At 34.6% G+C, this 72,089-nt stretch overlaps 2 protein-coding genes across 4 annotated transcripts; one reads left to right on the forward strand and one right to left on the reverse strand.

Annotated features, from left to right (window-relative positions):
* Positions 1 to 5,686: 5,686 nt before the first annotated feature.
* On the reverse strand, positions 5,687 to 6,373 carry LOC110710935. Its single transcript, XM_021889270.1, has one exon. The coding sequence runs from the start codon at positions 6,371 to 6,373 to the stop codon at positions 5,687 to 5,689; it is 687 nt and encodes a 228-aa protein (XP_021744962.1).
* A 25,419-nt stretch (positions 6,374 to 31,792) lies between these two features.
* Positions 31,793 to 43,615, forward strand: LOC110710951 (2-methoxy-6-polyprenyl-1,4-benzoquinol methylase, mitochondrial-like). Of its 3 annotated transcripts, none has more exons than XM_021889292.1 (9): positions 31,794 to 31,978; positions 32,819 to 32,945; positions 33,266 to 33,327; positions 36,701 to 36,850; positions 37,522 to 37,666; positions 38,667 to 38,738; positions 39,635 to 39,743; positions 42,837 to 42,938; positions 43,100 to 43,615. In XM_021889292.1, exons 1-8 carry the CDS (start codon positions 31,885 to 31,887, stop codon positions 42,936 to 42,938), a joined length of 861 nt encoding a protein of 286 aa, XP_021744984.1. In that variant the 5' UTR covers positions 31,794 to 31,884; the 3' UTR covers positions 43,100 to 43,615. The 3 variants fall into 3 exon arrangements, with proteins under 3 accessions (XP_021744985.1, XP_021744984.1, XP_021744986.1); XM_021889294.1 differs by lacking the exon at positions 31,794 to 31,978 and adding an exon at positions 32,598 to 32,725; XM_021889293.1 differs by lacking the exon at positions 38,667 to 38,738 and having other exon boundaries at positions 31,793 to 31,978.
* Positions 43,616 to 72,089: the final 28,474 nt, after the last annotated feature.

Below are 72,089 nucleotides of genomic sequence, written 5' to 3' on the forward strand. Positions count from 1 at the left end.
AAGGTGTTTGGTAGGATAGAAAAGGCAGCAAGATATTGCATAGTCCAGATTTCAAGGGGGGACAACTATGAGGTGAAATTTAATGGGGACCAAGTAACAGTTAACCTAGGACTTAGGCAGTGCTCTTGTTACCACTGGCAGTTAACTGGGATCCCATGTGTACATGCATTTGCATGTATATTAGATAAAAGAGTGGACCCAGATGACTATGTGGATGCTTACTACAGTACAGTAGGGCCACCTATGTTCTAGCCTATGAGGGTGCAATTAACCCTATGCCAGGACCCAAGCATTGGGAAAGGGTGGACCTCAGACAACCAGTTCCTCCTCCAGTTAGGGTTATGCCAAGCAGGCTTAAATCAAAGAAAAGGAAGCTTGAAAAGGGAGAGTGTGCATCTGGCAGCAAAGAGCCTCAACCAAAAGCACCTAAATTTCAGAAAAGGTGCAGAAACTGTGGTGATCTTGGTCATTATGCAAAGACCTGTGGGAATGAACCTAAGACTGAAGCTGCAACTTCTGAGCCAAAGTTATCAACCAAACCTGTCCTAAACACACCATGGTTGTAGGAACAAAGGAGAAAAAAGGCACAAAGAGCTGCACATAATGTAAGCTTGTGTTTTAGTCCTATCTTGTTTTGTCATGTTTATTTATGTCAAATATATGTATCTCATTCTGTATTCTTATTTCCATACAGACTGCAGCTGGTGCATGGCCATGGAGCATTGCAAATAGGTCATTCCCACAAGAGCAAAACCAGCAGGAACCACCTACTATATCCACTCAGCAATCTCAAGCATCTACAACAACAGCAGCACTACCAGTAAATAAGGGAGCAAAGGGCAAGAGCAAAGTTGTTTAGTTCAATTATGTACCCTTTGTAGCTTGTGTTTTAGTGAATGAACAATTTGTAGTATCAACTTCTATCTGTAATGACTTATTATATTATTTCTACTAGCTTTTGGAACAATTGCACAACTTTACATTGCAATGATATGAAATTAAGTCAGTTGTCTCATAAATAATTGTTACATTATTTATTCATAGCCATAGTTGTTACAATTTCAGCTTAAGGTTACATAACCACAAATAACAGCAACAAACCTAAGCTTACATTAGCACAACTAACCTAAGCTTACATTAGCACAGCTAACCTAAGCTTACTTAAGCACAACAATCCTATGCTTACTTCAGCACAACTAACATCATCCCTAGCATCATCAAAACACAACAAATGACAACTCCCACAGCTACACACCCAAACCATTTCTTGTTCTGCTGCCTTTCTTTAGAGTACCTCTTCCTATCACCATTGAGAGCTTTGCACTTTACCTTCAAGTTGTCATTCTCAGTCAGGAGGCACCTTCTTTGTCCAGTAAGATCCTCCACTTCTCTTTGCAGTGAGCTTATCTCACCCTTCATGAGGTTTTTGTCAAGGATCAATTGGTTGATCACATCCCTTTGCCAATCAGTCCCATCATCTACATCCACCCAATCAAACCTCTTGCAGCCCCTTGTTTCAGTTTTGGGATCATAGAATTTGCAACTCAAAAACTTTCTGCCTGGATTCTCTCTTGTCCACGAAGTTAGCCTAGCCATGGGAATACTACAGTCACACTTCTTGTATTTTGAGGGTGAGCACCTAACCAAAGCCATATTTCACTGCGTATTTACAACATTAAGGATACATTAAAACATTAAATACTATAATTACCCACCAACACTTTCAATTTCATGATTAACACACCCAATTAAAATCCCCCAATTTAACAATACTCTCAAGAACCCTAATTTATTTTCAAGAAATTAAGTATCAAATTACACCCACTACAATTCAATTAAAGCCAACACATCATTCCTATGTACTAATAAAGTTTCTAATTAATCATATAACTGAAGATTACTGGCCTAAATTGTTCGATTAAACCAAATAACTAACCTTTTCCGCTGCGCAATTCTTCCCTATTCAACCCAGCAATCACCAATAAACCACACTGACTGAATTTGCTTTTGATTGATTGATTGAATTTGTGTTACAATTTGAAGAATTTGTGTATTAATTTGCTCCAACTGATACCAGAACGATTGCAATTAAGGCAAAGCATGAAGAATCGTATTTAAATAGGAAGATAAAGGAAGTAGCCGTTGGAGTGGACCCCACTTCACGGAAACAGTAACAGAATAACACCAATGGTAGTTAATCTAACAGTTCATGTGTTTGAGTGGTGGTAAAATAAAAAAAAAATCAAGGGGTAGCAAATGTGAAGCAAGGAGCTTTCCCTAGTACCAAATGTCAGATTTTCCAAAAATTAATTCCAATACAATGACAAAACAACCAAACAAAAATTTTAAAAAAAAAGTAGATCAGAGAAACTACAGAGGCATGACTAAACAAATTAAAAAGTATAACAATAGATCTAAAATCTTAATAAGAGATAGTAAATTATTTGTGAAATTAATAACAAAAACTTAAACACAAATGTAGAGGAAATCAATGAATACGGGATATCTATTAGATTAGAACTATAAACTTACCAATGACTCTAATTCCCCTAAATAGAAACTAAAATTGATAGTTATTATTACCCCTTAAATTTCATATATGAAATCGAATATAATAAAATTAACTTATTTATTGCTTGTGTTTCTTGCTTACCTATGAATCTCTATCTTTCATGGACTGAAATCCATTGGCTCGGAGAAGGCATGAATGAGGCGGTGAAAAAAGTGCATCTGTGTTAGTTTCTCGGAGCCACAACCACCAGCCCTAACACCTACGCAGACACCGTTATCACCACTATTGCGCTGCTAGGTCCTTTCCTAACCCTAATTAGCCATAAAATCATTGAATAATCCATGAAGCATATTGTAAAAACAAGAATTTCTTTTTTTTTTACAACAGCACAAGAGACAAGAAAAACTAAGTAACAAAGCTAGAAAAATTAACTCTACACCCATTAGCAATCAAGTGTGCCCTATGCACTTGGTCTCTACTCACCTTCCAGACCACACAAAAATCTAAACCATTTGCCTCCCTTTTGATATCTCAAATGGTCCATAGAATGTTGATTTCAGGGTGTTGTTGGTTATCAAGGATGCTAACCAGAATCGCGGAGTCCGAGAAGAGCACTATTTCCCCCCAGGTTTTAGTCTTAGCCCAACTAATGGCCATGAGGCAAGCTAGGGCCTCCGCATGAAGAGCTGAGTTTGCTTTACAGTAGTGTCCTCCCCCTTCCTGAAATTGGCCATTTGTATTAATAAAACCCCAACCCATGCCTGCGGTTCCTGTATCCTTCTACCACAAACCATCTAGAAGAATCGTCATTCCCTGAGAACAGACCCCATCTGCCTGGAGTTTGAAAACCTCCCTACCTAGCGAAGCGTAGTGAAAACCTGGTGGTTTAGGGCCACACGCATCATTCTGATGATTGATTGCCTTGCTTCTAAAGATCTTTAGGTCTTCCCTTGCTTTATCAAGATGTCGTTGAAGATTGGTCGTATCACCATCATCTCCTCTGAAGACCTTTCCGTTCCTATTAAGCCAAAGGCACCATAAAATCATTATGAAACTGGAAATTCTGTCACTATGAATACCATCCTCGCTATAAAAGAGCAGGATGTATCTCTGAATCCATTGTCGTATTGGACTGGATTCAGCAAATTGCAAATTAGAGCTGAAACTGTTATTCGCCCATGCATACTGAGCCATGTTGCACGTCTGAAACAGATGGTGAACATCCTCTACTCCCTCCCCACACAAGTCACAACCCACCTCTATGGAAATCCCCCTATGGTGCAAGTTAGCCTTTGTTACAATTCCATTCATAATCACCTTCCATATGAACATGCTCCATTTTGGGGGGATATGAAGGCGCCATAAAACCTTACAAAAAACCGGGGAGAGCCTGCTGTCAGTTACAGTTGCTTTCGTTCCCTAAAGCATACCCCGTCTTAGTAGTATATTTTCCTGATTTGTGGTGAGTCCAATATAAGATGTCTTCATCTTAAGCTTCTGATAATTCTAGGTTCAGGATCTCTTGAGCACTATCCCAATCGAAGTAATTTCTCACTCCCTGGATATCCCACCTCTTAGGTTCATGAAGGATTAGATCACTCACTAAGCCCGATCCTATACCTCTTAAAGGCCGACTGGAGGCAATCACAAGCACTTTCCCATTTACCCATTTCATATTTTCCAACTTTATTGAATCCCCTGAATCCACCTTCCAAGCAAAGCCCTCCAAAAAGGTACCAGTGACTCTCTGTAGACCCCTCTTACCCCATGAGACATTACCCTTTACCCTATCAGTCAGTGTTCCTGTATTCAGAGGGTTCGTATCCTTTTTGTATAAGACTTTAGAGGCTAGTAGCTGGGGATTGCAGTGCATTCTTTGAACCTGTCGAAATAACATTGCATCATTTAAAGTGCTTGCAGATCTAATACCCAATCCACCCAATTCCTTCGGTAGGTGAATGATATCCTTCTTGACCCAATGCATGCCCTTTTCCCCTTTCGAGGTCCAAAAAAATCTAGTAATCATGGAGTCTATTGTATTGACAATGGAAGCTGGCAGCTTGAAGCATTTCATCACGTGAGATGAAATACTAATGAGGACTGTGTTGATAAGGATCAACTTTGCTGATTGGGACAAATTCAAGGAGCTCCACCCCATAATTTTTGTAGCCACTTTATCCACTAGATAACGGAAAAAGTCAGCTTTCTTATGTGCTAAATCAATTGGGGCACCCAAATAAGTCCCTAAATTATCCTTGCATTCCATCCTTAAGATAACTTTAAAACTGTTCCTGTCTTGCTCCGAAGCAGACATACTGAACTTGATGAAGGATTTATTAAGATTTAACTGCTGCCCTGACACTTTTTCAAACCGAGCCAGAAGACTTGCGATCTGTTCACATGAAATGTTAGTAGCTTTAAAGAAAATCATGGCATCGTTTGCAAAAAACAGATGAGAAATAGAAGGAGATCTTCTTGAAACCTTGATCCCCTGAAATAACTGTATGTCTTCTGCTAAAATGAGAATTCGCGATAAAACATCCATGCAAAAAAGAAACAGATATGGAGATAACGGATCCCCCTGACGTAACCCACTAATCCCTTTGATTTTAGCCTTTGATGGTGAATTGAGAACATCACATTTTTTATTTCTAGATAAGAGAAAGGCCTAATCATTGCTGCCACTTCCCTATCATCTAGCTGTGGGAAAGACATCTCACGGAAGAGGAGGTCAATATTATCCTCTAAGCTTTCTCTTAGTCCCATGTCTGGATTAAACACCTTTTTAAGAGAGTCTTGAATCAGAAAAGCTACCTGATCTTGCCCTGTAACCCATATATCATCATCATTACGAAGAGTGATAATTTCTCGTTTTTTCTGTTTTTGCTTGACTCTATTATAAAGCATTGGCGAAGGCATATATCCTTCCCTTACCCACTTCTCTTTAAGGCGTTGTTGCAAATAGTGAAAATCCAAAGCACAATTCGGAATTAACTCATTCACCCCAAGAACATATCCTTCCCCTTCTCTTATTGAAGTTACAGCTTCCCCTTGTCGCGCTAGATTATTCAAAACACTTCTCCAATTTACCCCCCAAACAGTTTTATTATCCAAGCACCACTTCTGAGCCTTATCCCGAAAAGATCTCAAGTGGCTTGCCAACATAAACATGCTTTAACCATTAATTTTTCTCATCCAAGTATCCGAAGTTAACACCTTTATCTCACTAAATCGAAGGCACCATCTCTCTAGTTGATACGGCCTATTTGCCTTGGGTATTGAAGGTTCCAAGTCATATAAAACTGCAGCATGATCTGAAACTATAATCGGCTTGTGGAAGACACGACCATCTGGAAACTCAACAAACCAATTGTTTGTACATAGAGCTTTATCCAATCTTTCCATAATAAGACCTCCACTAATTCTTTTGTTCGTCCAAGTAAAACGTGGGCCGGAGAAGGGAATATCCATGAGTTCATTTTCCAACCTCCAATCCATAAAATCACCAAGACCCCGTATGCTAAGGGAACCCCCAAGTTTATCTTGCAGGGAGTCCACTTGATTAAAATCCCCAATTAAAAGACAATTAGGAGTTAAGGAAAGAAAGGTAGAAAGCTCATCCCATACTCTAGATCTTTCCTCTATTTTGGGCTCTTCGTACAAAAACAAAATATTTCTACTACTTTCATTAACTTCTTTGAGATTACATAGAATATAATTAGGAGTTAAGGCAATGCAACTAAAATACCCATCATACCAACTGAAAACTGCTAACCCGCCCCTAGTACCTTCCGCGTCTACTCCACAAGAAAAATTTGGAGTAAACGGATTAACTAAAGATTTTACATCAACAAAAGACATCGTTGTTTCCGCTAAAAACAATAAAGTAGGAAATTTATTAGTAATAAGCCACACTAAGTACGGATGTGTAGGGGATAGTGTGTCATTGAGACCCCTACAATTCCATGAGAGTACTTTTATTTATCCATCGGGGGCTGGTCCGGTGCAGCCGCCTCACCCAAACTTACATCCATTTCATCCAAGATAGCTTGTTAAACCTCGACATCCATATCATCAAAATCTATGTTGGTCGGTTGAGAGGTAACTTCTTCATTCCTCTTTTCTTCGAAGGGCTAGCTGATGATGATGAGGTAGATTATCCCCACTTGTTCCTGTTTTTATTTTTTAGCCGAGAAACTCGAACCTCAACCCCCCATTGCTTTGCCATATCAATGTCTGAGATAGATTTTGACCTGAATTCGTAACCCCCTCCTCTATCTCTCTGCCAAAGTGTAAATCCCCCTTTCTCAGACCACCGTTCGAGAGTTTGGCGACGCTTCTTGACCACCCATTCTATGTCATTAGAGCATTCCCGAACTGACCCATCGTCGCATGATCTCGACTCATAATGAATCTCATCTCGCACCCTTTTCCTCGGCCATCTCCCAACATTGTCCGCTGAAAAAATGTTACAATCGTTCGCTCGATTTTGCTCCTGCGAGACTGGTGATTTTGGCGGATCGAATTCAACCATTGGCATATGGGGAAATTCTGGCTCAAAGAATGGTGGCCAGTCTTGTATAGGTTCCGGGTGCACTCGAGAAGTAGCCCTGTTATTTCTTAACGAGTGCACCGACCTCTTTCCTGCTTCAGTTATGTTTCTAGCATAAGGGAGTAAATGAACAGGAGGAGAGGAGAGACGAGTTACCATGGGTTGAGGCGGTGGAGCAAGCAGCCACTGCGCTGAAGTGGGCTAACTTGCCTCCCCCGAGGTCACAAACTCTTGATTGGTGATGTCTTGTAGCAGCCCTGTTGTTTTGCGCTGATTTAATTGTGAGAAAGGGGTTGAAGCCCAATTTGAGATACCCAAAGTTTGAAAGAGGGTGGGCCCTTGCTGACTTGCCCGATTTGCCGCATTTGAGGATTCTCCCACCTCAAATGTCGAGTTCGCAAAACGCGAGTTGCTGGAAGGTGGGAGATTAGATTCTTGCGTGAAAGAGAAAGTCATGTTACCCCTATTTGGCTGCTGAGATGGGGCCCACCTTGGGAATGTTCCTTGTACAATATGTGGCCATCCGCCCATATACACAACTTCTGGGCTCTCTTCCCTATCGTTCCTAGCCAACCCATCATGATGAGATGGGTAGAAGTGAGCATATGGGTCACCATTCAGCCCATAATGCCTTCCTGGTGACGGAGTTAAACTCGGGGCAAAGTCCACTTCCCCCGAATTTTGCGAATCTTCTTCCATCTCCTCATCCCCCGAAAAGAACACCTCCGTATCATTCGATGGAGATGACTGATCGAACTCAGATCCTGTGATGTCATTGTCTCGTTGGCGACGAAGCTCCGCATAGAGATCCTCGGGCTCTTCCAGGCGGCGCAAATTAACCGCCGTGTTCCTGAAAATGTAACGATCTGGCAAGCCACGAATCATATTAGTATAAATAGGTTGATCCATTGGACCATACAACACTCTCAAACCGCTTTGTTCCCTAGCATCCATGCGTTGCCTTAATCTTCGTCTCGCAACTTGAGACGTAAGGTTGCAGCGCCTAGTTGAATGGCCAACCATTCCACACTGCTTACAGAATTTGAAAATGCCTTCATACCTGAAGTAGACCCACACAACTTTCTCTTTGGATACCAGGACAAAGCAGCCCGGTACCAAAGGTTGTGATAAATCAATTATCATACGAGCTCTCAGCTCTGAAAACCTGGGTACTCGATCACTTATTTGATCAAGCGTGACTATGTGACCAATTCGCTCGAAAATTCGACGAGCCCATTGTGAAGTTAAAAAGGGAAAAGGTAAGCCGTAGATCCTTACCCACAATTGAGCCATAGAAAACTCAAGATGTTGCGGAACATCAAGGGGTTGGTAGCGTCTGAAGTTGATGACCCTACCATCAAAAATAGCCGTGTATTCTCTGATAATCCCTTGACGGTCTAAAACTTCCTGCACTCAAAAAGAAAATAAATCCCTATTTTATGGACCCTTATATCTCCACGTCTAACCCATCTAGAATTAACTACGTGTTGAACATACTCCACGGAAGGTGGATTATGCCCAACGAAGCTTCCAATCACACACCAATTGTAGTTAATTCTATCATGGCGTCGAATATTGTCAGGAGTGGGAACAAGATCCCCCATCCTAAAAACTGAATCAGGATTATTATTCTCCATTCCAGAGAATAATTAAGGACAGAACAAGAAGAAGACAGAAAAAAACAGAGAGTATTTAATGAAGAAGGAAGGAATATGCAAAAAAAAAAAACTAAGAATTCCAAAGGGATTTTTTTAATAAGGCTAAAATCAAATTAAAAGGGACTATAAATGACTGAGAAATATAGGGGAGAAAGAGAATAAGGGAGGCGGATAGATCAGGTAAGTAAAGAGTAGGGTTAGATTTGCTACAGTAAAAACTATACTTGTACATATGAAAATAAATAAATAAATAATAATAATAATACTCCATATATAATGAAGTAACTTCCCTAATTAAACATGAAAATAGAGGTCAAATCCCTTAAATAAGGTAAAAGTATTACGTGAACAAAGTATAATATATAATTGGAGACTTAACTTATTTTTTCATTAATTAAGCTATACCCCTAAGGTATTCGAGTTTATAAGGTGTACCTATACTTTTTCAAGTTTCTAAGTTGTGCCCCTCAACTCACTACCATTAATGAATGGTACCCTCCTTAGGACTTCCACGTCACCTAAAGTTAACTATAAATTTAATAGAAAGATGATAAAAGGTAAGGAAATGGTAGGAGAAAGAAATCTTAGCCACCGCAACCCTAATAATGAAAACTGAAGCCACGAAATCACACTCTCAAATAACTTTTAAACAACTAACAAGGGTACATTTTAATATTGATAAGGAGTTGAAGGGCACAGCTTAGAAACTTGAAAAAGTATCGGTACACCTTAGAAACTCGAATACCTTAGGAGTATAGCTTAGAAAAACCCTAAAATATATATTTTTATATGCTAACAAGAATAGAGAACGATTAGGAACTTAACTGTTCTATATTTATTACTTTACATAACGCCTGCAACTGATAGACGTTCTATATAATTGTAAAAAACGTCCATCCTACCCTAACCGTTCTATATCAAGAGTTTCATATTCTAGATTTTGTTGTAGTGTTTGTTGTTGGGGCGCCCTTGGCTTCATGACCTTAAGGTCGTTCCTTCATCCCTTAATCAACAAGTGAAGGCCATATTTGGAGGAAATCATATCACTATCAATGCTTCTCCAATTTTGGAATACCCATAAGGAAAGGAGGAATGTAAAAAAGGGACGGAGGGAGTATTAACTACTATTATTGTTGTTATTATTAATATTATTATTATTATTATTAACACTATTATCAATGTTATTATTATTAATGTTGTTGTTATTACTATTACTATTACTATTACTAAGTGCATATACCATTGATTTAGGTGAGTGAAAACATAAATATATGTATACCATATTTAATATATGTTAATAAAGAAAGATAAAAGACAACAATTTACTTGTATTTATTTCACAAAAGTTTTAAAATAAAATGATTTAATGAGTAATAATGATTTTACTCATAAATTTGTCTTAATAATATATTTTTAACCCTAAAAATAATAATGATATACAAAGTACTACTTGAAAACAACCTCTTTTTTTTAATTCTTAAATTGTATGGGAAGATTTGAAAAATAATTCGACTCAATGAACTAACAATCAATACCCACATACATATAATGTTTCTACACATTGTGATTCTAATATCAAATGTTTATAAAAGAAATTTTTATTAATTGTTATTATTATTATTTATTTATTTGAAAGAATTGTTATAATTATTAGAAATTATTAATTAATAATATTATTAAATATTAATTCTTAATAGTTTGAATTATTAAATATTAATAATGATAACTATTATTATTAATTATTATTGTGATTAATAAATATTAATTATTATTAATATTAATAATTATTCAAAATAATAAATTATTATCATCAATACAATATTAATTATTATTATTATTGAATATTAATTATTATTATTGTTATTATTAATTATTATTTGAAAATAAAGCAGAGCATAGCAGCTCTAAAGAACGGGGACTACGCCTCTATTCAAACAAAGAAGAAAGGGCTCGTTTGAGGGGGGAGATAAGGGAAATCCCTCAAATGAGTCCCATGAGGCTTGATCCCTATACCTCAGGGTTACGAGGTGTGAGCGATGCTACTACTCCATCACCTCAATATTATACCTACTACTCTGTAATACTCCTTGGCCAATGAACATTTCTCTCTTATAGGCTAAAACCACTCCGTAATTCATTACTCATACTCTTGGGAATGTGATGTTTTACGTATCACAAAAAGATATTACAATTCAGTAAAAGTTTCTAAAATCAAATTTGTGTAATGTCTTTGAAAAGTGTATTGCATGTGAAAATGTGAAACTAAAAATAAAACGATTTTTTTTTCCATTAAAATGATGTATTGATCTCATATTCTCATTATATCACTATCTTGTTCACCGAAGTTTCTCACCCTTGTATACATTTTTTTTTTAATTTGTTCTCTTTCTACTAAGTAACATATTTAGCTTATTAAAGACTATTTTCAATTTTTCCTTAAAAAAAAAAAAAAAAAAAAAACTGTTTTCAATTTTGTTAATCTAGTAATTAATTACATATTAAAAATTTAGTCATAAGAAAATATAATTTTAAATTAGAAAATATAAATTCTAACATATTAGAAGTATATCGATTTATGTACGTGCATGTTTACGAATATTTTTACGTTATTTGTTCATTTATGAATAATATATATGAAATTTGTTAATGATTATTATGTTTCTTGATATTATTGTTATAGATTGATCACGGCGTCTCTTGCAAGTTTAAAAAAAAATGTACTTAAAATCACACATAATAAATTAATTAATAATTCGTGATTTTGTTGTGAGAAGTAGGATTATCTTAATTTTATTAGAGTTAAAGGTAATGGGATCTATTATAAATTCCATTCGTTGCAAATTAGAGACGGCATATTCCATGATTAAACACAAATGATCCCCCAAAACATAGATAATCTCCAACCTAAATGTAAAACAAATTAACTTTTAATTTAAATCTATTCTAATTTGAAAAATGAAAGGTTTTTATTCTTTTGATAGAAAAATAATATTTCTAATTATAAATAAATACTTAACAATACGTGGATGATCGACGTCATATAATAGAGAGATTTCTATATTAAGCTCTTTCATAAGTTCACCTCCATTTAGAGATATCATCTTCATTGTATACTTACAATTCTCCCTTTCGATTAGAAACACTTCTCCAAATCCACAAACCCCTACCGATTCAATAACCTCAGGGACATATGGTGAAAAACTCGAAAAAAAAATTGAAATTTGATTTGGGACAAAACCCTCAGAAATATCAATCTTTCATATCGAAATCTAAGGCAATTTCGAGCTTGGTTAGGGCCGTCTAAGACTCGTGAATAAGGAATGATGTATTTTATAAAATGGTGTAGAAAGACTTAAAAAAACTCAAAAGAGGGAAAGAGAGAATAAGTTTTAGCTTATATAGAAAAAGAGATGATGATTGTGGGTATATTGGTAGTGATTGAAAATGGAGAAAATCTCCCCTACATATGGAGAAAAACGACCGAAAACGATCAGAAAAGAGTCAGAATTCAAATCGGATTAAAAATCATTTTATTGCATGGCGATAAGAAGTATCGCGACGCGAGGATTATCGCGGTGCGATAAAAACTGTTTTTTGCGGATTTTGTTTTTATCATATCTTTTGATCCAGAAATCAAAATAAGGCAAATAATATTTCGTTGGAAAGCTCTTGAACACTAATTTTCAACCTATTTGGAATTAGATTAGAATAATCTTTGGTTGAATAAAATATATGGCCAAAATAGTGGAAGGGTATCACTGTATCATTTTGGATAAAGTTTTGTATTTCTTTCATATCTTTTTTGTTATAGCTCGGAATTAATATTATAATATATCATTGGAAAGATAATTTCAAGGGCTATCCAACCATTAAATATTTGGATAAAAATTAGGAAAAATGGAAAAGAAAAATCCAACCTTTGCACTTTTTCCATTACCTTTATACCCCTCCTTTCCCAACAGGTCCATTACCTTTTAAAACAGGTAAAATACCTACTTTTCTTAATCTAGCCGGTTTCCCTCCATTTAATACCGTTGCAGGGTAGTTAATACTCCCATTAATTCCCAAGTATCCTCCCTCTTTAAAAGCTCTGCCCTCCCTACTCTTTTCTTCATTTCATGCATTTCCATTTTAGGCAAATTAAAATTGTGTAATTTTTTCCACAAAAATGGCAAGTCATCTTTCAGTTGGCTCAGGTTCTTCTAGGTCTAGGTCGAAGGGAAATTCTTCCTCCCATGCAAAACTAGTATGCTACCACAATGAGTTTGCGCCATTAAGGACTGTTCGCTACGATGGTCCTACGAAGGGTAAACTCTTCTATGGTTGTACGTACTGGCCTGTAAGTGTGTGAATTGTCATCTAATTTTTATATAATTTTTTTTTTGTGCATTTTCAGTTTGGGATTTTAATTTAATTAATTTGTAGGAGCAGAGGACATGTGGGTTCTTCAAATGGGTTGATGAGGTTGATGATCTACGTGAACTGCAAAACATTGTTGTTGAGAAGGAGGAAATAATTTCTGAGCTTGAGCATCAAGTGGACATGTTGAAGCAAGAGATGGATCTAATGAGGGATAAAGTGAAGAAATTGAAGGCAAAAAAGGAGAAGTTGGTAGAGGAGGTTGAAGAGATGGGTATTGCTACTACTGAGACCATGTTTGAGCTGAAGGAGATTAACACTGACAAGAGGCTCATGATTACTCTGGTGTTTTCTTGGGCATTTTTCACTCTAGTTCTTATGTTTAAGCAGGTGAAGGGGTTGTAGGGGGGGTTTGGATGTTGTTGCAGGTTTTTGGGTATGAATTATTATGGTTTGGTGGATGTATTTGATTTTGGGGAGGTTTAAGGTGTAGGTGTTAGTGCTGATTTTTGGGTATGTATATGCATCAAGTAGTAGTACTAGGTTGATGGTTCTGTTTAGATGTCTGCAGTAGTTGTAGCAGACAGTACTTGGCAAAAAAAAATTCTGTTGTTTAGTATGGTTAATGTGGACCTATTAGGTGTTAATAATTGTATATTTTGGGCAACTGATTTTAATGGAATGAACTCATGTTGTTGCTTTATTTGATATTGTTTTTTGTATGCAAATTTTGGAAGAAAAGAATGGCACAATGAAAATAAAACCATAATAGATTAATGTTGCACAACAGTTACATAAAGTAATCCAAATTCATACATGTGGACATTGAAATGTAAATGAAATTGTCTCCAAAACAGACTATAACTACTACTATTACAATTTAAAAGCTGTTGAACTAAAGTAAGCTATGAAGTTGAGCCTTGGGTGAAGTTGTATGAAAAGGTTGTGGTTGTTATGCTGGCATCCTTTACTTGTGCTTTTCCATGAACCGGTACATCAAAAGCATCATGCCCAATGTTAATAAAATAGTCCTTGACACAGAACCAAAAAAAATAAAATACACATATATATAGCTTACATAAGAGCTTCCATCTCGTGTAACTAAGTTCCCATAGCCCTTAGGATTACTTTGTCCCTTTCCTCTTCCACCCATTAAACCCCTGCCACCCCTGCTACCTCAACCACCCCTTCCCCTAGTACTCTGAACTTCCACACTGGCAGCAAGATCACTTTCCTTGCCAGCATCCTTTCTTGGCCTCCCCTTTCCCCTTGTTGCTCCACTTGGAGTTGCTCCTCTGCTTGCTCCCCTGGTGCCTCCCCTGTTGCCTCCCCTACCTATCACCCTGCCACCTCTACCTATCCTTGAGGCTCTGCAGTAGTAGTGAGGTGAGAAGGTGCAGCAGTCTGTGCTGGTTGGGTAGCCTGAACCACAAGCTCTTTTCTAGGCCTACCTCTTGGTTTCTTTGCTGGGGGTTCTTGTGGCACTGCTGTCCCTTTATTAGGGAAGCTTCTCTTATTATGCCCTTTTGAGTTACAAACACCACATGTCATTTCTGTTCCATGCCTAGTTAGCTTCCCTGGTTTCTTAGGGTCTTCAAAGGGGTCTTTCCTCCTGTTTTTCCTATATCTACCTGGACCTATCTTGATTAGAGGGGGGACCACAACTAAGTCACACATGGGCCAATGCCTTTCACCCTCTAATGGTGGTATGGAGTTCTCATATGCTTTTAGGTAAGTGTTTTTCTTGTAGCATTGATTCACATAATCCTCTAAATTCTTGTTGTAGACACCCAAATGTGTCTCCCTAAAACCAAACCCAGTGATGAATACCTTTCACGTCATTTGATTATCAAATAAAGCGAAAATGTGAAAAGTCTAGTGATGAGGATGTTTTTATTAAAATATCTCTTCTTTCTGTTTTTGAAAATATTTCTTTTCTTTACCCTATTTTTGATAAACGTGCATTCAAGTTTAGTTTGGTCCATAATATAGGTCCAATAATGGTTTAGTTGGATGGGCCTTGAAAACATATTTCCAACGATATATTATAAGCCCAATTCCGATGAATAGTGAGGAAGTTATGGCCAAAATACTAAATTGGGCCCGGTTTGGTTCTTAAATACGGCCCAATGATCTAGAGGAGGTCCTATTATTAATTATCATTCCTAAAGCTATTAGGATTAATTATAGTCTTATAGAATACTCTATAAAGTTCTCTTAAATCCTAATGGAGTTAGGATTGATAATTATGTTTCAAAGAGTTTGAAATTGAATAAAACTACTCCTTTTGAGAATCCTTGTTTTGTACGAGATGAAATATGTTCAGATTTTATTTTCGTGCCTCATAATATTTATCCAAATTTTATATGGTTGGATAGATCTTGATATTATCTTTCCAATGATATATTATAATATTAATTCCGAGATATAACGAAAAAGATATGAATGAGATATAAAACTCTATCAAAACTGACACTCTTCCACTATTTCGGTCATATCTTTTTATCTAAAAAGGATTTTAATCTTATTCTAACTGGTTTAAAAATTAGACTTCAATAACTTTCCAACGATATATTATATGCCTTATTTGGACTTCTAGATAAAAAGATATGATAAAAACAAAATCCGCAAAAACTGACTGCAGCACCGCACTACAAGCTGTCGCCGCGACGACATGTTGGCGACAGTGGTGTGTGTGGCGACAACGTCGTGTTTTATTCTTTTCGAAACTCTGATTCTTTTTTATCATATTCCGACTAATTTTTGTTATAAATAAACTCCTTAAACCTCCGTTTTTAATCATCAATTCTCCATCTAATTCTAACCAACTCTCATCAAGAATTTCTTGATTCTCTCTCTTTCTAAACCAAGCTTTTTACAAACAAAATTCCGCATTCACAAGATCTAGACACACCTAGCATAATTTGAAGTTGTCTTCGCCCTAGATGTGAAAGGTTTGATATTTCTGAGGGTTTGGTCCCAATTCTCTATTTCAATTATTTAATTTAATTGTTTTGATTTTATTATTTTCCTTGAAGTTACTAACGTGTGTATTTTTTTATTAGAAAGAGATACGAGGCATCGAAGTAAGTACTTTAATTGTTTAATTGATATTATGATATAGAAGTCATGTTTAGGATATTTTTCCTAGTATCATGTTAGGATGATTTTCTTAGTATGATGTTTAGGGTGACAACAATAAGTTCCTTATATCAATTATGATTTCTATGATGCTTTCGATTTTCTTTCCTAAATAGCATGTTAGTATCATGTTAGGGTTAAAGCTTTGATTTTTAATGTTTAGTGACATGCTAGGATTTGTTATTAATTTTGTTAGTATCATGCTTAGGATCTTGCTATTATTATGCTTTATTTTTAACATGATTATGGTGATTATTTTTATTATTATTATGATGATTATTATTATGTTGCTTGATTTATATTGTTATTGCTTGATCACGCCTTTTATGCATGTTTAAAGGGAATTTGGTACTTGTAATCACGCTTAATAAGATAATTAATTAATAATCTTATTTAGGGTTAATTTGATTATAATTTCAAGTGATCGCCAATAATAGATTTATTTGTGCATTTGTGCATCTCTTACTTGTGCATACTTATTATGTTACTAAACTAACCATTTGGTTTGACTTGTGTTTGTAAATAAGTCTTAATAAACTAACCAATGACTAAAGGGCTTGGCTTAATTAATTGATTAATTAATTTGAGCTAAAAAATATACCTTAAATCGAGTCATAGTTCCTTTAAGTCAACCCGGATTTTTATTCCTGTATACTGCACAAGCATCAACTTGTTTTGGTCATAACTGGAGTTATATAAAGAGTTACAAGTCGTACAGCCTATGGATCTGTAGCCCTGAGTTTTATCTTTAATTTGGCGTTGGTTTAATCCCAATCAAAGTCGCAAATAAAAAGTTATGATTAAACTACCACAGCCTGTCCAGTTTAATGCATATACTACATGAAGTCTTAACTTAATCTTTGCTTGAGTCTAGTCACATGGTCATGACACAAGTCTTAACATGTCACCTACACTCACTAGTCGTAGAACACACTTTGTGTATATGTCACCATGACCATGTCTTAGGTTCATGCATGAGTCGATTTTTTTCCGTCATTTGAGTTGGGGGTACATTCTATTCCTAATTTTTTTCATATCTCTCCATCTACATCATCTTTCCATTCTCTACATGGTTTCTCCATATCACAACCTTTATTCTTCCTACCTTCTTCCATCCATGCATGTTGAATCGAGTTTGAGTCATGTGATAAAAAAAATGAGGATAATGATGAAACAAATGCACAAGGAAAGCTTCTCACCAAGATTTCATGCTTTCTTCTTCTTTTTTCAAACCCTTCCCTTATAAGTCAAGCATAGGCACCCTTCATCCTCCTTGAATTTATTTCTTAGAGTTTAATTTTTACCCTTCACTTTTTAAATAAAATGAGCATTTATTTCCTTACATATGATCATTGCATTGCAAAAAAAAAAAAAAAAAAAAAAAAAAAAAAAAAAACCAAATTAAGCACAAGGTATACCAATGATTTGAGGCACCCCTTATAACCACATCATATTACCTTTCACCCTTCAAATATACAATCCTTTCTTGATAAACCACTTTGAGCATCATCTAACGATTGACCTTTCTTTCTTTAACCCACATCTACCTGACCTTGGGATGGAATGGTGTGCAACTGATGCAATTTTCAAAGAACAAAAGCTTTAGTGTATCCAAAGATTAAAATAGTAAAAAAAAACAATAAAAGTGTACAAAAGGGTAAGTGTTCCAATGTCTTTGATATGAAAATATCTTTGATAAGAACACGTCTCGAATTGCGTTTCTTATCGAGTGCTCGGTACTGTGCTTGAGAAACATGAATGCCAAGTTAGTGATAGACCGCATGATCGAGATTGCCCACACTTATAAAAATAAAAAAATTCAAAAGCAAAAAAAAAAGAGCAAAAATAAATAAATAATAATAAAAAAAAAGTTCAAAAGTGAGAAAACTCAAGAATACAAATATTCAAAAGCAAGGTTGCACACCTTGGGGGCTTATCTAGGGTCTTGAGCCTTTATCCCCTTCTTCTTCAAACCTTTAGCCTAACCATGTTACAACCCTTCAACAGACCTTTTTGAGGTATACACACTTGTGCGAGGTTCGGCTAGAGCTACGTTCGACCTTATTCCTAACGGATACGTAGGCAACCTCACATTGGGGTGCGGCCGTAATAAAAAATGCATAATTGATCATATCAAAGGTTCTCCAATGCTCATCCCTATTCATTTAGAGCTAAACTTGGGGGCTTGATCCTTTCATCATTAGCCTACTCAGCCTAAGAGTCACCACCATTTGACTCTTTTCAATATATTTTTCCCATACACTTAGCCTTTGCGACCTAACTTTAGTGTCACTATCACACACATCACAGATACATGACCAAATATACTTCCCTTAGGAACCCTTTGTCATGAAATATTAACACAACATTGAAGCATACTTCGTCATAACAAAATCACTCATCAATCATCCTTGCATCACAAAGTACGAAGTGCTTAGCCTCCCTGCCTAAGTTACCCAAATACTTTCATCCTGGAGTCAACAATTGAGATAGCCTAGAATAATTTAATTCTTTCACCTTGAGAGACAGCATCAAACGCATATACTTGGCTAAGCTCATTCAACATGCACCTTCAAAAACTTCGCTTCTTTCTTTTTCGCGTCTTTCTTTTTCAGGAGAAAGTCGGCACCCTCCACAAAAATGACGGAAATTTTTGTTTTTCTGCATTTTGAGTCATGTACATATCGAGCTTCATGAGTCAACACTATGCACACACGAGTGACACGAAGTGAGTCATCATTAAGTCAAGTTTATACCTTGAGTCATGCCAAACTATGTCTATCAAAACACTTCGAGTCATGTCAAGTTAATGAGTCAAGCAACACTAAGTCTTAGGTAAACCCTAAAGAAGGATAAGCAAAGTCCTATAGTTCAAAATGCAAATGCTGGTACATTCCAAAGAGCAAACGAGTAAGAATGTTCTCGTATTTTTTCAAAAAATCGCGAATACGCCGCATGAGACTCTTCCAAGATGAGAAGAGTTTGAGCAAAATTACATGAATTAGTAAATAAGAGATGAAAAGCTTTAATTTACAAAATATTTGAGCGGATTTGGTTGAAAGGACACGACCAAGTTTCGGAGCGAAACCGAGCAATGAACAGCAGCAGCAAGAGCAAAATAAGGAAGACCCGACTCCAGCGCCAGATGACCAGGCTGTCGGCGACAGAAGAAAAATACGGCGACACAATGCGTGGCCCCCATATTAGATTATGCAGGCCTAGTGCAGAAATTTCTGGGTTCCTTGGTACGCCATTTAGCCCCTATAAGCAATCTGACATGATTAAGTAATTGACTCGATTACAATCACATAAAGTGATTGACCTGATAAAAGATCGTCTCACTTAGCTTAAAGCGCCTAAACATTGGCTCATAGAAAAGGCACCGACATAATGGTTCACGAGAAGTAAAAACACCGAAGTATTGGTTCACAAAGAATTCCTAGGATGGAAGATTTTCACAAATCAATTTGAAGCCTTTAAGAATCGCAGATATGGTTCTTGAAAAAGATTTTCCAAAGATGGAAGGGTTGATTTGAAGATTTAAGATGACGAAGCTTTCAACAGGGGGCTTTAAGATTAAAAAAAAGTCTCTCGCTTGGATTTTAGAAGGACTGTTTGAGATGAAGTGACCTTCAATAGCTTTCACTATGATTGAGGAGGTTATTATTTGATTTGAGAAAAGAACGATTCAAGATGAAGCGGTCTTTGATAGCTTCCGCTATGATTGTGGAAGTTATCACTCGATTTGAGAAGATAGCACGAGATGGGCAGTCTTCGACAGCGTTCGCTAAGATTATGGAAAGTTGTCACCAAGATTTGAGAAGATAGCACGAGATGAGCGGTCTTTGACAGCATTCGCTAAGATTGTGGAGGTTGTCACCAATTTTTGAGAAGATAGCACGAGATGGGCAGTCTTCGACATAATTCGCTAAGATTGTGGAGGTTGTCACTAAGATTTGAGAAGATAGCACGAGATGGGCGATCTTCGACAGCATTCGCTAAGATTGTGGAGATTGTCACCGAGATTTGAGAAGAGCGGTTCGTGATGAGGCGGTCTTCGACGACTTTTGCTATGATTGAGAAGGTTGTCACTATGATTCAAGAAAAAAGCTCTTTTTGCTCAGAGACGCGTGGGCATATCATATCAAAGCTCTTTTGTTCAGAGACGTGTGGACATATCAAAAAAGCTCCATTGTTCAGAGACGAGTGAACATCAAAACAACAAGATGGTGTTCCCTATCTTGTGGAAGGTTGTCACAACGGCAAATGCAACAAATTGGTTACTCCAGAGACGTGTGCTCGACAGTGCAAGGTACGCGTTTCTTAACTCTTTTATCTATTTTAACTAATGCTAGTTTGCAGGTATTGGCGTTACAAGAATGATTTAGGATCGCAGAACGTTCTGAATCATTCTCTGTCCCTATCGATACTTTGACTTTTGTTTTCGAAACTTGCGTTTCTCCAAACTCAGTCAAAGTAGGGGCTTTTGTAGACACCCAAATGTGTCTCCCTAAAACCAAACCCAGTGATGAATACCTTTCACGTCATTTGATTATCGAATAAAGAAAAAGTGTGAAAAGTCTAGTGATGAGGATATTTTTATTAAAATATCTCTTCTTTCTGTTTTTGAAAATATATCTTTTCTTTACCCTATTTTTGAAAAACGTGGATTCTAGTTTAATTTGGTCCATGATATGGGTCCAATAATGGTGTAGTTGGATGGGGCTTGAAAAGACCTTTCCAATGATATATTGTAAGCCCAATTCCGATGAATAATGAGGAAGTTATGGCCAAAATACTAAACTGGGCCCGGTTTGGTTCTTAAATACGGCCCAATGATCTAGAGGAGGACCTATTATTAATTATCATTTCTAAAGCTATTAGGATTGATTATAGTCTTCTAGAATACTCAAGAATGTTCTCTTAAATCCTAATGGAGTTAGGATTGATAATTATGTTTCAAAGTGTTTGAAATTGAATAAAGCTACTCCTTTTGAGAATCCTTGTTTTGTACGAGATGGAATATGTTCAGATTTTATTTTTGTGCATCATAATATTTATCCAAATTTTATATGGTTGGATAGATCTTGAAATTATATTTCCAGTTATATATTATAATATTAATTCCGAGATATAACGAAAAAGATATGAATGAGATATGAAACTTTATCCAAAACTGACACTCTTCCACTATTTCTACCATATCGTTTTATATACGAAAGATTTTAATTTGATTTCAACTAGGATGGAAATTAGACTTCAATAACTTTCCAATGCCTTATTTGGACTTCTAGATAAAAAGATATGATCAAAACAAAATCCGCAAAAACTGACTGCAGCGCCGCACTACAGGTTGTCGCCGCGGCGACACGTCTTTCGCTTGGCGACAAAGGTGTGTGTGGCGACATCGTCGTGTTTTATTATTTTTAAAACTCCAATTCTTTTTTATCATATTCCGACTGAGTTTTGTTATAAATAGCCTCCTTAAACCTCCGTTTTTAATCATCAATTCTCACCAATTCTCCATCTAATTCTAACCAACTCTCATCAAGAATTTCTTGATTCTCTCTCTTTCTAAACCAACCTTTTTACAAAAAAAATTCCGCATTCACAAGATATAGACACACCTAGCATAATTCGAAGTTGTCTTCGCCCTAGACGTGAAAGGTTTGATATTTATGAGGGTTTGGTCCCAAATCTCTATTTCAATTATTTAATTTAATTGTTTTGATTTTATTATTTTCCTTGAAGTTACTAACGTGTGTATTTTGTTATTAGTAAGTGATAAGAGGCATCCAAGTAAGTTCTTTAATTGTTTAATTGATATTATGATATAGAAGTCATGTTTAGGATATTTTTCCTAGTATCATATTAGGATGCTTTTCTTAGTATGATGTTTAGGGTGAAAACAATAAGTTCCTTATATCAATTATGATTTCTATGATGCTTCCTATTTTCTTTCCTAAATAGCATGTTAGTATCATGTTAGGGTTAAAGCTTTGAATTTTAATGTTTAGTGACATGCTAGGATTTGTTATTAATTTTGTTAGTATCATGCTTAGGATCTTGTTATTATTATGCTTTATTTTTAACATGATTATGGTGATTATTTTTATTATTATTATTATGATTATTATGATTATTATTATTATGTTGCTTTATTTATATTGTTATTGCTTGATCACGCCTTTTATGCATGTTTAAAGGGAATTTGGTACTTATAATCACGCTTAATAAGATAATTAATTAATAATCTTATTTAGGGTTAATTTGATTATAATTTCAAGTGATAGCCAATAATAGATTTATTTGTGCATTAATATTCAACCAACATAGATTAAACAGGTTTAGGTTTAACCTAATGATTGCATGTTAGTCAGAAAGCGCACATGAATACGAGAAGAATAAAGTAGAGGCCTATTATTAGGGTAGGTTCAATCACTTTTAGGTTGAATTTTTACCTTCATCCCCGAACTTCCAGTCATGGTTCCAGACCTATTGGAGTTAACGATCTCCTGGATCGTTAAGGGGTGTAACCTTCACCCAGTGGGCGGTTTACAAGTTCTTAAAACTTGTTGGCGACTCTTTTGCTCTAGCTTCCTTCCCTTTGGACGCCACCATGCTTGAGTGCATGATCACAGTGGGGTTCAAGTTTGGGGTAATGCTTGAAATATTCCCAACACTTGTGCAAAAAGAAAATTGCAGCAACAACATGGCAGCAGGGATAGCCACACATGTTCCATTTCTTACATGTGCATGACTTCTCTTCTAAGTCAACAACACAAGTATCCAACCTTTAGCTCACTTGGAATTTTGTGTTTGTTGATGGCAGGACTTCACAAAAGGCAGCCTCCTCCTTTTCCTTGTCCAATTTTTTCTGAATTCTTGGGCACAGAACAGTCTTCCATTTCAACATCTCTTCTTTCTTCACTGCTAAACTCCTCATCAGGGCACCTCTGATATCCTTTAACATGTAAATCAAATGTTTAGCCCTTGCATGTATTATGTATCCATTGAAAGTTTTAGCCATGTTGCTTGTAACTACATCAGCCTTCACTTCAGTCTTCAAAAAGACCCTACAAAACACCTTAGGGGTTGTATGACTTGAAGGCTTCTGCTGCAAGGGGGTCTGCCACTGCTAACTTAGAAATTGCATCCTTGTAATCAGCTTCACTGTAAGACTTGACACAGTTCCAAAACAACATCTTCATGTCATCACCCCTGAATTTCTTATGCCAATGAGAAAAGATGTGCCTTGCACAATGTCTATGCTTTGCATTTGACATAACCTATTTCACTCCTTCCAAAATGGACTGAGAAAATACATCCAAAACAGAGAATTACACATCTATTCTTCTAAACAAACATACTACAACAAATAGACCAAAACATGAAGGAAGAAGGAAATTGAAGTTACCTGATGCTCATCTAAAATAATAACAATGGTAGCACCATCACCAAGCTCAAGGCTTTTCTTCAAGTTGTTCAAAAACCACTCCCATGAATTGTTATTCTTTCCCTCTACAACAGCCTAGACAATAAGATACATCTGATCATTGCCATCTCTCCTAACTGCTGATATTAACTGCCCTCCCAAAAAGGTTTTCAAAAAACATGCATCCACACAAATCACTTTCCTACATCCTTCTTTCCAACCCTTCTGCACTCCCTCAAAACAAACATACAACCTTTTAAATATTTCTGGGGGTTTCTTCTTCTCCATGTAAGTCATTGAATCTAAATGAATTTGTGGACTTGTCTTTTTCAAAGCCTCTAAATACCTCCCAAGTTTCCCATAGTGTTCTTTCATAGAACCATGTAACTTTTTATGGGATTGATATTTCACTTTGTAAGCAAAATCTTTCTTCACAATCACTCTGTAAGCCCTCTTCAATGTCTCAACTATCTCTTTTGCAGGCCAGTGTGGTCTAGCCTTGAACACATCAAGCAACTGTTCAGCCAACCAAGTGCATTTTAGTTGCTTATTTTTCTCCATATTTCTTAAACATGTGTGTTCCTCCATGGCAGTCTTCACTACAAATGAACCCCTCCTAGAATCCGAGGAAGCATACAACCTAAATGGACACCCTACTGAACACTTCACAACAATTCTTTGCTGCTTGGGCCTATTCCCTGACACTATACTGAGGTTTCTACCCTGAGATACTGCATACTTAGCCACAGCCTCCTTAAATGCTTCTCTATTGCCAAACCTTTGTCCTGCCCTCCACTTGAATTGTTTAAAGTCTGTGGCAACCCCTACTAACAAACTCCTCCTGATTTTCCTATCCTCATTTGTTTCCTCATCCTCACTACCCCTAGGTGTATGAATGTCATCTTCTGAATCCTCATATTCAGACACAAAACCACCCTGCCCCCTAGTCTTTACTAATTCACCCCCTCCTTCCTTTTGTGCATAAAGTTTTCCCTTCCCAGCTTCTTCTTTCAGCTTCTGTGCTAATTCAACAACAGAACTGTTGAAACCCCTAACTCTCTCCCTAGCTACCTCATGCTCATCATCACTGGTGTCCAAATCAAACACCTTTGGGTCTTTCAACAACTCAAGATCATTGGGCTCACCATCCACCTCACCAGATACAAAGTTTGCATCATAAATCTCATAGTCACCAAGTCAGTCCTCCTCTTCACAGTCAATCAATTTTTCCTTATTTAGATAGTCTTCCTCACACTCTTCTTCATAATCAGTATCCCATTCAGACTCATTCTCCACTACAAAACCACCATCCCCTCTTCATCACCATCATCCTCATCATCATAAGGTTCACCCCAGAAGAATGTGTCTAAAGGGATTGGATGTCTGGTCTGCTATCTTCCCATTCATAATCATTAGGCACAGCAGACCTAATGAATTTTGATTGAGTTGAAGGTGGTTTTTTGGCTTCAAATTGGGGATCTGGTTTTTCAATAGGATTTTCTTGTGTTTCAGAAGGGATTGGGGTAGATACACAGGGAACAAGAATGCTTTTTGAACCTGTTAGGTTGTTGACTGTTGGAGTGGGGACCATCTGAAATTCTGTTTCTTTATTGCAAGTGGGGGAAGGAATCTTATCTCCCACAACAATTGACTCCTGGGTTTAATGTACTAGCCCTCCTGGGAGTCATTTTTCTTAGCCTACTGGACTTATTTGACTTCAGTTTGGGCTGGCTTTTGTTAGTGGATCCAGTTTGGGGTTGGACTAACACATCAGGCTCAGATCAACATCATCATGCACCACATACAAGTCTAATTCTCTACTGTTCACAATGAGTTCAGCCATTGACCTGAACTCATCATCATTACAGACATTCCTCCACCCTTCCCCAAAGTCAAAGCAAGGAACTAAACAGTCTAGCAAGTACTTTTCAGCATAATCACCATATTTAGCAATTAACTCTTCCATATTAAACCAACAAAACTCATCAGGATCAACATCAAAAGTTTTATACTGCCCTCCCAAATAAACCCACACACCATTGTTGTTCAATTTAAACTTGCCCCATGATAGATTTTCTGGCAAACATCAACCCAACCAAAATTAACTTTAAACTACAATAACTAACTAAACAACCACTTAAATCACTTCAATTAAGCAAATTCTCCAAATCGCAGAATTAGGGTTCGTCGATTTACCTTAAAAATTGCAATGTCGAATTTCTTTTGCCGATTACTCTTCCGCACGCAAAGACACAAACTTTGAGGACTTCCAATTGAAAAAAAAAATTAGGGAAAACCTGGATTTTTTCAACCTTTCGAAAGAATGAAAATGGAGTTTAATTTTTTCTGGGAAAATTCGTTAAGGAGGGAGATGAATACGAGTAGGGAAGAAAGGGTTAAGGAGGGAAAAATAAAAGGTTTACCTGTTAATCAGGTAATAGGTAAAATGGACCTGTTAGGGAAGGAGGGGTATAAAGGTTGGATTTTTGAGGAATAAACTAAAGGTTGGATTTTTGTAAGGAAAAAGTGCAAAGGTTGGATTTTTCTTTTCCATTTTTCCTAAAAATTATGAGCCACAAAAATAATATCCGACCGTCTTTGAACATCTTTCAATTCGAATAGAATTAAGACTTTCAAAAAGAGGAGCTTTATTCAATTTCAAACTCTTTAATCTAATTTTTTCAAAAAGGATAATCAAGATCTTACAGAAACTTATAGAAGGTTCTAATTAATCCTAATAGGTTTAGGAATATAATTAAGATGAACGAACCCTCTACATGATCATTGGGTCCGCATATAAAGCTTGGTTTAGGCCCAATTTAGTATTTTGGTCATAACTTCCTCGTTTTAACTTGGAGTTGGGCTTGTAATACATCGCTGGAAAGGTCTTTTCAAACCTCATCCAACTACACAATTATTAGACCCAGATTATGGACCAAAATAAACTAGATTGAACGTTTTTCATAAATAGGACACGAAATGAATGATTTTCGAAATACAAAATGAATTATTTTTATTAAAAAATTTAAGAAAACATGGGAATTCATGAGATTCTTCAGCATTTCACCTTACTCGATATTAATGACGTAAAAGGTAATCATCATTAGGTTTGGTTATTGGGGAGACACAAACCCTTGTCTACAGGTACCTACAAGGAACACAAGATGTCATTCTCATCATATATGCATATGCAGGATACTATCTATCAGACCCACAAAATGTCAAGTCACAAATTAGATATTTGTTCACTTGTGGTGTCACTGCATTATCTTGGAAATTACCAAAGCAAACTTTAGCCACAACCTCATCAAATCATGTAAGGTTAGTTGATCACTCTTTATGAAGTAAGATGTGAATGTGTATGGCTCGTATCAATGATCGACAATATCCAAGAAGAGTTTGGATGAAAGGAGTAAGTGAATACCAACCATCATTTTCGAAGACAATAATATTGCATGCAACTCCCAAGTAACCAAAGGATACTTCAAAAGGACTAAACACATATTCCGAAGATTTTCATCAAATACAATTTGCAAAAATAAAGGAAGATAAATGTCTAGCAAATTCAATCACAAAAATATCTCGCCAATTTGTTTATAAAGTTTCTTCTTTCGAAGAATTTTAAACAATTTTGGATACGACATCTTTGTGAGCTATGTTAAAACCAAATGGTGAATTATATGCACTGCAGTCTTTGTTTTTTCAATCAAGTTTCTATCCCATTGGGGTTTTTGTGAAAATGTTTCTAATGAGGTTGTACATTAAAGCATATACTAACAAATTATGGGATTGTACTCTTTTTTCTTCATCCCAAAGGCCCAAAGGGTTTTACCTAGTAAGGATTTAATAATGCAAACCACATAATAATATGGGCATTCTTTCAAAAAAAAAAAAAAAAAAAAAAAAAAAGGGCTTTCAAGGGGAAGTGTTAAGAGCTTGCTTAATTAGTCAATGTAAAGTGAATGTCCATACTTTCAATCTTCTTTGTCATTAATGCTTAGCCGCACTTCTTGCCGTCCCCTAAGAAGTACTCATAGCCCCCAATGCAATAGTGAATTGCACTATTAAAAATACCCCATAAAAATACCCCATGCAAATTCACCTATCTTGTATTATGTACAAAATTATGGGGCATAATAATTCATAATTTTTTTTTTAATTTTGTTTACGGGATAACGCATAAGTTGTTTCTTTGTATTTACGATTTTTTCCCCATATACCCTGAGTTTTTTTGTTTATTCACTATATCCATGAAAATATTCAAATTCACCATATACCCTTAAGTTGTTATAAAAATTCTCTATATACCCATAATGAAAATAAACGAGTGAAATTTGGTTAATTATACATCGAAACTACCTTAGATTTCTCTCCCTCATCCCCAAATCCACTCATCTCCTTTCTTCAGCCTCCGAAACCACTCTAAATCTCCATAACCATATCCGTATGATTGCTTTTGAGGATGAGAAAAGGAAATTAAGGGTGGTTTTTGGGGTGAGAAAAAGGAATGTGGGTAATATCGGGGGTAGGGGAATGTATTTAGGGTGGTTTAGGTTGATAATTAACCCTAACGAATTTTTCACCAAATGCTCATGAGTTATTCTTTTATTCACCATATACCCATGGAAATTTTCAAATTCACCATATATTCCTACATTTGATAAAAATGTCACTTAATGCCCAAATAACTAACGGACGCTCCGTTAGTAATTAGGGCTAATCTTTGCCACGTGGCTGCATCTTATTGGTTTTTTTTGTTTTAAATTATTTGATTAACTATTAACCAAAAAAAACTTAGAATTTTTTTTTTTAAAAAAAACCGGCACTCAAACCACCAACCGCTCACCTTTTGCCGGCAATGGACCAACCCTGCGCGCCCAGCCACCTCCCCACAACCGCCACCCACCTCCCACCAGCCCCGCACCGGCACCACCCCTCCCACCAACCTCGCGTCGGTGCCCGCTGTTTCCACTAAACCACTTTACCCTCTTCCTTCCTGCCTTAGCTTGAATCGTAAACCGCTTTCCACCGTCGCCAAACCCAAGCCACCACCTTGAAACCACTTCGACGGTAGCCAGACCCCCTACCCCACGACGTCGCGGCCCACCTTAGCCAAAACCACCACTTCGAAACCCTAAAAACCCAAAGTCAAAACCCTAGTTTTAGATATTAGGGTTTCGGCGTGGTGGTTCAGGGGGTGCTGAACTAGTGATGGTAGGGGGAGGGGTGATTTGTGTTCGCCTGCATGGGTAGGGGAGTTTGGACGCCGACGGTAAGGAGGGGAGAATTTTTTCGAGGAAAAAAAGGGTTTTTGCCCGTGGACGAGGAGGCTTAAAGGAAGGGTTACCAACGAGTTGGGGCTTAGGGGCAGATTCTTTGCTAACGCGCAATGACGCGCAGGCAGTGGGGTAGGTTGGTTGCCGATGGGGGTTGGGGCAAAGGGCTGGGCCTGCCATGGGGGTGGTGGTGCGGTGGGGAAAGTGGCTAGGGGTTTGGTTTTTTTTTTTTTTTTATCATTACTTTTTTTTTATTTTGTTAAATAAAATAATAATAAAAATGAACCAATTAGAATATGCCATGTGGCATATTAATGACTAACGGAATTGACATATGTTAGTCATTTGGGTATTTAATGACATTTTTGTGAAAGTCATGAGTATATAGTGAATTTTGATAATCTTTCATGGATATATGTTGAATAAAAAAATAAATCAGGGGCATTTGGTGAAAAATCCATAACCCAAATGATTGACAAAAGTAACAATCATTAGCCATCAAGGGTATATGGTGTATTTTATAATTATTTTTTTTTGGAAAACTCAGGGGTATATGATAAAATAAAAAATTTCAGGGGTTTATGGTGAATAAACAAAAAACTTAGGGGCATATGGTGAAAAACCCGTTGCATTTATGAGGACTCATTTGATAAACACTTTTATCTCCTTTTTCTAAAATAAAAACTTGTATTTATGCCCTTTGAGAAAAAAAAAGCCTTGTATTTATGCATCTTCTCTACTGTTATCTTTTCTTTATAAACTTCATCCGTTTTTTTTAGTTGCATCACTTTTCTGAAAAGAAAGTTTCAAATTATTTTTCTTTTTTAGTTAATAAACTCAATCTATCTCTTTTCTATCACATGGATATATATTTTTTTTAATATTATCTATCTATCGCATCTTAAAAAATGGTTTAGATATGCAATTACGGACTAAATAAAAAAATGTATTCATGAGTTAGTTAGGAGAGATAGATTGAATTTTTTAATTTATATTTTTTAGTTAAAAGTAAATTTTGTCGTATTTTAAAAAAACAACTAAAAAGTATTTTTAAAGTAAAACATAGACTTAAACTACGTTATATTGCGAAAAACTTTTTTTTTTTATTATTTATTTATTTATTTGATCAATTTTTATGTATAAAGTTATTAGTTTAAAAATTAAAGTATTTGTAAAGGAATCATAACATTTTTTTTGTTATTTTTTTTATAATTTGAAAAAACAGGAAAAGGACACGACTCCTTCCAACTTCATGTTTTAAAATAGAAGTATAGACCCCCCCCTTTTTTTAAGGATAGTATAGATTTTCTTTGTAAAATGACGAAACTGAAAAAACTAAAAGGAAAAATACACTTTAATAATCTCAAATATGTGCGATTTACTTTTAACAATCCCAACTATACTATGTGTTTTCCTACATAGTTCCAACCGATCAACACAAAGTCAATGACATGTTATTATAGGTTACCATGACACGTGTCAACACGTGATTGGTCCAAAATAATTAAAAAAATAAAAAAAAAACCCAAAAATTTCTCAGCCACCAACAACCACCCCCATTCCCTAACCACACCTATTTAACACGCCGGAAACCGGTCAGCCACCCCATTAACCACCAAAAACGGCCGGTCAGCTCTCTACCACCCCAACTAACCTACTCTCGATCCTTGAAACCACCCGCCCAACCAACCCGACCCCAAAAACCACCAACCACGACTATAAGTTTCCGCCATTTTCTATGAAGATCGAGAGGTCTGCCTAAGCCCCACTGCTGAAATCGCCGGTGCCGACGATCGCTTTGATTTGCTGCTGTTCTAGTATTCTTGATTGTGTCTGTCTGCGGTGATTGACCCGGCTGGTTTCAGGGGTCTGGGTGGCTGGTTTCAGGGGTTGGAATTAGGTTAGATGTGGTGGTAGAGAACCGGCCGACCGATTTCGGTGGTCAATGGAGGTAGCTAGCCGGTTTTCGACGAACATAGGGGATGGGGTTAGGTTTTCGACAAAGGTTGGGTTGGGAAATGGGTGGCTGGATTTTATATTTTTTTCAACTAACTTTTTTAAAGATTTTGATATTTTTTTATTAAATTTAAAATTTTGGACCATTCACACAATACCACGTGCCTATTAAAAACCAAAAAAAAAAAAAAAAAACTCTCTTTCATGAGGTCATCGATTATTGGGATCATTGGAGGAAAATTGACCCTATACTTAGGTTTATTAAATAATAATAAACCTAAGTTGGGATTATATATAACTAATACTAAAGTAATTATCGCAAACATTACTAATGTACATGTGTTACCTTCTTATAAAAAATTTTCCCTCCTAAACTATTTGTGACTTTTTTTTTTTTTTTTTTTTGAAGGGAAACTATTTGTGACTTCATTCTCTCTTTTCTTTTTCTTCTTCTTCTTTTGTTCCTTTTAAAAATAAAGCTAATATTTGAAAATTATTGATTAATTATACATTTTTTTAAAAACTTTTATGGCTAAAATGAGTAATTACACAATTTATTAGTGATAGTAGAGTTTGAATTATTTTTCCCTTTTTATTAATTCTTTGACATTTCTATAATGAATCAAAAGCGAATGCTAAAATTTTTAAAAAAATTATTATAACTATGAAGTTAATTAGGATATTTTTTTAGCTTAATTAATCTAACTAAAGGGATCAATCACAATTTGTTATGTTTTGCTATTTATATTACACAAATATAAGTAAGTTTTTAATTATTTAAACTGTGCATCGCACGGAATTAACCTAGTTAAAATTAAATCGTTAATACTTGGTATTGTTATTTATTAAAGTGTATTTTTCCAAACTTAAAAACCGAATAACAATTTTAACACTTCATTTTTTTTTTCTCTTCAAACAAATGCTATTTTTTCCAACTACTCTATATTAAAGAATTCGGTCAGCGGCAATCGAACATCCACATCACCACACCAACAATGGCGTTGCGAGCTTTTACGAGAGCTTCGCGCTCTAAGCTTTTGCCTCTTCTATCTTCCGTTTCTCGTCTGCATTCCCACGCCACTAGTTTCGGTAAATAATCACCTTTTTCAATTGAATGTTTGTGTGAATAAGCACCTCTTTTGCTGATTAAATTTGGTTATTGGGCTGTTTTTGATTAATTTTCGTTCTGATCTCATTTTCTGGCTAATTAGTTAGTTTTAGTGCAAATTAATTGAATTCTAGTGATTCTGATTTAAAATTCGTAGATTGTGCTGCACTTAGTGAGCAAATTTTACACGTATGCCGTCCGTTGGTAATGTTGTAACCCCCTCGTTCCGTTTTGACCTTACTGTATTAGACATTGAACAATGCTACAAATTCAATGTTCCTTTCGCTTGGAATTAATAGTCGCGTTGATAGTGTAGTTTGAACTAGCCGTTGATAGTGTAGTTTGAACTAGCAATGTGAGTATCAAATTCGTATGGAATGACTATTTTGAATTGTTGTGTAGTGTTACCAGTAACCAGTGTATATATATCGAGTGGGATTGTTATTTATTCGATTTAAAAAAAGTTGATGAGTGTATGTAATCTGATTTAGTTTTCTTCTTTATTCGTTGTTTGGTGTGACATTTGTGGATTCTTGAATATGAGGCAAGTATGAATACGCAAGAGGATTAGTATGTGTTTCATAATGCATCCCATTTATGTATATCATAATTGTAATAGCGGTAGACAGTTTTAAGTAGCACATTTTCAACTGGGTATGAACCAATTCGCTGTCTTATGCGATATCTTTTTGCGGGTTTCTGCAAATTTGGTTGAATGGCTGTCTACAGTGAGATCCTCATGCAATAAATTAATTGTTGTTTTTTACTTTGTACTTCTTACGACCATGCAATGAATCCACGTTCTTTACAATTTCTTTCAGGTTTTAAGGAAGTGCGTGAAGAGGAGAAAAGTCAGATGGTTGGAAATGTCTTTTCAAATGTTGCTTCAAGTTATGATTTGATGAATGACTTAATGAGTGGTGGTCTGCACAGATTATGGAAAGATAGGTTTGTTTCTGATTGTAGTGGACAAGTCACTGAAGTTGCTTATCATTTACAGTGTGATTTAATTAGGGCATTTAGGGGAAGGGACATCGGGGGCCCCATTTTTTTTAAACTGGTTTGTATGTGGAATGAGGGGAGCTTGGAGGGAAGGGAAATTGAGGGATTCAAATAAACCTTTCTAATGTTGGAATGTTCGAAGAAAATTGGAAGCTTCCCTTTTTCTGCTCTCTTTACCCTCACCTCCCCTTCCCTCATTATCAATTATTAATCTGTCATGGTTTTCACTTCAATCGCAATCACAATGTTGTATCTTATGCTGTCAGATTGGTAGAAGAACTGAATCCATTCCCTGGAATGAAGCATCTGGATGTGGCTGGTGGAACAGGTCAGTTCTCATGCCCTGACTTAACTTATTATTGTATGTATTGGAATTCAGTGCAGTGCTGTGGCATGAGAGAAAGTATGATGATAACTGTAAAGCACGATCAACTTTAGGAGATGAATTCTCCAAGCTCATGATTTGTGAAATTAGGAACTTGTGTAACTATTATCTTGAACTACTGACATCCTTACTGGTTTGATAATCTCAGTGCTTCCCTTCTGGCATGTTCTAAAATTATAGAGTTAGACAGTTATACATTTTGGTTTTCATGTAGTGATAATAGGAAACATCGTTTAGTGCATATCTTGTCACTTAAATGCACCAGCTTGAACTTTAAGTTGTTTTCTTTTCAATTGAAGTGAATATTATTGTTATTTTTAGTTTAGTTTAGTTTAATTTCAACATATAAGTGCCACTTCAATTTTATATATTGATGGTAGATGATTTATAATTGTCAGTGGTGGACATTCAATCCGGAGGGATGGACTACGGATGTCTCATAAGTTGGCATAAACTTAACCAGGAAAAAAAAAAAAACCTTTACTTGAACACATAAATAGTTCAATACTTATACAACCCAAAAATCCAAGATACTTACACTACAAGAAAATATAGCAAATTTAGACACTTTTGCTTCGATGCTTTTGGAAAGGTTGTCGAGAACATAGGGTCTGTGAAAAAAATGTAGACATTGTAGCAAATTTAGATGCTTTTCCTTAAAACATATTTTTTATGGTTTGATTGGAGGGGAATGGCATGATGATCTTGGACTTTAAGATCTAGCAGTGTTTTGTTTGTCATAAGGCAGAGGAAGGCTTGGGGTATGGTGGGTGATCTCAAAATATTTTGCTTTGGTAGAACTATAAAGGGGTTTTGGGGAAAGTTTCCTCTTGAGGAGTTGTCATTCTAGTACACTTCATTAAAAGCAAGTAATTTTGTGTCAAATTAGATTCTAAAGATGGATGACTCACAATTGCCCAATGGAAAGTCATTTCACAAGTTTCTTAGTTAGTTACCCCACTAGTGAGGTTCAAGATAGAGTTGGTAAAAGAATCCACTTTTGGGATTGGGATTTTGAGTAGACGTTTGGATATATAGCAACCTCTTTGTACCTTATACCCACGTCTATCATTCATCCACTCTACATGCGTGTTTAGGATAAATTGCAGTTTTGTGAGGTACTTAATCTTTAGGATCCCCTTGTCCCCCCCACCCCCCCCCCCCCACCAAAAAAAAAATAAAATAAAAAAATGATCAAGTCTATGTTTGCATTTTGGATATTCAATTAGAAATTGAGGAGAATTTAGAGTGTTAATTGGAGATTATTCAAGGAATTTTTTTGCAAATCATTCCTTTTTTGTCTTAATTGCGCCAAATATCTTGTCCTCCCCTTAGAAAACTTATCTAGAAAGTGAAGGTTCTTTCTAAGGTGATATTTTGGTGTGGACTTTAGCTTTGGGAAGTATCAATAGGTATGATTTTCTTCAAAAGAGGAGATTAAAATTTGCTTGTTTTACAGAGCTACTATCGAGTCATGTTCTCATGATTTCCTTCAATGTGATATTGTTGGTTAGTTCCTTCGATTATGAAGGACTATAGGAGTGGTTTTGGATTCACTTTGTGGGGTTTGGGGAGGGTGGAGAATTTGCTTTGGAGAAATGTAGTGATGGCTATCCTTTGAGGCTTTGAGGTGTTTGAGTTAAGTAGAAATGACAAACGTTCAATGGCTATGGTGTCGTGTTTGATATATTGTGGGATAAAGTCACTTTGGTGGCTTCTTTGTGGACTACCAACTCCCCATATTATTCTATGCGAAAAATAAAAGGAATTTGGCTAATTTGTAGATATGTTTATCCATTATTCCCTCTGTCCCCAAAAAAAAACTCTTCATTTCTCTCTTATTGCTTGTCTCAAATAAGACATTCCATTTCTCCCTTGACTTGTCTAAATAATATTGTAATGTTTTCCTTTTTCCTCTTATATCTTCATTCTACTCCCTTAAAGAATTATGGTACCTACTTTCTCGTACCTCACTTGGAAAAAAATAAAGAATACCTGCTATTTAGTTTTTTTTTTTATTTTTTTTTATTTTTTACTACATATATATATATATATATATATATATATATATATATATATATATATATATATATATATATATATATATATACACACACACACACTCATACTTCACAAACCCCAACACCAACACTTTTCCAAAAATACAAAGGATTATTTTGTAGCCTTGCAGGATACCTTGTCTTAATTAACCTTGCATTTTTGGATAAAAATGTCTTATAAAAATGCATATGAATAGTTATTAAAGTGAAGCCTTATGTTTTTGTGTGTGACAAAACTTATTAATAAACTCATCCAAAATTTTAATAAGTTAGATCTTTAGTTTAATGTGGTCTAGTCTTCATCATGTAATATTAAAATGATTTTATATAGGGTTTTCAGATTTGGGTACCCTTAGTTTGCAGTAGTTGATAAACCTCCAAGTCAAGTGATTAGGTACCCGGAAGTTTAAAATTAACTAATGAACATAGCACCCTTTATCGTTTCTTGATTCCTAAAAACAAAGACTAATCCCAATCCATTTCTAATTTCCAAAATTGAATAAACATGTTTTGCTACCCACTATGTACAATTATAACTGCTTAATTGCTTCAAAAAAAATTCATTATTCAATATTGATATTATCCTAGCACTTTTTTGAAATTGGCTTTTGCAATTTGCTTCATTTAATTCATGTAGAGAAGTTCATTCATCTTTAATGCACTTGTCTAGTTGCCTGCAACTCCAGAGAACTTGGGAGAGAGAGTTTGTAAGGAGGAAAGAGTTTGCAAGTGAGTATTACAATAAATATAGTAATATTTTTCATATTTCCCCAAATGTTTATGCCCTGTGCTTAGTTGCTTACACGTTGTGAGACAAGGTTAATTTCTTTGGCACTGTGAGATATCTAGGTCTTTCTAGATTATGTTGTTTCCAATTGTGGCTGGATCATTATCATAATTTTAATTAGCAATAAATTGCTTCATGCAGAGGGTTTTGTTTTGTTTTTTTTTTTTAAGTTCCATTACTTTTTCTTTAGCTTGAGGTCTCATCTTTATAAATGCACACTTTACTAATCAAATAGGGTGTGTAGAGCCTTGAGTATAGTCTAGCATGGATACTCTTCCTCTTTGTCTCTACCTATTTTGTACATATATTTATATGAAAAAATGACAAACCTTTAAATCAAGAGAGAAGTCATATAGGCATATAAGTTGTTTTTTTTGAAGATTTGTAATGCGGGGCCATAAAATGGATTTAATTTTGGATGAAATGTGCTGTAAGCTATTTGTAATAGTTGCCTTTTCTTATTTGGCAGGTGATGTTGCTTTCAGGGTTTTGGATTCAATTAAGCACAAAGCATTGCTAAATGCATCTAAAGATTATCTACTGGAAGAAACTAAAATCTATGTTTGTGACATCAACCCAAAGATGTTAGATGTTGGTAAAAAGAGGGCTTTGGAAAGAGGTAAAATTATGGACTTTGTAAAAATTATATCACTATGTTTCCACCTGTTTCTTCTCTTTTTGTATTATACTTGATTTTCTACTTAAAACTATTGGGAAAATTGAAAAGTCTTGCAATTTATTTATTTTCATTTAAGATGTCAAATCTGTTTCCACCCTCAATTGATGAAGCTTATAAGGGAAGTGGGCTTGCTCTGAGTTCAACAGTTCCTGGACAGTTGTTTTCTAAGCCACACTTGCTTAGAGTTCATGTGCTTGCCTGCTTGGGAACTACTTTAACTATGTTGAAAACTTTTAGTGAAACTGTCATTAGGTATACCCAAGTGAGTGAGCCTTGTGTCATTCATGGCTAGTTTATTTGCAAAGCTCCATAACAAGAGTTATTTATTATTTTTACTATTATTTAATGTATCAGTCTTTTTGTATAGTTGTGCCTGCAATTAGTTATGTCTTAACTTTTATCAATAAATTGAATTGTTTAAGACTAGATCATTTTGTAAATAAACTAACCTATGCAAGCTCTAACCCAAACTCTTTAGCTTGTCTGCTATTACACTTTACCCTATTCTTTGGCTATCCTGTTTCTTCCTTTTTTTTCCTCATTAAATCTCCTCTTTGCTCTTTTCTTTCTTATGTCAATGCTTACTATTGTGATGTTTTCAACCGGTATAGGTCTTGGAGGAGATACGTCTTTAATATGGGTGGAGGGTGACGCTGAATCTTTGAAGTTTGAAGATAATTCAATGGATGGCTACACTATTGCATTTGGGATCAGGAATGTTACGCACATAGAAAAAGCTCTTGCAGAAGCCTACAGGTTAGTTATTAACTGCTCAAGGATAAGAACCTTTGAATGTCAGTACAAAATTTAGATCAGGAAATTCCTGTAATAGTGCTTTAAGTTATTGAAAATATTGACTGGATGTACAGTGTATATATGGTTGTGCACTTCCCTTTAAAGAGCCATGAGGAAGAATTTGTATGTTTTCAGTGGCTTTTATAGCCTTCTTGAGACTTGAATACATTCTTAGCCTGGTAAACTAGCGATAAGTGTCCTTATTTATTTTTCAGATAAAAGCCTCAATATCAACTGACGCATATTAGTGTGAAAACTGTGAACCACTGAATGGAATACTTTGATTTGTAACTTGTTGGCTGGTCTTGCTAGTGCATACTAATATGCAGTAAGCACAAGTTGCATTTGTAAGAGGCTGGATTGTTCTGAAATTCTATGTGTGAACTTCTGATGTTAGTCAATAATTTATTGTGGAACTTACTGTCAATACAAAAATGTAATTTTACAACAATTTAGAGGTTATTTTCTGGAACAATTACATTTCGGCTTCTATCATTCAATGAAGCTCTGATAGTAACGTAAATTATTAAATCTACTAAAATTGGCACTCAAAATAACCTTTTAAAATAGCTTCAATAACAGAGGAACTAATAGAATATTTTCTGGGTTCCACTGCAAAGTATGGTTTTAGTTTATTTAATTGTAGAAGTTTTCTTCTACTAACATTTTCATCCAAATGTTTGATTGGAAACTTGTGTAGTTGTATGATTGGGTAGTTGTGGCATTAAGACTACCTTAGAGTTGTTAGCATAAGCAGCAATGTAATATGAGGTTTTCTGCATGGCTCATACGGAGGCTCTCCTATATAAAACTTGGCATGTCTTGATTAGACCTTTTGCATTGTGCATATTTATGTCCCCCTCCCCCCCCCCCCCCCTTTTTTGGCAAACTTGTCATCATGACATGTCCATTTATGATTTTTACTCAAATTGTTGCTAAGTTAGTTTTCTATGTTTTATAGGGTACTCAGACGTGGAGGGCGGTTTCTTTGTCTTGAATTAAGCCATGTCGAAACTCCTATTTTCAAGCATTTGTGAGCATATTATGACCTTTTGCCATGCTCTTGCACTCTTATTTTGTTTCATTACTGCCATTTCTGGATGTAATGCTTATCACTGCACTCTTCTTCATGCATAAGGACCTTTAGCTTCTTGATTGTGATCTAAGGCAACTGGCTTATTGCATAACAATTAGTGCAAAGTGCACCATACTGTTAAATGCGTTGGTTTTAGGGTGGCTTTTTGCATGCATTTGACAACAAAATGACTATTTATACGCTGGCCTCTTAGTTAGCAATGGTGCGAACTGGTAGAGTTAAAACTAGTGATATGCTTCAAAGGAGATGACTAGGGATGGCTGTTTTGCCAATTGTGTGTGCTGTGTTGTGCCAAAGTGAGTCTTGCTCACATGATCATCTTCATTGTGAGATGGCAAGCAATGTCGGTAAGTTGCTTTTTTCTGTGCATGGGGAGTCCTAGTTATCCTCAAACTCTTTATGAGCTGTGGCAGGTTCATTTTGTGTGCATTGGAAGGGATCGGCAGGTTCATTTTGTGTGCATTGGAAGGGTATAGGAGATGTGTTGCCATGCTTTATGGTGATTATGTGGTGTCTGGCGTTAGAATGGTTTTTGCAACTTTTTCAGGATAATTAGTTAGGGATGTTCTGTGGGATAGAATTACTTATTTAGCATCTTTGTAGGCTATAAGGAGGTTGGGGTTTTTAACAGTTAGGCTTAGGCTAAGTTCAGTTCATCTTATTTTTGCTTCTTTAATCTAATCTGAACTTATGTTTTTTAATTTGAACTGATGTAAACTTATAATTTCTGATTTGAATTGATGTGAACCCATTCAAAAATTCCATGTAATTGGTCTAGCATTTACAATGTCCCACAATGATTGCTATAATCTTATGTCGCATCTTTTGTGCAGATATGATTACTATTCATTTTCTATCATTCCTGCCGTGGGAGAGTTGGTTGCAGGAGATAGAGAGTCTTACCAATATTTGGTTGAAAGTATCCGTCGCTTCCCTTCACAGGTGATAGCAACTTGCCCTCCTTTTTTTAGTTGTGCAAATATTAGGAGAGAGTAGTGAAATGCTTTGCAAGCCATTTCTCTATTTATTTATGATTATTCATGTATCATTGGAGGTAGAGTCGTGCAAAAAAAATTTCTTTCTATCACAAAGGGCAATGATGTAGATAGGTCTCAATCTTTAGTCTTGGGCACCAGCCCAAAACTATAACCTACTAAGTTTGCATCCACAGTAATAGTATTTAGCTAGATTAAGAAAGGGAGAAGCATGATATTAGGTATGAAATATTCATAGTTAAAAGAAAAGGAAAATATACATGACATCAAACTTGATGTGAGTGTTAAAAAGATTTTAACCATAAAACTAGAATTAGTGATAGAGTTTTCATTGAGGAGTTGTCATTAGTTTTGGTTTTAAGGGAATCTGTACATTGTAGGTCATTTCTCTTCATTTATAGAATTTAATTTGTTGTTTACAAAAAAGAAGGGTGGATATACTTCTCACTCGGCAATTAAGCAGTGAAAGTCTATAAGTGTTGGTGTAATTATATGTGAAATGTGTCTATATGTGAACTGTTATCATGTGTGGATTCTGTATACATTTTGTATTAAAACTAGTTATATATTGTTAGTGGACAATGGACAGTGCTAATGTGACTTAACTGTGCATACTCCTTTAGATCATAAGGTATTCACATTCTTTCACCAATCTAAAGATTCTCTTTTTAAAGCTTTTTTTCATGTTTGTTGAATACTTTCTCGATTGTAAGGTTATATCATTAAGGCTAAACTAATGCTTATATACAAGAAGCTGGAAAGTAACCATCTTTCCATGTACTATCTCCTTTCATGAAATACTTCCTACTTTTCATATAGGCTGTTTCATGAAGTTTTTTCCGTAACTCTTTCCTTTTTTCCAAGGAAATAATATTATTTTTCCGTAACTTGCCCTACTTTTGGGACATTTATCTTATTAACGCTATCTCTCTCCTCATAAAGTAGTCACATGTACTAGTATACTTTATGTTATTTATTATTCTTGGTATGTGTTTCTATAGTAAATAGGAAGAACTACATGAACACATGGAGTACATAATAAGTCCAAAGAGCTAAACAATTAGGAAATAAAATGTGCGAGTTGCAAGTACCTTTTGTCTTAGACATGAAAGTTATATGCTCTTTCTCATGAAGCTAAGTGATTCTACGTTAGAATTGAGCAAATCAAGAAATCAAATATAGCTCAAGCAATAAGATAAACCAAACATATTCTAGTTAATACTCCCCTTAAAGGACACCCATCTACTCCCAAAATGGGTATGCAACATTGTACAAAGCCATCTTTACAAAGCTTTGAAACAAGTTTACATCCTCCGGAAAAAGGGTGGAGGCTGTCAATCCCATCTGCAACTACAAATGCACTAGATCCTGGATTGTACTTCTGAATTGTAGCTGCATAATCCCATATCCTTTCGTAGCGAGATGCATTACCATGAATTTTTTGTAATGCTATCATCTTAGCAGTAGTAAGCCTTATAGTACCTTATCTCTCACCCCAAAATTTTGCATAACATTAAGATTTTCTGTTTGAAACTCACACTCATGCTCTAATCTCATGCTCTTTAATAAGAAAAGTTTCCTCCAACTTCAACCTTCCAGTGTGTACCTTAAATATGTACTTACTACAACCCTCTTCCCCTTCTTCCAAGGGCAATCACACCCTTTTTTTTTTCTTTTTTTTTTTTACAATATGCTCCCACTTTATGGTTGATCGTATGCAAAAATAGTATTCATAACCTTTTTCAATCAAGTGTGCTGAAAAGCAACATTTGTAGGGAATTTCAACCCATTAATCAAAGTGATATTTTTTAGCAAAATTCCCTATTTCAGTCTAGTGTGCTGAAATGCAAAATAAGGTTCAAAACAAGGTAACCATCATGCTCCTCATCCACTCATCGTATCTCTCCAAACTACCCTCCTCACTAGAATTTTCATTCCACTACTTATTCGGCAAGTGAACTTCATCCGCATCTTCATTAATGTCCAAATCATAACTCAAATACTCTACCTCCCATCTATGCTCCTAGTGACTTTTTCCAGTCTTGCCAAGATCAACATTACTTATAAAAAAGCGTCATCTTCAGCATCTTCGGTGTCTTTATCTGTGTAACCTCAACTATAGCAGAAAACTTTGTAGGGAATCAGTTTTTGATTTTAACTTTCCTTGTATAATATCCATGGATATCTATTTATTTTAGAATGGATACTTCCTTTGAATTTCAATACATGCTTCACTTTGACTTTTAATACTGTTTATGTACAAGTTTATAACAACATTTTATTCACTAATATGTGAAAATAAATGTTGTTATGATGTATTTCTTTATATTAATTTATTCTAATATAATTAATATTTGTAATTCATGCTCATAAGATGTGACTTAGTTTTACGCTGGCCACCACAGACCTACTGCAACTCTCCTCCTTTATTTGGGCTTGTAGTGAATGCCACAAAGTTACATTCACTGACTATGAATACCAAAAAAAGCGGTGCTCACAAACAATTTATGTTAGCCGACCCCAAATCATTTTGGGACTAAGTTTGTTGCTTGCTGCGTAGACCCAAAACATGAAAGTAAAAAATTTGAGAAACAAAGGAAGTATCAAATATGCAAATGAATTTTGATTCCTTTGCTTATCCTTTGTATAGGGTTTTGTCACTTGAATGCATCATTAGAGCTTTGCCTAGGATTTTTAATATCTAAGCTAAGCTATATACTTGATCTTTGTAAAATCTCATTTCTCATTCATCTGGATGAGTTTTGTTTAATTTAATAAATTTAGCATTAAACCATCTCATTGCAGGTTCTTAAAATATGAATCATACACAAATATATTAATGTTGCTATGCTACACATTAGCTGACATAAGTGGTGGACAAATTCTATTGAATATTTTGTTTAGTGACCTAATCACTCTTGTACTGCACTTGTAGAGTTGTAGCCATGGTTGTTATGCACTTATGCAGCTATTTTAGTCCTAGTTTTTTCAATCTGTTATTATTTTTGCATAGCTAAGTCTTCTTTGTACGCTTTTTCAGGACAAGTTTGCATCAATGATAGCAGAAGCAGGATTTCAGAAAGTAGAATATGAAAATCTTATTGGAGGAGTGGTTGCCGTCCATTCAGGGATGAAAATTTAGGTAATATCTATTTCTAGTCTGATTATCGAGTCACTCGGCTAAAAGAAACCACAGAAATTCTTAGTTGCTTGCAATAATTATAATACTCGTTGTCTCAGCAGACATTATCACTTGAATTTTGAGGCTAATTTGAGAATTTTGCTTCATTCACCCTGATACAGTGATACGTTGCATGGTAACCACACAGTTAGAGCTTAGAGGTAACTTGATGTCATCTGCTGAGAATCCAAAAACTCAAAATTGCAGCAAATGCTATAGCTATTATTTGAAGGCTATAACCATACTTGAAGCTTCACTCAAACATGTTAGGTTGAAATAGAATCAAGATAAGAGAAATATTACAAGAGAGCTCTGTAGAGAATCAAGATCAAAATCGATCAGCTTAATGTTGCAGTTGCTCTACTTTAGTCGTTTTTATTAATCTTTGTATTGTATTTTTCATATATGCTCTGAAAATAAATTCAACCACAGTAATTGGTTGCTATGTTGCTCAATTTCATAGTTAATAAGTCCTGTGTAATATTTTACTAATACCTAGCAAATCATTACTCACTCTACTACTTTGTGCCGTGTACTTGTAATACTAGACTACTAGTCCCATTATGATTTCTTTTCTTTTCATAAAAGGCGGTTTGTTCATGTCCATTATATGCAAATAAATGGATGATTTATTTTAATTGTTGATAGTACAAAGAAACTGTGTGCCTTGTATCATTCTTACTTTTTTTTTTTTTTTTTTTTTTTGACACAATGTATCATTGTTACTTTAACAGAAGAAGAATTGTACAAAGAAGAAAAACTGAAAGATAGGCCACTTGGGAAAAACTATCTAACTGATGTACTAATTAAACAAAATATGACATGTGGTAATGAGTCATGAATGATGGTTCTGATGAAAAAATGTCATTTGGGCGGCGAACTTTATTTTAATACTACAGCCCACAGTTATGGAAAAGGATGTGTGTGTGACGCAATTTCTTTTCTTATTCTTGCTGTTGGAAAAAGGATAATATATACTTCGTTTATAGAAAACAAATTTTTATCTTTTCATATTTAACTAATTTCCTTATCTGGTGTAATTCATTGTTATTTGTTTTTTGGATTTGTCTTGTGTCGGATTGTATGACACTAATAAAACAGTTAGCACGTCTTACATCATTGCATGCTTGTACAACTGGAAATGATTCCAGTCGAGGAGAGTTTTAGTTAGTAGTTTGAGCTAAGCTTGATATGAATTAGTAGCAAACAAGCTTTTAATTTCTTGTTCGAGCTTGGAGCGCTAAGAGTTCCCATGTTCAAGTTTTGTTTATGAACATGCTCGTTTGCATTTTTAGTTGAAAGCTCTAGTTTAAACGATTTTGAATCGAATTAATTCAACGAGGCCTGAGTTAGCTCAAATTTTATATTTTTGTCAATGATTTTGTTAATCATTCTATATCAAAAGGTAATGGTCAATTGTCATGGCCGATATATGATGAATAATTTGTGCAATTTTTACAAACATGTATATGTACAAGATATACAAATAATTATAAAAGTACTTAGTTTTTAAAAATTAGAGCAAACTTTACATGAAGTTTATAAACAAACTCAAACCTGTTCTTACAAATGTCATTGAGTTCGAACATAAGATTCGGTCATTTATTTAATTTGGTTAAGATTTTTAATCAATCTTTTATTTATTAACATAACATTATTATAATCCTCTCAATTTGGGTGTTCCACTCTGAGTTTAAATCGGGTCAAGTCAATTTAGGCTATGTTGATAGGTTTAGGTTTTTGGTCGGGTCATGTTCGTGTGAGATTAGTTAGGTCACGCATCCTATCAGGTTTGAGCTTGTAGCTGGCTATTTCGAGTCAAGTCCATTGAGTTTAGGTCAATTTTGAGTCATCATTACCGGTCAGATTATAGTATGGACCAGGTCAAGTTTAAGTTGTGTCATTATTAGGTTTGGGGTTATTATCGGGTCATGTTTAATATGAAATTTGTCATGGTTCATGTCATGGGATGTGATAAAGTTTTACACTGGCTATTATTGGCTTACCAAAACCCTCCTCCTTTATCCAGATTTGGAACTTGTAGCGAGAAAACCCACAATTGAGATATTAAATGTACTATGGGGCAATGGGCTCTCTTAATGTACGTTATAAAGTGTGCTAGATATGATTATTTAAGAATGTATAACCACTTTTTAAGGAAAATGCTAATCCCACATTTGTTCTATCTTCCTAAAACGAGAGGTTGTTTTATACACTCAGGTGTGTCGTACACCCATGAGTATTTTGTTTTCATTGATGATTGGTTTTCAATTAATCATCAAATGAGAAGAATAAACTAACCTTGGGTTAGTTGGGTGTACGATGCACCTGAGTGTATATAACAAATTCTACCTAAAACAATCTCACCTTCAATTTTTCCAAAACAATCTCACCTTTGACCCTTATTTTCTTTTAATGGTTCTTGTGACCTACAACCTATTTTACAGGGTTTTTTTTTGGGATTTTTTCCCAATATCTGTCTAATGTCTTCTTCTACCACGTCACTACCACCTACACCGCCACTGCACCCGTTGCTGCTGGCCACCCGCCTCACATAAACTTACCCCTTTCAGGGATCCCCCACCTCGAATCCCAAAACCTACTTATCCTCCCCCATGAATAGCCACCATCCCCACCCCCAAACTCGACCCTTCTGCTTCAGGAGCATGAAATTTTTATTTGATTACGCAATTAAAGGATAAACTGATGCTAACAAAAACAAAGGGGGTTAAGCCCATTTGGGATAGTCAAACCCCAATAGAATGGATCCTATAAGATCACACAAAAGGGTGATGTATGAATTGAACAAAAGAAAGAATCCCATTATTGGGCCTCATGGAGTGGCCGACCATATGGGATTAAAGAAGGAGTAGTATGTTGGTTTGGAATCTAATTATACATATGATGTATAAATAAAGGTTTTGTCTAGGGTTTGATATACAACACAATTAGCAATTAATTGAGAATTGACAAGCTAGCAATCAAACCCTAAAATCCTCATGCACTCACTCTCTCCTCTTCTCTCACGTCTGCACTCGCCAGTGGCGCGTGTGGTGCATGATAGTGGTCGTGCACTGGTTGTTCGTGGCTCAGTTTTATCCTCCCCTCTCTGTAGAAGGTGGTTCGAAGTGCTCGTGCTTGACTATCTAGCAGTAATGGAGGTTCAACCGATCTTATCCCATGGACTAAGTAGAAGAGCAATGTTTGGGACTCTATCATCTCCCTATTTGACAGTTAATTGCAACTTAATTGGAAATCACGCGTCAAAGGTATGAATTATGCGTTTTTATGTGCTATGCTTGTAGGTCCTATTTAGGTGCGAACGAATATGATTCGTGAAATTTCGCTTAGAGTACCTAAAACCTTATAGTTTTATTAGTTAACCTCTTGCATTTACGCATATTGATTAAAATTCTTTGATGTCCAAAAATTTTAATTCAATTAAGAGGGAGGATTTTAATTATGTTTCAATTTAAATGGAGATTTAAAGGTTTAGAATTTCTTTAAATGTGATTTAATTGCTTAATTTTCCGAGCAAAATCTTAATTAAGCCCTAGTTTGTCGAAAATTTTGATTGAAATAAAGCCCTGAATTTTGATTTCCGTGCTTAATTTTTATATATTTTGAATATTTTATGCTTCATATATTTAATTGGATTGATTTGATACATAAAATATGTTTTGTTTTTGTATAATCAATAATTTTATCTGAGTGTTAGATTGAATTTGAATTAATTTTATGGAGAACTCTAAAATTGAATTATGAATTTAATTTCAAAGTTGAATTAGGCATAAATGTAATGTTTTAATTCAAAGGACCCAATTTAATTTAATTTTATAAAAGTTGTTTAATTACATTAAATCTCAAAAAAAAGGGGGGGGGGAGGATTTTAATTTTGAGAGGGGGCAGCCGTGGCTAGGTTAAAGAGCCACCATCACATGATCCAATGTGGCTGTCTAGGTGGTCGAAGAAGGGGCGCACGAGGGAGAGCGGCAACAGGCAGCAGCAAGGAATTGCAACCGTTACACTGCCGCAAGCTGCAACCAGAGCGTTCTGCTAGTGGTTGGGCTCCTTCCTAGCTATGACGGACGACAACAGCCCTCGGACGACAAGGACGACTCCAGGCAGAAGGTGGCTGGCTGGAACGGTTCATAGGTAGCCGCAGGTTGCACCGTGGCTGGGCTCTATTTCTTGTTGTGGTTGAGCATCGGTTAGGTTTACATGACTAACGTGCGGAAGCTATTGGCTATTGTTGCGTTGGTTTAGGTCTTTCCCTGGCTGATGTGTTAGCAAATTTAAAAATATATTAAAATTATTTGTTTTATTTTAATTTTAGAAAAAAAATTAATTTTATCTAAGATAATTTCAAATTTTAAAATTTGTTTTAATACTATGAGTTTTTTTTAAGGATTATTGAGAAAGATTCTAAAAGATAAAGATTGACTTGGTAATGTGATTATTCGTAATTAGTTAGGTAATTAATTTAAAATTTTGTGATTGGCTAGTAATTAGGATAGAATCTCCTAAATTTGTTAGTATAATCTCTCTAAAGATAAATATGATTCATCTTTATGATTAAAATAAAAATTGGTTCTATCTATGCCTAATTTAAAATATATAATATTTTATTGATGGTCATCATTATTAATATATGATATTATCTAATTATAAATTAAAATATGTGATATTTTGGTACCATGTTTCCTTAATTATGAACATTCAATGTTGCAGTTTTGGCAAACATCTTTACGTGATATTTATTATGTGACAATTTTATAATATAAATAATATTATGTTGCTATTTAATGGCTAATATGGCTCAGTAGATTACTAATAAATACGATCTGCGCATCGTGATGTATTTTTGTAATCTGAGTAAGGTTTGCATACCGATAAAGTATTTTTGTAATTTTATTTATTTATGTAGTAAATAGAATAGAGTAGAATTACAAGTTACAGTTAATCCAAGAAGCCCATGAAGTGAAGGTCTAAAGGAGCAAGGTGGATGAGATCCATGAAGATTCAAGTGGGAGCATTTACTTTATTACTTTTCTTAGGATTAGGGGTCATGCAATGTCTTGTTTATGCATTCAGTATATTATCCATGATAGTTTTTATTGATGTTGTTGATGTTGCGCTAGAGTTCACTAAATTAATCACAACATAATAAATCTAGGTCTCTGTAATATTGAAATTGTTTTTCCAATTAAAAACCCAACAACCCTTTGATAATTAATGATCGATGGGTCATGCGAAAGCTGAGTGTCATTTTTATATCTTACGTAACTTGGGGTAAATAAAGTTATACAATTTTAATTGGTTGTGCTCAACAAGATTACCTAAAGAGTTTAATGTTACCTAAATAGTTTAGAACCTTGAAGCAAAGGGTAATAACTAAACATGAGATGGTTAATTATTCAACCAAGAGTTACAAGAGTTGTAATCAATAAAGAGTTTACTCACCTTGAAAATGTAATGGTTGATGGTAGGGCCAAAGTCCGGTGAATTATTACACGAATAAAGGATCTTGGAATCACTTAATTCAAGTGGGACACATTAATATTGAATAAAGCTAAGTGTTAAAGTTACCTATAATTTTTAATTTTGCGTAATATTTCATTCTACTTTTATTATTATATATAATCTCCTCAATTGAAAATAAAATGGATAAGTGTTTTCAAAATTTTAAAAGATAATTCGTAAACCTATATCCTAATTTTGCTAAGATGGTACTAAAAAGCAAGTTTTAAAAGCTTATGTCACATGTCTAAAGTTGGTATCCTTTAATTCAAAACGTTTGAGTAAAATACCAACATCATCTTCTTTTTGAAAAGTGTTTCAATGGTTAGAATGAGACGGGCGGTACAAACCCTCTAAAAGACAAGTATAGAAGTCCAAAAAACTCTCTTGTCTTTGTAGGCGTCGTTTGAAGTGCGCCTACGTTAAAAGCATGTGTGAATATGCTTGGCACTCATAGGAAGTGGGAATTGACATAATACGATTAGGGACAAGGAAAGTAGGGAGCCGCCAACAAGTTTTTAAGGAACTTGTAATCCGTTCACGGATCATAAAAAGGCAACCACGAATAAGGGACAACAAAGGCAACAACGATTGACCCGTGAAGGTTACACCCCATTCATAATCCATGAGATTACTAACTCCATATGGTTCGGAACCACGAAAGGAGGATCGGGGATGATGGTACGAAGTGAGTCATGGAGTCACATTCGCCCGTATTGGCTTCTACTCGATTCTTATAGTGAAAAACATTCCTGCAATCTCAAAGGCATACAAACAAAATATTCAATTTGCTCAAAACTATTATTAGGCTAAATTGGTTGAATATTAATGCAACATATAGTTCTAAAATATTAGTGATCACTTGATTAAACAACAAGATTAAAAAGGAACCTAAACCGGTTGTCCAAATTATCTTATTAGGCATGATTTTCAATTACATATTCCCTTTAAACATGCAATATGGTGATCAATAAAAAATATAATAGAATAAACATTAATATTGGAAACAATTCAACAATAATAATGTTAGTCAAATCAAACATAAAATTAACCTAATCATGATACTAGCAATATTAAAATAAGAGTAATTAAGTGAATCAATTACTCACTTTCCGCGTTTCCTTGAATTGCTACATCATGAATAAACTGTTAGTAACTTCAATTAAAATATAAAGTAAATGAAAATTAAATTAAATAAGAAGTAGAGTTGATTTGGTCCAAACCCTCAGTTATTTGTACCTTTCACGCCTTGGTTTAAGGACGGAACCTCGGGTTAAGTATAGACTCCTTGGAGTGCTTAGGGGAATTGTTATAGAAGAATAAGGAGGCTAGAAATTAAGTTAAAGAGGGAGAAGAGAATGATTTTTGGTGTAAGGTGAGAGAGAATGATTATTGATGCTCCGAACTGCAGAAAGGGGGGTCCTATTTATAGGGAAAATGTGCTGAGGGAGCACACGGAACCCTAAAGTGATAAAAACCCTAAAAAGGTATCCCGCGACACGGAAAAGTGTACCGTGACACGGGAAATCCCATCGTCAGACGGGAAACTTTCCCGTGACACGGTACCAATTTGCGTGACACGGGAAATATTTAGGTTATGGGAAGTGAAAACGCGTTTAGGGATTACGCGGAGAAAACACGGAGCAATACCGTGGCACGGTATGTGCACCGTGACACGGAAAGAAATGTCGTGACACGGCATTGTCCACCGTGGCACAGTGCAGTATGCCGTGTCACGGTGTAAAAAGTACGCGGAAATTACACGGAATATTCCCGTGTCACGGAATGGGCACCGTGACACGGGAAATTGCACCGTGACACGGGGGAAAATTGAGCAAAATTACAAAAATGGGCACCGTGTCACATTCCCGTGACACGTCAGCTTTTGCCGCGTCGCGGCATTTTTGCTGTTGCGCGGTAATTTTAGTTTTTTACCTGTTTTTAAAATAATCGTAACTTTTGATCCGTAACTCGGAATAAGGCATATAATATATCATTGGAAATCTTATCAAGTCTAATTTCCAACCCAATTAGAATCAAGTCCAAATAATATGTAGATTTTAACATATGGTCGTTTTAGTAGAAGGGTGTCGGTTTTAGGCCGAGTTTAGTGTTTTGCTCATATCTTTTCGTTATAGCTCGGAATTGGGCTTATGATATATGGTTGGAAAGCTTATTTCAATGTCTATCCAACCATATAAAATTTGGATAAAAAATATGATGCACGAAAATAATATCTGTCTATCTTTGAACGTCTTTCAATTTGGATAGAAATAGGATTTTCAAAAAAGGAGTTTTATTCAATTTTAAACTCTTTAATTTTATCTTTTCAAAACGGATAATTAAGATCTTTTAGAAACTTATAGAAGCTTCCAATCAATCCTAATTGGTTTATGAATGGTATTAAATAATTTGGACCCTCCATATTATCATTGGGTCGTAGGTAAGGTGGGCTTAGGTTCGGTTTGGGCTCAGTTTAATATTTTGGTCATAACTTATTCGTTATAACTCGGATTTGGACTTATAATATATCGTTGGAAACCTCTTTTAAAGCCCCATCCAACTATTTAATCATTGAACCCAGATAATAGACCAAAATAAACTGGATTAAACGTTTTATAAAAAGGACACGAAATGAATGATTTTAAGGACACGAAATGAATTATTCTGGGTTTAAAGGCACGAAAAGTGGAAAATAAGTTATGGTTTGGGGAAATGGGCTAGAAGTTGGATTGGTTTATGAAATGGAAATATGGATTTAAGCACTCCAAAAATTAAATACTCAACCCGACCAATAATGGCGGTGAAAGGTTGTTCATCATCGAGTTTGGTTTTGGGGAGACATTTTTAGGTGTCTACAGTCTTCAACACGATTGAACATAAGAAAGTGATTAGTGTCTCTATGATCAAAATTTTATCAAATGACATTATTCTTCATCTATTTCATATAGAGTTAAATAGTTGATTAAACTCTAATATGAATAATGATGGAATAGACTTAGCAAAATCATGAAAAGTGCTTAAAGAAGTTAAGCAAAGTATCATTTTCGAACCTAAGAGAAATGTTCTAAGTGGCTCAAAAGGGAAAGGTTTGAGAATATATGAGGATTTCATTAAGAAGTCATAGGCCAAGAAATGCAAGCAGTTGCCACTTCTAAAACCTAAAACTACTTATATGCTTAAAGTTGTTATGAACAACAAATGTTTTCAATTTAGTGAACCAATTTCAATTGATTAAAAACTACCTCATACAATTGAAAGGTAAAAGAATGAAAATGTTCCAATTTAAGAAGTTTATTATATAAGTTGATTTAGCATATTACAACTTCTTGGACATATGATGTCTTGTTTAGTTCTCTTATTGAAAATGAGGTTGAACTAAAATAAGAAGTATGGCTAAGGGAGAAATAAATCTACAAGTTTAGAATCAAATGTTGATACTTCACAAGTAGATTCTACAAGTTTAGAAGCAAAATGTGCAACTTTATAAGTAGAAGCTTATTTTTCACCTTACCTAGTTATGGGTTATATTTAAATAAATGTTATTTATTCTTGCCATTATCAAAACAACATTCAATGTTTTAACCACTAAGCATTGAAGATTCAAAAACATGGAGTAAATGTTATTCAATGCTTTATTGAGTCATAATGTGTTTTGAATTGCTAAATAGGTTTACAAGTTATATGTGGTAGATATAGATAAACCATTTCTATATATATAAATAGTCCCTAAAATGTCAAATGGTTCAAATTAAAAGAACATTTCATACGAAATATCCAAAAGGATGGACTTACAATATGATTAGAATATGTATGAATCTATTGACATATGTAAATATCATTCTAATTTGACAATTGACAATTTCATCTTTTATAGAAATGATGACATGAACTCAAGGTTGAATACATATTGATGTAAGAAAATCTAAGGTTCAGTAATTAGAGACGAACAATGGAACTTCATTTGTGATACGATCACTTGTGCTTAGTTAAAGTATAAGAGTAAAAGTTTTGAAAATTTCAAAAGTCCAGCATGAAGTTCACAATCAACTTGACAAAATAATAAATACATTACAATATGATTGTAATGATGAAAATTTGAGTCGAGACATTTACTTGGAAATATATTCAAATTATTGCGATATGATTGTAATAATGAGAATTTAAGCCCGGACCTTGATAAACATCCAGGAGTTGTGAAATCCTTTTACAACAAACTTCGAAAGAAAACCTTTTGAAGTGTTTATGAAAGGAGCTATCAATCTATATGAGATATATTTTGATAGATTAAATTTACCTATCTTCCAACCATTATCAAGGGATATACTTTTAAGATGAGCTACAAAACTAAACAAAACTACATACGCCAAATTAAAATGTAGCAAAGGCTTTATATGTGATATGGATAAGAAGAGTTCTTATAAAGTCTTTCTATAGATCAAGGATTAAAAGTTGTATTAAATTGTTTAATGCACTTTCGATTCCTACACAGAGGACGGGGTACTACTACAAGTCATACTTAGCACAAAATCTTTGTTGCTTAAGTAAATGTCCTTATGGAAAAGATGTCATTTCCAAAAGGTCAAGTGGGAGTAGTATAAATCTCGAAAGAGTTCAAGAAAAGCAACAAAAAAATATTGTTCTTTCACCCATGCTAAATGTGTCTCTTCAAAAGGCAAGTGGGAGTATATGAATCTCTAAAGAGTTCAAGAAAAGTTAATTCGAAAATCTTGAAGAAATTCGAGAAATAATCGAATAGAAGCAACAATATAAGCATGGTTCACCTCATGTTATAAATGACAACGTGTGGTCTCATTAAGTTTAATGGGAAAAATAACCATGTGTCAAAGGGTATACATTCCAAGTGCACACCCTCTATTGTCGTTTCTTATTAAAAACTAAACAAAGTTGTTGTATAAGTTTCAATTGTTGCATAAAGACCCACAATGATGACTAGAATATCTAAAATTTAGCCAAAGAAATGTGATTTCATATTGACTAAGAGTTCTAAAATATTGATTTTGGAACATATGATTATGCAAGTAATAAAGATGATTTGACAAGGTATAACTCCAAGTGGTTTATGAAAGGAATGGTGTCCTTCGAACAAGTGTATTATTCCGTTAGTGGGTTCAGAATTATTAGAAAGCTAATATATTCCGTAAGGTCAAGTGATCGGAATTCCTGGGTGGAGGCCGCTTCCGATCAGTAATATTAATGCATAATTAATATTACAGCTTAATCTTGACTGAACCCTTCGTGTCACACTCAAGCAACTAACGAACCGAAGCGACGAATTAATTAGGAATTAATTAATAAGTCGACCAAGTAATTACTATTTAGACGTCGAGAATTCGAGCTTAGAGCGTCAAAACCGAACGTCAGAAGTCGAGTTGAAAAATAGTAAAATACGAGACCCGAAAATAATAATAAATCAACAAAGACCAAAATACCCCTAGCATCGGACACCGAGTGCTAGGGGTGACAAGCTAGCAGCCCACACCAAGTGCGGGGCTTGCTAGGAAGTTGCGGCTAGCTGCCCGCACCTAGTACGTGGCGTGCTAGCATGTTGCAGCTACCAGCCCGCACTAGGTGCGCGGCATGCTAGCAGCAGCTCTCGGCAGCAGCAGCCCGCACACAAGTGCATGGGGTGCCGGTGAATAAAGTGCGAGCAACAGCCCGCATTTTGTGTTGCGGGGATGGCTGGGTCGAGAGAAGGGCAGCAGCAAATGGGAAGCCCACTTGGGTGACTTGGTGCCCAAGTGGGAGTTGCCAAGTGGTGCAAGGTGAGGGAGAGAGTGCGGAGCAAGTTTAGTCCCCCCCCCCCCCTCAAATGGTCTCACCTAACCTCTCACATGAGCTTGCTACTTGTTGATTTATTACTAGTTTGATTATTAATTTTATTTTAGCTTTAAAATAAAATGGGAAAATCAAATTCTCCCACATTGATGGGAGAGGTTTTCACACTCATGCATTTCCCTATAAATACCCAAGTTGGGGTATTGGGAAAAGCACTTGAGTAAGAGTTGAAAAAGGCATCACCATTGTGAAAACCTTTGAACTCATTAATTACTCGGGTTTTGGTCGGGCCTTGCTAACCCCAAGGCATTGGACCGTTTTCGGTGGTCGAGTTGTGGGTGGACTATCGTTGGAGGCCGTCGTAATTTTGAGGCTTGCTTTCGAAGTAAGAGCCCCTTCCGGTCGGGCGAAGCACGCTCCAAAGGTAATTGTTTTATCTTAATCTTGTGATTAATTTAATTATGTTTATGGTTTTATTTATTGCGAGTGCGGTCTTGTTTTTGGGTTTGTTTCCGCGGTGAGTCGGACTCACCAAACCCCAACAGTTTAAAAACCATGGAAATCTGAAATAGATTCCAAATTTGTAAGCAAGTGTATGACACTTGATTAATTTCCCTAATTGGGTAAGACCCATTATAAGTAAAACAGACAAGAAAGAAAAATGTTTTCTAGGCAAAACAAAGACTTGTTAAAGAATTCAACAAATTCATAGTATGACTATGACTGCGATGAAACCTTTACATTAGTCATGTTGCAAAGATCTATTAAAGATATTTTAGTGATTTCTACCTTATGAGATTTGGTAAATGGATTTTAAATTGCTTTCTTGAAATGGTTCATGAAAGAAGATTTGTATATAATGCAATTATAATAGTTTTGAAAATCCAATTATTCTAAAGATGTGTAAGAGGTCCATTTATGGAGCAAAGAAAGCATCATGGAGTTCGTGTTCTTAATTTTGTGAGTTAATCAAAATTGTTTGATGTTCTCATAAAATGAAGAAAGGTCTTGTGTATAAAAGATGTTTAGTGGGATCTATACAGTTTTCTTAGTTTAGTACAAAGAGCGATTATTCCATGCTTGAAGGGTCAAGTAATGGCTAATGCACTTTGTATGAAGAACCATGAAACAAAGATTAGTACATTGAAGAATTAAAATTTATAGTGATAGGTCTCTAAGGATGTCTGAGCTTATATAAGAAACTTATATTGATAAGAATCTTTTGAGGTTCAACATTATATTGAAAGGAGTTTCAATCCCATATAACATGGCACATTACTTAACAAGATTCAATGCTTTGAGAAAGGTTAATGAAATTAAGGCCAGGGTTTGACTGATGCTCCTTGTGCATTTTGCAAAGGATGTACCATGCATGTCATGGACTATACTCGTCTATTTGATTCTCATGTTTTGAGAATATGTGTTGATATATTTCAATCGAAATTCAATTTAACCATTGGAACACAATTTAAAAATTCCTAAATTCCTTACGAAAGGATGAAGGAAGTTTCTTGGTGAGTGGAGATAAAGATTATTATAAAATTTAGAAGTTTTAGAATGTCTCGTGAATTATACTAACTTAACTATTTCAATAGCCTAAAGACACAAAAGGGATGCTGCAACTCCCTGGGCAGTGGTTGCACTGCCCTAGGCAGTTGCTTGTGCGACTTTTTTTTTAAAAAAAGGTTTTTTTTTTGCCATTTCCTAACGTGGACGTTTTCCATTCTTACAGAGTGTGTTCAATATTGCTGATGAGCCATCCAAGAGAAAATCGTTTGAAGCTTTTGTACAAGAGAGGTTCAAAAACTTCAAAAGTTCCTTAGGATCAAGATGGATCCAAAATACAAGACATAAAAGCGCGAAGAAAAATGTGAAAGCTAATGGAGGATAGGAGGAATCTGAGAAGAAACCTTGGGATTTATATCCACAAATAACGGTGAAGGAGTGGGAGAAGTTTTTGGAGAAATCAACTAGTTTTACCGCACTTGTATGTAGTTATATATATATATATCAATTAGAGTTGTTTAATAAATTTGGTTCAATACAAATAATGATGCTAACATTTCGTAATGTGTAGGAAAAAAGTGAACAAGCTAGAATCAATGCGGAGAAGAAATTGTATAGCTATCATATGGGTTGTAACACATTTGCAGAAAGTAGACCAAAGTGGATAAAAAAGGGTTTATACCACACATCGAAAATATCATCATCTGATAAACCAATGTCGTCCACGGTCACCACTTTGGTATGTCGTGCAATTAATTGGTGGTATGCTATGCAAGGCTTCAACGAAAAAACCGGCAAGTATGTCATCTCGCGTCCGGATACCAAAATAGTAGCAGATGCACTTGTGAGAAACCTATGATATTTATGATAATATCACACCCTTATTATTACGTATTTTCATATAAACTACAACCTAACTTTGAACTAGAATCTTTTTGTGTTGTTACAGCTCGAGCATACGTCAGAAGTGGTTGAAGGCAAGCTCACTCCAATCATAGACAATGGTCCTTTCACCTTGGCTTTGGGAAAACCATACCACCCTGGCCGAGTTATTGGATCGGGAGGTAAACAACTAGGGTGGGAAAAGGTGATGGGTCTAGAATACACTAGATCAGGAAGAAGTAGATCAAGTGTTAATTTGCCACATTGTATGAATAAAAAGGAAAAGGAATCAATAAGGTGGAGATACACAAAGACGTGCAAGAACAATTGCAAAGGCAATTCAATACCATTTTGAAACACATGAACTTGCCGATCTTGTCGTTGCCCTCGATTACTCCAATGGACTCATGTATTCTCCCAAAAGGCATGAGGGATGATCCACTTGTTGAGAGCAAGGTAATTTCATTAGAATCAAATTTATAAAATATGAACTTGGTCCATACACGAGGTTTTATGTAGCGCAATTATTTTACTATTGCAGATTCCTAGTCCTATGCATGCAGACACATGGAAGATTGCACATTCGACACCTGATCCTTTTCCAGATGTTAAGGTAAACATCAGTAGCTAATCAAATGTGCTTCTATTAGACTTACGTTGATTAGTTCATAACTCATGTCCTAGTCTAATGTGTAGGAAGAGACACCTAGTGAGCTTCTTCACCCCGGGGAAAACATGGATGGACAGTTAAAGTTGGTGGGGGTATGGTAGCACACAACCGTTTGACAAGGTCCATTTCAAGTCTAATACTGGTACCCAATATATCTCGATCGGGATCAATTCTATAGTACCTGGGTTTGAGGACTTACCACTACCGGTGCTTAGAGAGGAATATGACTTCTTTACGCTACGATATTTGAAAAGTAGCTTTGTGCAATGGCCACGTGATTGGGTGAGGTTGATAGGAGGGGTAAGTATAAAATACTTTTTTTAAAAGCATGTCAACATATCTTGTAATATAACCATATGCTATTATTTTACTAGATTACAAAGGAAAATCAATCCTCTAAAAGGAAGAAGGTGGAGAAGCCGAAATCCAAGGTTGTCCAACCTCCAAAGAACATGGAAGAAGGACAAGGGTTGAAGGGTGAACACTTGTTGAAGAAAAGTTCGAGAGGTTCTACCTTGAGCTCTACTCCACTAGTAGAAGCCGATGTGCTTCGTTCGCTCTCTAAAGCTTGTACTTTTCTTCAAAACCATGTTAGTGAGTTTCCTTTTGGTAAATCTATTGAAGTTAATTTACCTAAGGCGTTGTTCCACTATGATAAGGATGCAATCGCATTTATTTCAAGAGTGGATGTGAAGTAATTTCTAACCGGTTTCATGCTTAACATTTCTATCATTCAAAATTTCATGAGGTAATTGAATGCCACTATTCCTAATCATATTGTTATTGCATTTTTTAATGTAGATAATGAAACTAATAATTAATTCCCACATTGCTTTCATGAAGGTCACTACAGGAGCACCTTCTTACTAAAGGTAAATCTGAGGCTGTAGTTGGGTGGTTTTGCCCCGAGCAGACCTCCGTTACCAGATGCTTATGCAACCCTCGTGATGTGCAAGATTACCTCGAGCGGAGCATTAAGGAATCAACGCGTGTGGGAGACAAGTTCATATTAGCTCCATGCTTTGAGGAGTACATTAAAATATGTCATAATTCAGTTGTTTGATAAGTATTTATATTTACGTCTAACAATAAATGGATTGTTATTTGGTGAATGTATATGTAGTTCTCATTGGACTCTTTTGGTGATTTGTGTTTCCAATAACACAATCTACCATTTTGATTCGGCTCGTGTAAATCCACCATGGAAGTTGCTAGGAAGAACCTACTTAATAGGTACATAGTGTTGTAACCTATTGTTGAATGTCCTCACCTAAGTTATTGGGTAGTTATGTTTCTAACTTTGAATATATTTTCCTACAGTGTAATGAAGAAGCTCAATTGTCGTTCTGTTCCTGGTCCTACGTTGAAATATGAAAAGGTAATGCCTTGACATAGTGACTTGTTTAATAAACTTGGCATCGATGATGGATATGCATGATTACATTACCTTTTTGGCATGTTAGTGTGCGCAACAAGACAACGGAGTTGATTGTGCCCTATACATGATGAGGTTTATGCTTTACATAGTCAATAGTTGCACGGAAGCTCAACACGTTGATGAGGTATGGTTTTTTTTTCCGTTCGATCAATACTTGCTTCCATTATTGCACCGATCATATACATGGGAGAGAGAGAAGCCAAGGCAGCAGCCCAACTATATGCAAAACCCGAGGCAGCTGCAACATCCTTGCAAGTAGCCCGGGTGTAGCCGAGGCGGCGAGGCATGGTGAATTTAGGGATTATGATGAATTTTGGTAACTTTGGTGAATTTGTTAAAATTTAGTCAATTTGGTTAATTTTTGTGAACTTGGTGCGTAAATGTTAGTGAATTTGGTTAATAAGTCATATAGGCCTTATTTGAGCCATTTTTGATAAAACGCGTCCTAAAACTTAGTAAAATACTATTTTCATGTGTTTTAAAAACTTGGACACCTAAGAATAGGTAATATTGATATTTTATGAGAAAGAAATAGTTCATTCAATAAGAAATGTAGCAAATGGGCAAATTAGAAGTCATATAGGCCTTATTTGAGCCATTTTGGATAAAATGTGTCCTAAAACTTAATAAAATGCTATTTCCATGTGATTTCAAACCTAATACACCTAAGGCTAGGTAATATTGAAATTTATGAGAAAGAAATAGTTCATTTGATAAGAAATGTAGAAAATGGGCAAAGTAGAAGTCATATAGGCCTTATTTGGGTCATTTAGAATTGAATATAATGCGTCCTAAAATTTAGTAAAATGTTATTTTCATGTGATTTAAAACCTTAGACTAGGTAATATTGACATGTTATGAGAAAGAAATAGTTCATTTGATAAGAAATGTAGAAAATGGACAAAGTCGAAGTCATGTAGGCCATAATTAGGCATTTACAATGAAAAAGAGTCTTAAAACTTAAAAATGCGCTGTTGATGTGATTTCTAACCTTAGACACCTAAGACTAGGTAATATTTACTTGTTATGAGAAAGAAATAGTTCATTTGATAATAAATGTAGAAAATGGGCAAAGTAGAAGTCATATAGGCCTTATTTGGGCCATTTTGGATAAAATGTGTCCTAAAACTTAGTGAAATGATATTTTCATGTGTTTTCAAACCTTAGACACCTAATACTAGGTAATATTGACATGTTATGAGAAAGAAATAGTTCATTTGATAAGAAATGTAGAAAATGGGCAAAGTAGATTTCATGTAGGCCATAATTGGGCCATTTACGATGAAAATGCGTCTTAAAAATTAATAAAATGCACTTTTGATGTCATTTGTCGATGACATACAAGTTTGTGAAATAAACAAGCCTATATATATAGCCTTTAAAATATTTGAAATACATTTTTTGAACTTTTTACAATACGTATGATATATAATGGTTGTTTATTTCCCATAGGTTTGCAAGATTCAATGGGAAGGCCCGTTAACAAGCAAAGAAATCAATGAAAGTTCGCAACATGTGGGATTTTTTCGTGACATTTAATTTGATGGCATCTAGTGAGCTTGAGCTAGTTTAGATTTGTGAACATTTTTTTAATTATGTTTTTTAATTTGTATATTAACATTAATTAACATTAATTAGTACATAGTATTTGTGAGTTTTATATTTATATATTTTTTGTGTAATGATATAATACTGTAAATTAAATATATTAATGATGTTACTAATTTTGATATTTATAATTATTTCTTGTTATTTGTATTATTGTATGTAATATTAATTAATAATAACATTACTATTATTATTAATTAATAATAATATTAATATTATAATTAATTAATAAAAATATTATTAATTAATATATATTTTTATTAAACAATGATATTAATATTCTTGTGACTTGTCACTAATATTATTGTTATAAATAATAAATTGAAAAAAAAATCAAATGGGAATTGGTTTGGCCCCAAAACCACTTCCCATTACCATTTACATAATATTGGTAAAATGCAAATGGGAAGCGATTTCCCATTACCATTTACAAAAAGGAAACGGTTTGAACCGCTTCCCTTTCAAAAGGCCAATGGGAAGCCCCGAAGTGCATGCGGTTCAAAATCGCTTCCCTTTAGGGGGTTTAAACCGCTTCTCATTAAGTAGTAGTGGAGGTTCAATCCTATCCTGTGAACTAAGTAGAGGAGCAATGCTTGGGGCTCTATCATCTCCCTATTTCACAGCCAATCGCAACTTGGAAATCAAGCGTCAAAGTATGAATTATGTGTTCTTTATGTGTTATGCTTGTAGATTCTATTTAGGTGAGAATGAATACAGTTCGTGAAATTTCATTTAGAGTACCTAAAACCTTACAGCCGCCACATGTCAAGTAACTTGTTATAACAAGTTACATGACTGGTTTGGACTATTTTGAGCTGATTGGGTATAAAGATCGGATATATTATATACTTCCTCCGTTTCGATTTACTTGACCTTTAGTCCCATGGCACTCAATTTATGGAGTTAATTAAAGAAGACAAACGATATTTTTAATACAAAACAATAAACCCACCAATGAAAGGGGTAAATTGGGGTTTCATGACATTAATTTTTTTTTATTTAGTTATGTTTATCTTCTTTAATCTCTTCCTTAAATTACGTGCCAAAGGGCTATAGGTCAAGTAAATAGAAACGGAGGAAGTAATAATCAAAAGAAGGTGGGATTATTTTCGGCAGATGAGGGAAATGTCAGATTATTTCGAATAATTTTTCCAAAATCAAATTACCTTGCAACCCAATTGAAACATGGTGCAGCAAATAGCCATAATAAACAAAATTTCCACCACAGCCACCATATGATGAACATTATGACACATTCGAAAACTTATTCCCCCCCCCCCCCTCACTTAATTTGATATTTGTTTTCGGTGATGTTGGATGTTTTTGAGTGAATTCTACTCAAATTTGGGCACGTAATCTAGCATTAAATAAACATTTAGTTTCTCACGAATTATACTTCTTTTTAGAACAAGAAATCAAAATTTTACATTCAAGAAAATCTAATTAGGGTCAGGGTTCATATTTATGGATTCAATAAGAGATTTCCTTTTCATCTGAATTATGAAATAAACTTTAAATTATTTTATAATTTTTTGCAAGATGAGCAAAGAAGATGAGATAGAAGATTTGAAGGTAATGATGATGAACATTCAATCATAGAAATAGAGGAGAGAGATTTATAAAGGTTAACAAAGGAAAAAATGGCGGATTAATTACTCAATATTATGGCATATCTTCTAATTATCAAGGAAAATCACACAATGATGATGTCATTTTAAGACCAAAGTCTTGGAAAAAGGTGGCAATAGTAATTATAAAGTGCTTTACTAGGTAGTAATTAACAATATTGTATTTTATAAAAGGGCAATATTTGACAAAATGCCTATTTTGCTAGATAGAAATTAACAAAATTTCCTACATACAATTAATTAAAATGGGTTGTATGATTATATAAATTTGGGTTTAAGAAATATGCCCAAAATTTTAATGAATAATAGGTTTATAGGTTGGGCCTAATAAATAAGTAAGATTTTATTCTTTTGCAAATATTTTAATAATTTCATAACTCTATTTCATAAAATAAATAAATTATATATATCATAAAACAAACTCAATCTATTAATTAAAATCTTTAAAAAAATATATACACTCATAAAACCCCTTGAATAAATACATTTATAAATAAAATATATTCATAAAGAGAAAGTATATGGGAGAGGGACTCTCACTAAGTTCAATCTTAAACATTAAATAGTATCAACACTTTAGCATCTGATATCAACATTTTAATATCTTACACTATTTCCGTTTTTTAAGTGTTAGTGTTACACTTACCAAATACAGCGATTTTTTTTTATAAGTGTTATTCAATTTTTGGCAAAATATTCCATTTTATTTTTATGTCTCTCAAACCACGCACGATCCATACTCAAATCCATTACTACTATTTTTATTTATTTATTTATTTATTTATTTATTTATTATTATTGTTATTGTTATTGTTATTGTTATTGTTATTGTTATTGTTATTGTTATTGTTATTGTTATTATTGTTATTATTATTGTTATTATTATTATTATTATTATTGTTGTTGTTATTATTATTGTTATTATTATTGTTATTATTATTATTATTATTATTATTATTATTATTATTATTATTATTATTTCTTTTCCTCTCACATTCGTTATTTTTCATTAAAATATTAACCCAACTATCTTTAGTTATAATTTTTTTTTAATATATCAATTACCACACATCTTTGTTATATTAAAGTCAATTAATTTACCTAAAATTATATGTCAGTCAAAGTGTAGCACTTAAAAAAATGGAGAGAGTATCAACATTTTAACATCTAATATCACTATTTCAATATCTAATATTAACACTTCAATATCTTATATCAATACTTCAATATCTAATTACCAACTATTTAATATCTAATATCAACATTTCAATATCTGATATAAACACTTTAATATTTATCTCATATCAACATTTCAATATCTGCTATCATCATTTTTATATATGATATCAACATTTTTATATATGAGATCAACACTTTAATATACTTCCTCCATTTTTTTTTTAATGAAAAATTTCATATGTGACTATGTGAAAAGAAAAAAAAAGAGAGAGAAAATGGGGGGTAATAATTGTAGTTATAACATGTGAATAAGGGTAATTAACTAGGGTATTTTGTGTGTGAATACAAGCAAAAAGTGAATAGAACTTACCAAATAAGGAAATGGTGCAATTAATATGCATTTTCCCAAAAAGAAAAATAGTGTACTTAAAAAAACGGAGGAAGTATTATGTTAACCTTTTAATATCTAATATCAACACTCTGATTCTGATATAAACTTTGTAAGTGTCGATATCAGAGTTTTGATAGGAAATATTACTCTCATAATAATATATTAATGGATTTTTTTGTGAAAAATTACCTATTAAAGTCCAGAATTTGCGAGAAATAATAAAAAAAATGTTGTAATAATTAACTACCTATTAAAGTACAATTTGTTGTAATTGACTACCTCCCACCGGAATTTTTAGCTTTAACTATTTTTCTTCGGCGTTGACTTGGTCATGTGACCATCACGTGACACTTAATGACTTTTTTCATCCTTTTTTCCCCCAAATTTTCCCACCACAACCACAACCAAATGCATTACTAATCACCAATTTACGCCCCTACTCTACTGCACACACCAAGCAACAACCACAACACAACAGCAACAAGTGTTGCCACCACTCACCACTAGCAACCAGCTCCAACTTGCATCATAGCCACAACTCCCAGTCATCCGCCAACCCGCAATAATCGCACCTCCATTGCAACACACCATCTCCACCTCTTGCCACCAAACGCCACTGTTCACCACTCGCACCACAACTTTCATTCTCTAAACATCGACCGCCCCAAATGGCCATAATATCACTATTGCCACCCAATCAACAATAGGTATATTAGAGTCAAATTTAAAATTTCCCACGATGTCACCCTTGCAATGGGAATTCCACACTTGCACTTTGCCTTAGAGGATGTAGCCATTCACACCTGCAAATACCAATTTTTGTAACAAATAAACCCTAATTTCATGGAAATGAAATTTTCAAGAACAAAATCAACAATAATTGTTAAAGGGTTTTAGTCGAAATCCATTATAGAAAACTAAATTAAAGAAAACCTACCTCAATTGCAACCTACAAATGGAGCATTTGCCTCAAAAAGTGGAGTTATGAATTAAAATTAGGGGGTTTTGGGGTTAAAAGTGTTGAATTAGGATTTTGGGGATTAGGTGGGAAGTTTTGGGGGGAAATGGGAGGAAAAGAGTAACGTGATGGGCACATGACCAAGTCAATGCCGGAGAAAAATAGTCAAAGGCAGTGGGAGGTAGTCAATTACAACATATTCTACTTTAATAGGTAGTTAATTACAACATTTTTTTTATTAGGTAATTTCTTGCAAATTCTGGACTTTAATAGGTAGTTTTTCACAAAAAAAAATCCTATATTAATATTTGATATCAACCTTTTAATTATTGATACTATAGCAATAATACTTGTAGAAACCTGATTGTGTTTCCCTAAAAACCAAACCTAGTGATGAATACCTTTCACGTCATTGATTATCAAATGAGGTGAAATGTGAAAAAGTCTCGTGAATCTCTCTATATTTAATAAAAATACTTCTTTCTATTTTCGAAAATCTTTCTTATCGTACCTTGTTTATGAAAAACGTCCAGTCAAGTTTAGTTTGATCCATGATATCGGTCCAATAATTGTGTAATTGAATGGGGTTTAAAAGATCTTTCAATTCCAACAATATATTATAAGCCCAATTCTGATGAATAATGAGGAAGTTACGGCCAAAATACTAAATTGGGCCTAAAACGAGTTTTATGTGCGACCCAATGATCATGGGGAGGGTCCATTAATCTTAATTATATTCCTAAACCAATTAGGATTAATTATAAGCTTCCATTAGTTTCTAAAATATCTTAATTATCCTTTTTGAAAAGATAAGATTAAAGAGTTTGAAATTGAATAAAACTTTCCGTTTTTAAAGTGCTAATTCTATTCGAAATAAAAAACGTTCAAAGATTATCAGATATTATTTTAGTTCATCATAATTTCAATCCAAGTCTTAGATGGTTAGATAGATCTTGAAATTATATTTCCAATGATATATTATAGTATTAATTCCGAGCTATAACGAAAAAGATATGAAAGAAATACGAAACTCTATCCAAAACTGACACCCTTCCACTATTTTGGACATATATTTTATTCTACAAAATATTTTGATCTGATTTTAATTGGGTTAAAAATTAGACTTTGAGAGCTTTTCAACGACATATTATATGTCTTATTTAGACTTCTAGATCAAAAGATATGATAAAAACAAAATCTGCAAAAAACTGTCTCATCGCGCCGTGATGGACTCTGTCGCGCCGCGATGGCTCCATTTTTATTCCGATTTGAATTTTGACTCTTTTTATCATTTTCGGTCGATTTCCTCCATAAATAGGGTTGATATTCTCCGTTTTTAAATCATCAACAACCATCTAATTATCATATCTTCTCTCTCTTAAGCAATAGCTTATTCTTTCTCCCTCATGCTTTCTAGCCTAGCCTTTTTACAAACACAATACCGCATTCACAAGTTCTAGACACATATAGACAATTTCAAAGTTGCCTTCGCCCTAGACATGAAAGGTTGATAATTTCTGAGGGTTTGGTCCCAAATCTTATTTCAATTCTTTGATTAGATTTATTGTTTAATATTTTCCTTGAAGTTACTAACGTGTGTATTGTTTTGATAGAAAGAGATACGAGGCAACAAAGTAAGTAGTTTTATTGCTATATATCTTTAAAAAACATGCTTGGATTATGTTATTTCCTAGTATAATGTTAGGATGTCTTTATGATTCCTAGTATCATGTTTAGGGTAATAACTAATATTTCTAATATCATGTATATATGTTTCTAGTATCATATTTAGGTTGCTTCCTATTTCTTCTATCATGTTAAAGCTAAAGCTTTGATCTTTATTGTTTAGTGACATGCTAGGATTTGTTATTAATCTTATTAGTATCATTCTTAGGATCTTGCTAATATTATTATGCTTTATTGAGATTGTTATTATGATGATTATTTGTTGAATTAATAATATTATGTTGCTTGATATATCATTGTTATTGCTTGATCACGCTCTCTCTTGCAGGTTTAAAGGGAATTTGTACTTGAAATCATGCTTAATAAGATACTTAATAATTTTATTTAGGCTAATATGATTTTAATTCAAGTGATCGCCAATCATAGATTTGTTTGTGCATTAATATTCAACCAACAAAGATTAAATAGGTTTAGGATTAATATATTGATTGAATGTTAGTCAGAAAGCGCACATGAATATGAGAAGAATGAAGTAGAGACCTATTTAGGGCAGGTTCAATCTCTTTTAGGTTGGATTTGTACCTTCATCCCTGAATATCCAGTCATGGTTCAGGAGCACTATGGAGTTAGAGATATCATGGATCGTGAAGGGGTGTGGGAACCTTCACCCTGTGAACGATTTACAAGTTCCTAAATCTTGTTGATGACTGTTTTGCTCTAGCTTACTTCCCTTTGGACTCCACCATATTTAAGTGTATGATCACAGTGGGGCTCAGTGTGGGATGCTTGAAATATTCCTTACAATACTCGATCATTTTGTATTATGATATTGTTAGAAAAAGTTAATGGAAGTTGTTTTTCACTGACATGTTCTTGATGAGTGCCATTTATGGCACTCATTTGATAAGTATTTTGGTTGTTTTTACCTTCTTTTCATAACTTTCTTCAATAATAAATGTTTAGTTTTATGCATTTTCTCCTTAGTTTCCCTTTTCTCTCTTATTTTGTGTTTTCATGGTTTTTTTAGTATTTTCTCCTTTATTTGTCCTCTTTTGTGGTTGTATATTGTACGAGGTTCGGGTCTTGATATTGGTGGTTTTCTAAGTTGGAAGATGCATTTGGAGCAAGCTTATAGCATTGGGAAAGCTCAAGATGCAAGAAAGTGGATGCTCCAAGTTCTAGCTCTAGCGTTCTCAAGCCGCGCTTTCATGAAATCTCGGTGTTGAACCCACCGTCAAGTCCATTTGAATCTGCCATGATTAGTGACTATCATGAAGACCTTACGAGCACACGAATTTACAAAGCGTCGAAGAAACCCAAAAGAACGCGGGCGCGTTGCCCAGCTGCGCAGGCGTGCGTTCACATGCACACATGGCACCTGCGTGGGTGCGCATGGCACATGCGCGGGAGCGCTCCCCTGCCCACGCAAACACTCCTCCCTGTTTCTGGTTTCGCTCGATTTCGTTTCCGCGCCTCTTATAAATACCTATTTTTAACCCGATTTTCGGAAAAAGTTTTAGACATAATTTTAATCATAATTTTAGATTAGTTGAGATATTTTCTCTCTAGTTTTAAGGTTAGTTTAGGAGTAGTTTGAGAGAAAGTGAGAAATTCATTGGGGGTTTGAGAGATTGAAGATCTAAGGTGACAATTGTATTGAAGATCTCCATAATTAGTTAATGAGGATTTATAACTCTATCTCATTTAATTGCTTTGTTTAATTTCATGTTTGTTTGATTAGATTTTGATGATTGATCTTGATTAGTGTAATTGTTTTTTTATATTTTGTTGATTTTTGATTTATTTGGTTGCTTGTTAATTTGAGGATGATTCTTGAGTAGTTGTTTGGCTAAAGATTGGGTGAAACTTGTATGATAAATTAAAAGTGTTTTGATTTGGGAATTATGTTGACTAATTGTTGAGATTAAAGTGATAAATGTAAGTTTGCATGAGTGTAATTTGATTAGGCCTTGAGAATTATGCTAGATTGCATTGTGATTTCTAATGACACGAGCCATTGATTTAGGAATTGCAATTATCGATTGGTTTAGATTGTGATTTTCCTAGTTTGTCGAGAGACCACTAGCTTAACGATTAGGAGATAGCTCTTTAATTCCAATTGATAGCTCTTATCATTAGTCTTCATAACCATTGATTGTCATGTTTTTCCCAAATTGTTGCAATTATCATGATTACTTGTTGATCCCCATTCCCTAGTGTTTCATTTGTTTGGTTATTTGTTTTAGTAGTTGTCTAGTGTTACCTCTTCACCCTTGACTTCGACCTAGCTTAGGCACACAATTGAAAGCACTTGAACATAACCGTTCCTAGTGGTTCGACCCTTAACTTACCTCTATACTTGTATTTAGGTTTGTTAAATTAAGTGATTATAAATTTTGTTTGGCTTAGGGAGGATAAGTCAACGACCTAGTTTCCCCCTTACCAGTTCTCCATTTTCGTTAGAAGACGTTGGCGTTGAAGATCTCATGTTGATATAACAACTAAGTCGCGTCTCCAAAAATCTTTTGACTTTGTCAAGGATATCCACCTTGGTGAGCTCGCTACTTAGATTTCTAAGTAAATTAAATCCTCCTTTAATTTGCTGAAGATGGTTTCGACCACCTTGATGACCTCTCTTAGCGACTATTTTATTTGTGTGTAGCCGCGATATTTTAAATGAGATTAAGAGGTTAACGACAACTTCTTTGTTTAGGCTATTCAAGTTCACAGGCCATCAAGAGCCCGAGCAGATGAGGGGTTTCTTTAAAGCATGGAAGAACCACTCGTTAGAGATTATTGAGAGTATTTCGTCGGAGGATTTACAAGGGACGGTGTAGCTTTGTGTTGATAGCTTAGTGAAATGCAAATGATTCATGACACTGGGTTATACTTTGGGGCTGACTCACGGTGAAATCGACTCACCTAATATTTAGTTTTGTGATTTATAAAACTTATAAGAATGATAGGATTGCATTCGTAGACTTTTAATTAGTGATCTTAACTTCTTTCACACATTTAAAATAAAGAATTCAGTATATGCATGTATGTATGTGAAAATTTATAGAACTTCAAAATTAGGCATTCTAAAATCAATGAATCACAATTTTTTTAGTGAAATATATGATGTTTGGTGTTCATGCTTGCTCCTCTGTTAGCCCGTGGACTCTTTGCGCTAGGATGTTGTTAAGTACACATGTGTTTTTTTCTTTTCAAATATTTGTGGTTTCTCTCTTCTTATATGCAATATGCTAAAATTGTAGCTTGTTACGTCAACAATACATTTGTTTTCGCCCAATATTCTATTATATCACACATTGGCATAGATATTGTAAGTTAAAACTATTGAAATAACAATAACAACCAGGTTAAAATGATGGTTAATCCCGTGATTGATTTACATATTTTATATATCATGCCCTTGCTCTCTCACATGAGAACATGTTGGGGTTCAAGTGTGGATTGACATGAGTCGTCCCTCTATACCTAGTTGCTTAATATTCCTCTTTGAAGGGGGGGGGGATGGTATTCGAGCCTATAACTTTTGTGTTACGTTGACTCTAATACCATGTTAGAGGACCAATTCGACCAAAAGTTTAAGCTGATGGTTGAGACCCTAAAATATCATGCCCCTTATATGAGAGCCCGTTAGGCTTGAAGTGTCGGTGCAGCATGAGACCCACCATACCCAACGCTTAATATTCCACTTTAAAAGAAGAGACGGATGAGATTCGAATCCGTGATCTTTGTGTCACGTTGACTCCAATACCATGTTAATGGACCAATTAATTCATTAACAAAAACAAATGCTTGTAGTCAAGACATGTTAAAATTGAGTGGCAAATAGTCATTGCTTATTTTACTATGAGGTCTATAGTTGAGCAAAACTACCCAATAAACCGAAAATCTGATCTGTAACCGTTCCGAAAATTAGGGTACTCGATCCGATAACAATAACGGTTTAGGTACTCGTTTCGATAATTTGTTGTCATGTATGATTATTGGGTATCATTTTTAAATTAACGATTATCCAATCCGATAAGCATTTTTTTGTTTTTTTTCCTACTTAAATCTATTTTTCCAAAATCTAAACTCTTACTTGACTTCATAATCACTTTATAATATCAACGATTATTAATATTATTACTAATTTGGTCAAGATCATGTGGTATTATTGTTAATTAATGCTAAATGATATCCTAATAACTACTTTATTAAGTTTAATTATCATTATTGGATATCTTATTGGGTACCCAATAACCAATCCGAAAATCCGGGTACCCGAACTCCAAGTACCAGAACTTATTGGTTCGGTTTATGGATATAAGTTTTAGTATATTGATTATCAGTTACCCGTACCATTAGTACTAACGGTATGGTTACCCGAACCGCTAGTGCTAACGGTATGGGTACCTGTCCCGTGCTCACCCCTGTCTATAGCTATATACCTTATACTTCGTATAATTTAAAAAAAAAAAAAAAAAAAATGTCCTGTCTCTGCTAATTGGTAACACCATGCCTTGTGCAATTAGTGAAAAGGCCGTTGATCAAGATAAATTTCTTTTGTTTTGGCTGATAAATTTCTTAAAAATTAAAAATTCGAAAAGAGCAGTAATATTCATAGCTTATTTAATTTAATGACTATAAATTGTTGTTATGTAGCCCTTGTGGCTTATCTAGTTATCTTATTACCCCTAAAATTAAAGATGCCTCCACGTGCACTTTTTGAGAGTCATTTAGGGCTTGTTCTCATTGACTGAACTCATCTGAATTGAAGTGAACTGAGCTGAACTGAACTGAATTGAATTGAGCTGAACTGAACTAAATATTTTATAAGAGAAGGAAATTGGGAGCAAAACTGAACTGAACTGAGCCCTGAACTAAACTGAACTGAGCTAAACCCTGAACTGAACTGAACTGAATTTCAACGTAAGAGAACAGACCCTTAGAAATTTATCCACCAAAAACTTACCACATATAGTATTAGTAATATGAAATTTCCAATTTACTGTCAAAAAAGAAAAAAAAATGACATTTCCATTTAAAAAGTATTAGTCAAGTAATAGAAACGAAGTTTTTTTTTCTTTAATTTTTTTTATAGAAAATTAAAGACCATGTCATATTAGACTCTAATATATATTTTACTAGATGAAACTCGTGCGATGCACAGTTTGTTTGAATTTTTGTAAATGATATTTTTACATATATATTTATATGCTAAAAATGGTTAAATATTTAGATAAAATTCCTGACATTAAAAGATAATATTTTATATTTAATTAATTTAAACTGGATAATCTCATTCGCCAATTTTGCTTACGTGTCAGTTAAATTATTTAATTCTAAAAGAAATTAATAATCTCGTATTTAATTGGCTACCACTAAAATTTATTATTCTATGTGGTGCACTGAAAAAATTAAGTCTTACGTGGCTCTCTAAAAACTCGGGAAAAAACTCCTCTTTATATATATACTAGTTTTGTGCCCCGTGCGATGCCCGGGTTTTTTTATGGAATTTTAAGATAAAATTATATTATAATTCAATTTAATTGATTAAAAATAGAATTCTTAATTAACTTTTTTTTTAATTTTTTTTATATAAAGCTATCTATATTGATCCAACGTGGTACGACACTTGGCGAAAAATTAAAGTGCTATACGATGTTGTCTTGTGGCCTAATTATAAGTTTATTATTTGGTATTTTATCGAAAATAAAACTCTAAACTAACCATCTTATTCTAAAATTCTATCCTGATTTGATTGAAAAAAGAATTTTTAACAACTTTTTTATCTTATGAATCTATTTAAATCTATCCAAGGTGGCGCAACACTTGGCGAAAAGTTAGAAT

Source organism: Chenopodium quinoa, unplaced genomic scaffold, assembly GCF_001683475.1.
Source record: "Chenopodium quinoa cultivar QQ74 unplaced genomic scaffold, ASM168347v1, whole genome shotgun sequence".
NCBI lineage: Eukaryota > Viridiplantae > Streptophyta > Magnoliopsida > Caryophyllales > Amaranthaceae > Chenopodium > Chenopodium quinoa.

What these genes read in the sequence shown, in the direction of transcription:
- LOC110710935 (XM_021889270.1), bottom strand. Translation starts at nt 6,373, where the DNA reads ATGTCTTTTGTTGATGTAAAATCTTTAGTTAATCCGTTTACTCCAAAT.
- LOC110710951 (XM_021889292.1), top strand. Translation starts at nt 31,885, where the DNA reads ATGGCGTTGCGAGCTTTTACGAGAGCTTCGCGCTCTAAGCTTTTGCCT. An exon ending in GCTCTTGCAGAAGCCTACAG is followed by an intron (nt 37,667 to 38,666) that starts GTTAGTTATTAA and finishes TATGTTTTATAG; the next exon opens with GGTACTCAGACGTGGAGGGC. An exon ending in TCCGTCGCTTCCCTTCACAG is followed by an intron (nt 39,744 to 42,836) that starts GTGATAGCAACT and finishes ACGCTTTTTCAG; the next exon opens with GACAAGTTTGCATCAATGAT.